The following is a 72,089-nucleotide window of genomic DNA, read 5'->3' as shown; positions in this document are numbered from 1 at the left end:
ATAATTGTCATTAAGTTAGGTAAAAATAACATCAAGGAACTTAGGATTCACTGAATTAAATTCTAAAGAGAAAATATACAGTTGCAAGAAAAAGTATGTGAACCCTTTGGAATGATATGGATTTCTGCACAAATTGGTCATAAAATGTGATCTGATCATCATCTAAGTCACAACAATAGACAATAACAGTCTAATAACACACAAAGAATGAAATGTTGCCATGTTTCTATTGAACACACCATGTAAACATTCACAGTGCAGGTGGAAAAAGTATGTGAACCCTTGGATTTAATAACTGGTTGAACCTCCTTTGGCAGCAATAACTTCAACCAAACGTTTCCTGTAGTTGCAGATCAGACGTGCACAATGGTCAGGAGTAATTCTTGACCATTCCTCTTTACAGAACTGTTTCAGTTCAGCAATATTCTTGGGATGTCTGGTGTGAATCGCTTTCTTGAGGTCATGCCACAGCATCTCAATCGGGTTGAGGTCAGGACTCTGACTGGGCCACTTCAGAAGGTGTATTTTCTTCTGTTAAGCCATTCTGCTGTTGATTTACTTCTATGCTTTGGGTCATTGTCCTGTTGCAACACCCATCTTCTGTTGAGCTTCAGCTGGTAGACAGATGGCCTTAAGTTCTCCTGCAAAATGTCTTGATAAACTTGGGAATTCATTTTTCCTTCGATGATAGCAATCGTCTAGGCTCTGATGCAGCAAAGCAGCCCGAAACCATGATGCCCCCACCACCATACTTCACAGTTGGAATGAGGTTTTGATGTTGGTGTGCTGTGCCTCTTTTTCGCCACACATAGTGTTATTATTATTATTATTATTATTATTGCCATTTATATAGCGCCAACAGATTCCGTAGCGCTTTACAATATTTTGAGAGGGGGGGATGTAACAATAAATAAGACAATTACAAGAAAACTTACAGGAATAATAGGTTGAAGAGTACCCTGCTCAAATGAGCTTACAGTCTATAGGAGGTGGGGTATTAGAAACATTAGGATAGGAAATATCAAGTAGGAGTGAAGCAGAGCTGGGGGAGAGAGCAAAGCACTATCCCATAGGAGAGCAAGAGACAGGTATGTAAGGGAGAGATTACTCTGGGAGGCCATACGCTTTCCTGAAGAGATGGGTTTTAAGGCCCTTCTTAAATGATTGAAGACTAGGGGAGAGTCTGATGGCAGTAGGCAAGTTATTCCATAGGAGAGGAGCCGCCCGTGAGAGGTCCTGCAAGCGTGAGTTGGCCGTACGAGTGCGAGCAGCGGTCAGGAGGTGGTCGCGGGCAGAGTGGAGGGTACGAGGAGGGGCATACCTCTGGATCAGTGAAGAGATATAAGAGGGGCTGGAATTGTTCAGTGCTTTAAATGTATGGGTTAGCACTTTGAATTGACTCCTATAGGATACAGGGAGCCAATGTAAGGACTGGCAGAGGGGCGAGGTGTGAGAGGACCGACTGGATAGGAAAATCAGTCTAGCTGCAGCATTCATTACAGACTGTAGCGGGGCAGTACGGCTTTTGGGGAGACCAATCAGGAGAGGGTTACAGTAATCCATGCGGGAAATTACTAGAGCATGGACAAGCTCCTTGGTAGCATCTTGCGTAAGAAAGGGGCGGATGCGGGCTATGTTTTTGAGTTGGAACCTACAGGACTTGGCAACAAACTGGATGTAAGACTCAAAGGTGAGACCAGAGTCAAGTATGACGCCAAGACAGCGTGCTTGTAGGGATGGACTTATGTGGATATCACTGACTTGAAGGGAGAGTGAGAGAGGAGGATCAGTATTAGGAGGAGGAAAGACAAGGAGTTCAGTTTTAGAGAGGTTAAGTTTTAGAAAGCGTGACGACATCCAGTCAGAGATGGAAGAGAGGCAAGCAGTGACACGTTGCAGGACGGCCGGGGAGAGGTCTGGTGAGGAGAGGTATATCTGAGTGTCATCAGCATACAGGTGGTAGTTGAATCCAAAAGAGGCAATAAGTTTTCCAAGAGAGGCAGTATAAAGAGAAAATAGAAGGGGACCAAGGACAGAGCCTTGGGGAACTCCAACCGAGACAGGGCGAGGGGAGGAGGTATCCTTGGAAAAGGAGACACTAAATGGGCGTTGGGAGAGATAGGAGGAAAACCAAGAGAGGACAGAGTCACAGAGACCGAGTGATTGAAGAGTTTGAAGGAGGAGAGCATGATCAACTGTGTCAAAGGCAGCAGAGAGGTCAAGGAGAATTAATATGGAGTAGTGACCTTTGGATTTAGCGGAGATTAGGTCATTAGTCACTTTGATAAGAGCGGTCTCAGTAGAGTGGAGAGGGCGGAAGCCAGACTGAAGAGGGTCAAGGAGAGAGTTGGAATTAAGGAAGTGAGACACACGGGTAAAGACAAGTCTTTCCAAAAGCTTTGATGAGTAAGGGAGCAGGGATATGGGACGATAGTTAGAGGGGGAGGACGGGTCAAGAGATGTTTTTTTCAGGATAGGTATTACAGTGGCATGTTTAAGGTCAGCAGGAACAGTGCCAGAAGAGAGAGAGCAGTTAAAGATATGTGTTAGGATAGGCACAAGACAAGGGGAGAGAGATCTGATGAGGTGAGATGGGACAGGATCAAGTGGGCAAGTGGTGGGGCGAGAGGAATGGAGAAGTGCAGCCACCTCTTGTTCAGTAGCTGGGGAGAAAGTCTGAAGGGTAGGGAAAGCATGATTTATGTGTGGTTGAGAAAGAGAACGGCAAGGAGGGGAGAATTGTTTCCTTAGCTGTTCAATCTTGTCAGTAAAGTAATATGCAAAGCTATCAGCTGTAAGGTTAGTTTGGGGGGTGGCCACAGCAGGGCGGAGAAGGGAATTAAAAGTGTCAAAGAGACGTCTGGGATTGCGGGAGCATGAACTAATGAGAGAGGAAAAGTAGGACTGTTTGGCGAGGGCAAGGGCTGCGCTGTACGAAAGCAACATGAATCTATAATGAAGATAGTCTGCCTGGGTGCGGGACTTCCTCCAGGAGCGTTCAGCACAGCGGGAGCAACTCTGCAGATAGCGTGTTGATTTATTATGCCAAGGTTGGGGTCGTGTTCTCCTCGTGGTGCATGTTTGGAGTGGGGCTGCAGTGTTCAAGGCAGATGTGAGGGTAGTGTTATATGTGGAGATGGCCAGTGAGGGACAGGAGAGGGAAGGGATGGATAGCAGTTGTGAATCAATGTCAGCCGACAGCTGCTGGAGGTCAATATAGTTAAGGTTCCTCCTGAGCTGAGGGGGGTTAGGCTGAGGTTGTTGGGTGAGGGGGTAATTGAGAGCAAACGATAAGAGGTGGTGATCAGAGAGAGGAAATGGAGTATTGCAGATATTAGATAATGTACATGAATAGGAGAAAATAAGGTCGAGGGTATTGCCAGCTACATGAGTGGGAGAATTAGCCCACTGCAATAGTCCAAGGGAGGAAGTAATTGAAAGTAGTTTAGAGGCTGCTGGGGTTAAAGGAGGGTTAATGGGAATATTGAAGTCTCCAAGAATTAGGGATGGAATGTTGGAAGAGAGGAAGTAGGGTAGCCAGGCAGCAAAGTGGTCAAGGAAGAGGAGAGGGGAACCAGGGGGACGATAGATGACGGCAATGTTAGCAGAGAAGGGTTTGAAAAGGCGAATTGAATGAATTTCGAATGATGGGAAAGAGAGGGAAGGGGGGTGGGCAGGGTTTTAAAGGAGCAGTGGGGTGAGAGAAGAAAACCTACACCGCCACCTTTAATCTCTGCTTGTCTTGGATTGTGGGTAAAGTGAAGACCACCAAAGGACAGTGAGGCAGGGGTAGCAGTATCCGAGGGAGAGAGCCATGTTTCTGTTAGTGCAAGTAGGTTTAGGGAGTGTGAGATAAATAGGTCATGGATGGAAGTAGATTTAAAGGTGCTGCACACAGTTTCTTCCAAACAACTCAACTTTGGTTTCATCTGTCTACAGAATATTTTGCCAGTACTGCTGTGGAACATCCAGGTGCTCTTGTGCAAACTGTTAACGTGCAGCAATGTTTTGTTTGGACAGCAGTGGCTTCCTCTGTGGTATCCTCCCATGAAATACATTCTTGTTTAGTGTTTTACGTATTGTAGATTTGCTAACAGGGATGTTAGCATTTGCCAGTGACTTTTGTAAGTCTTTAGCTGACACTCTAGGAATCTTCTTCACCTCATTGAGCAGTCTGCGCTGTGCTCTTGCAGTCATCTTTACAGGACGGCCACTCCTAGGGAGAGTAGCAGCAGTGCTGAACTTTCTCCATTTATAGACAATTTGTCTTACCGTGGACTGATGAACAGCAAGGCTTTTGGAGATACTTTTATAACCCTTTCTTTTATAACAGCTTTATGCAAGTTAACAATTCTTAATCGTAGGTCTTCTGAGAGCTCTTTTGTGTGAGGCATCATTCACATCAGGCAATGCTTCTTGTGAAAAGCAAACACAGAACCGGTGTGTGTTTTTTATAGGGCAGGGCAGCTGTAACCAACACCTCCAATCTAATCTCATTGATTGGACTCCAGTTGGCTGACATCTCACTCCAATTAGCTCTTGGAGATGTCATTAGTCTAGGGGTTCACATACTTTTTCCACCTGCACTGGGAATTTTTACATGGTGTGTTCACTAAAAACATGGCAACATTTCATTCTTTGTGTGTTATTAGTTTAAGCAGACTGTGATTGTCTATTGTTGTGACTTAGATGATGATCATATCACATTTTATGACCAATTTGTGCAGAAATCCATATCATTCCAAAGGGTTCACATACTTTTTCTTGCAACTGTAAATGTATCTTTCTTTGATATTATATTACAAATCTTATTTAGAATGTGAAGTCCAGTTTAAAACTGATCCTGTTACTTCCCGGTTGTTTAGTTCTGGGGAGCTAAACTCAAGAGGCAGGCAATTGCCCAGAGATCTACCTAACATTGAGCTGCATTGTGAAGTCTCTGATTGGACAGTCATAAAGAATCTGGGCTGTGAAAGAAGGGGAGAGGAGTGCTTGCAAATGCTACAGACAAGAGATCTTCAATAAAAAAATGCATATTTAGGGGGCGGGGACGCATGGTGCTGGAAAACACATTATTAAGTTACCAACTGCACTTTATTGCACTTTTCACCAAAAATCGTGTTCCTAACTCTGGGGAATACCTCACAGATTTATTGGCAATCACTTGCCCGCAGCAAGCGATTACAGCCTGTGAAGGGCTTGCCTGTGGCCTGCAGTTGCACTTGAGGTTGCGGAGGTGGCTGATCCTCGGCCTTGAACTGAAACTTTCTTGTTCCGCGCCCTGTTCTCCCCCCTTTGGACCGGTGGGGGATATGCCCCACTGTTAATCTTGGAACAGGATAAATAATCATAGTCCACAACTTACTGGAGAACTGGATAGTTGTGTCCTAGCACTCAAAATGGCCACCCCATTAGGGCCTGTAGTAGTGGGCACTGCACCTACACTTCATGGAGCACCTCATGGAGTTTGACCGTATCTGTGCCCAGTTTTGGGCAAAGCCAGATGCAAGGGGGCTTACTTCCACTTCTGCTGAAGGAATCGTGACACCCCAGAGCCATCCTGCCAGTCGGAGACGCATATCCGAACATCCACCATGTGTACCCAGAGGGAATTGGCGCAGGAGAAGTTGCAGAATACTGCTGCGATGGATGGCTATACCGCATCAAGCGCAATATAAGCACTACTCTTCACCCCGCCTGCGGAAGAACAAGCTCCATCTCTCCCTGCCTGTTCCAGAGGCTTTGCTCTCCTGCTGCTGGAATTGCAGAACCCTGGGTCAATGAATGCAAGCTCTGGCCAATGCCCGTACTGCCCTCTTAAGGAGAATCAACTTAGACCCTCTGGGGGCCTGGGCTTCATGGGTTGGCCTCATTGAAGTAACCAACAGCAGGAGACCCTGGGACTCTTCATCCCAAGGTATCGGCTTCATGGACTGAGAGCACTACTTGCAGCTAGACTGTTGTTCTGTAATGTCAATATCATTGGTTCTGCCTAATTTACCTGCCGTTAACCATGTCTCCAATCTCTCATATTTTACTTGCCAGACAGACATGAAACTCTCTTTTTTTTATAAAATAAAATGTGCCTGATCTCTAATGCCTTCTACTGGAAAGCTATGATATAAAGGAACCTCATTTGTTCTTTAACATTTTTACCATAGAAGAAGGTAACCCTTAAATTTATATTTGGATGGTGGAACACTAAGATAATGAGGTATTTTGAAATGAAAACAAATACATGAAATAGCTTTCAAGTAAAAGCAGTAAAGTAATTGAAGTACAAAAGAATTCACATTTTTTTGGATGTGTGCAAGACAACCCCACAACACAAATTAACTCCATAAATTGAGATTTTCATAAGGGACACATTCGATGGGGCAAATGGTTCATACAAACAATTACAATCCAGGTTTCTATGCGTCATCTATATGTATCTCAAGATGGCATTTTAGTAGAGTTAATGGTCAGCAAAATATGGTATGCAACATTTTGAAAGTGGCACATGCAAATTTGAGATATAATAATGCTGAAGTAATTGCAAAAATATATGCCCTGTTTCCTAAGTAAATAGGAATATATTTATACATTTATTATGTTATATTTACACGTGCAGAGGTAAAGAAGCAATGCTCTGTTACTTTGTTGACAGCCAAGCTTCATGGGGGAGGGGGTGGAGGCTGAATACTTGAATTATGTTGCTGATAATCCATAATACTTTGAAATGCCATAACATAACTGTGACAAATGCTCCTTTCCCAGAACAATTGCCACGGACTCCTGGAGGAGTGTGGAAGCCGGCCTCCTGCCCACTGACTATAGTCCAGGTTGGAGACACCGTTTTGGAGTTACTCTGCCCAGCCGTCCCCAACAGTCAAGCCACGGCAACTGGGGCAGAAGCACTGAGGGTTTCCATTTTTCCCAAATTTATTATTTTAGTATGAGATCCAAAAAGTCACAGCATAGTGAATAATCCTGAATGTCTTGCCTAACCCAGTTCCCTCTACAAATAGAGTAAAGCAACCAAGGCCCCTCTGCACTAGAAGCATGGCTTTCGGATTTTCTTAAAATGTGTCATGCCGTATCGTTGCGGTGGCATTCCCACACGTCAAGGGGAATGCCGCCAGCTACATACCTGTCTGGCAGATGCCCTCCGGGTCCGCTCATGCCCGGGAGCGGTCTGAAACGGCGGGCACATCTTGGTCTGGCGGCATTCCCATGTGGTTATGGGAATGCCGCCCCTCACTCACCCCCAGTGATGGCTCCTCCTCCTCTCACAGCGGCTGGGTCTGTAATCATTAGAGACGCCGGCTGCTGCAGCTTTGTTAGATTTAAGAGTTTTTTAGTTAACCCTTAAAGTGCCATTTCATTATTGACCTGTGGGTGTGCCACACACACACGCCCACAAACACATGCTTCCCTGCAGCCAATTAGGGAGCACCTTAGACTATTTAAACCTGTTTTGTCCATTTCTCTGTGCCCTGTCGTGGCTTCCATTCTGGTTATCTGAGAGCACGTTTCTGGTATTGATTCTTGTGTATTTGATCTCGGCTTTCCTTCTGACTATGCGATCTCTTTATTCCTTGACCTTTGGCTTGGCTCCTGACTATTCTGATATCTCCATTCCTTGACTCGTGGCTTGTTCATTGTTTCCGTGATTTCTGCGTTCTTGTCTTTATCCTTGTGTTTTTTTTCCTTTATACATTAAATCTGGCCATTCTAAGGCCCGGTAATATGTCTTAGGATTTTCCTTTATTTTTACTTAAGTTCTGCGTGCTGGGCATCAGCTATTCCTGATAAAGTGTTTGGATGGTGATGGAAAGTCACAGTGACATCAAAGTATCTTAGTGCTCCTACAGCTAACAGGATTTGAAAAAATACTATTTGGAAGTCCTTGTTCAAGTAGGTATGACAAGGAGGACCTGAACTCTGTGACTTCATAATCTTACTTCTCTACTTGTGGGTCAAACAGCACACATAACAAGATAAACATTGGTTATTATTCCAGTATTTTGGACAGTAACATGATCATTATCAATTGAATAAATAACACATGTCAAGAATCATTACAATTATGTGTAGTAAAACAAAGATGATTCGTAAGACACAGGAGAAATGTCACTCAAAATACTCTGATGTAAGAATTAACCACCTGCTCAGCACTTCAGTTGTGCTTCAGCTATGATAAGAAACAGTGGGGACAAGGATCAATTTACAAGTAATTGTATTGAGAGGTGGATTTGATAGACTGCTTAAAACTGTGGACTATATTGATAAATTATGCTTTATGATGCACAGTCAACAAAACAACACTGATATTTCCCTAGACCAGGGATAGGCAACCTTTGGTAACTCCAGATGTTTGTGGACTCTATCTCCAACAATACTCTTACAGCCCTAATGCTGGTACCCAACATTTAGATTGCCGAAGGGTGCCTACCTCTGATCTAGTACACCCCATAGACAAGGGGAAGCCAAACTTCGGCACTTCTGACAGCATTATGGCTGTAAGAGCATTATGGGAAATGTAGTCTACATCATCTGGAGTGCCGATGGTTGCCTAGCCCTGCCCTAGATCCACACATTTTGTTTCATGTTCAAAGATTGACTAACGTAGTCAGCCCATCTTCGAATGATGGCTGTGTCATTTATGTTTATTACCCATTTATAACCTTTTTCTTTTATTATTAATATCATTATAATCTTTTTTTTTAAGGTCAGCCAAAATACAACGAATCCACACACTCTCTCTACATCGTCTGTCATTCTGTCTAGTTATTTTAATTATGTAATTAATCACTACCTTGATTATTTGTTCTTAGTTCGTTATGTCTACGGATATGGCCTAGAAGGGAAGCATTGTTAAAGCAGGAGATCTATGTATTTTCAATTAAATATAAGACTAGCTTTGTTTACTAAACTAACATTGCTGTTATGTCTTATATTTACACTGATGGTATTTAGAACAAATATATGCATATTTTATTGTTAGCATAATGTCCAATTAGCATACATTTTTTTCTAAAACCACAGACAGAATAAAAACAAATCATGTTTCGTTGTATTAGAAACAGTGCCAAGCAACACAGAAATTTAAGGGATTATACACTAATGTGCAAATTGTAAGCTGAAATTGGACTAAAAGTTGCAATTAAATTATAACGTAAATGATTTGGCAGTTTGGTTATTATTAAACTGACTGCATTCTGTAAAACAACAATATCCACTTCAGTCACACAAGGTGCCCTTTTACAGCATTATAAATTGTTCTTATCTTTTATTGTGCATGACAGTGCAGGCATTACGATTACATTTTACATTTTTATTCTCCTTGAAAGGTTAGTGGAGTTTTCTATCATATGGATGACAAGGGCAACACCTTTTCTATAAGATTTTCTTATCATTGTTAGTCAACCAGAGTGGCCACCAATTACTAATCTGATCGAGTAGACAAACAACTCGTTTGCGTATTGGGAAGTTAACCAGGAAGTTGTATATCAGAAGATTGTCATATGTATGAAAATAGGAGGTCTAAAAGAAACTCTTTGACGACAAACAGAGTGATGAAGCACATTAGAAGCCAACATGAAAGTTCAACTATCACAACTAAAGTGTGTTGATATATTTAACACAGAATTCCCAAAATTTAGACATAGATAATTTAGATACCGAAGGATAATAACTCTTTAAGGATCTAGGCAATTATCCAAGTTTTCAACCAAAACAAACCTAGAATGTGTTTGTTCCAACATAATGTAAGGGTTTCTGTTTAAGTGCCCCCATACATATTATATATTATTTTTTAAATAACAGAAAGGGCTTTCATTTATTATCCCATATGTATACACATCATAACATTGAATGTGAATAAAATGTTACAAATGGGAATAACAAAATGTATTTTTCCCATTTTTGCATAAAATTATTTTTACACATCCAGTTCAAGTAAAGAAAAATAACTAAAAATAGATTTCTCTGTCTCTGAATTGTCAAAAGTCTCACAGTCTAGGATCTTGATAATGTGTTGGTAGTTCCTAGAGGGACAAATGTTTAAAAATAATATCAGGAAGTATTATTGTACTGAGAGGGTAGTGGATGCATGGAATAGCCTTCCAGCTGAAGTGGTAGAGGTTAACACAGTAAAGGAGTTTAAGCATGTGTGGGATAGGCATAAGGCTATCCTAACTATAAGATAAGGCCAGGGACTAATGAAAGTATTTAGAAAACTGGGCAGACTAGATGGGCCGAATGGTTCTTATCTGCCGTCACATTCTATGTTTCTATGTTTCTATGTTTCTTTTACCATGTAGATACCTGAGCAGTGGGTGTAGGTTAATAAATGAATAATGGAGGGACATGCTTTTTCACAAGCTGGGGGACATGGGTGGCAGATGAGGACTATTAGTAATGCGAAGTACATTGTATTGTCCCCCTGTGCACCCGCCCAATAAATCTAATACCTGTAAAAAAAACATAATCCAAATAAGCCCTGTGATGCTCCACGTAGACTAAGATTTAGAAGAGGGAAAAGCCTTCCCATGCTTTAAAATCTGTCAAGACACTCTGATTGGTTGCTAGTGGCTTCTAAGCTAACCAGTCAAAGCACTCTGACAGCCAAGTTTCACCTCTTCTGACTTGCTTGGGAATATTCCACTGTTAAATGTTCTCCATGGAATACTTGAAAAAGAAGGACTTCACAATGAGTCCTTCCTTATAAAAGAATCATAAGGGTTATTCACTAAAGTTTGAATCCAAACTGTCAACAAATGTTAATTTTATTGTTTAAAAAAAAAATATGTTTTTAACATTTAATGAAACTTGATATTCAGTTAAATGATATACAGTGCATTCAGAAAGTATTTTCTTCATTTTATTTTCATGTTGCAGCCATTTTACAACTCTTTAAATTCTTTTTTTTTTTTACATCACTCTACACATATTCCTATAATGATAAACCAAAAATCTGATTTCTAACATCATTGCAAATATATATCGCATTGATATAAATATTCTGACCCATAACCCAGTACTTAGTTAAAACAACGTTGGCAATGATTACAGCCTCAATTCATTTTGGGTATGATGTAACAAGCTTTGCTTACCTTAATTTGGGTAGTTTCTGTTATTCATCTCTGTTAAATAATTCACACTTCATTTCACCAGACCAGAACAGAATCTTGTTTCTTACAGTCTGAGAATCTTTTAGGCGCTTTATTTTTCATATTTCAAGCAAGCTTTCATGTGTCCAGTTGACTTTAAAGGCCAGTTTGGTGATGGTTGTCCTTCTGCAAGTTTCTACCATTTATGGAGCTCACCCGGAGTAGCCATCAGTTTCTTTGTTACACCTCCGACTAAGGTCCTTCTCCCCCAATTTTTCAGTTGGGCCAGTTAAGTTTTAGGAAAGGTCCTCGTTGTTCCAAACTTCTTCCGTTTGAGAAATACAAAGGCTACTGTGCTCTTTGAAACCTTCAATACTGCTGGATTTGTATTTGTTACCTACCCCATATCTGTGACTTGACACAATTCTATATTTGGTCTTTACATGCCATTCCTTTGACCTCATTGCTTGCTCTTTGCTCTGATATGCATTTATAGCTGTGAGACCCTATAATTGTATATAGCAAACTGATATCAGCTGTTATCAGATAGAAATCACTGTGCCATTTAAGGTTTTCTACCTTTTGGAGAATATGCAATGTGTCTTTAAGGTAGCATGTTTGTTTCATTTCTTAATCTTTGTAACCTCATCCATTACTGATTTTTCAGAAATAGTAATTTGCCCTGAAAAGGGTTTGATTTCTTTTTTAAAGTTGTCTTAAATTTTTTAATATTGAATTTTTCAAAAAGCATTGTTGTAGAACACTGATTTGAGAGTTACTTAGAATATTATTAAATAATAAAAAATCTTGCCTCTTACACAAGTTAAAAAAAATTGCCTGTCTCTCTTTACTCCTTGTCGTACACACTCCTCCTTTCCCATTCGTCCAAACGTCTCCTCTTCTTCCCTGGGGATTTGAAGTAAAGGGGATGTTTGCATTTGTCCCTCATTTGAGTTTCCCAAAAATCCTCCACTGAGGGAACTTTGGAAAAATTCTTGAATCTATTTGATAATGGGATGGTCTCATGTTCCACTTCTCTTCTCTTTTGCCTAGTTTGAACATTAGCTTGTTCACAAGGCTTATGAATATCTTGGTTATCCTTCTTTCTTACAACAAAAGTTTTGCAGTGTGTATCCGAGTATCATAATTTTCTCTCTTGTCTGTTTTAGAATCTCTTCTTTGTACTTGACATGACCTTCGATGTATGTCTGTATTTGTCAATTCCCCTTCCCTTGGATAATTTTGTTTTTTGATGGGATAATGTTCCCATCTTCTGTTCATAGATTTACTCTTAGAAAAAGTTCTTACTTGATTCCTTGTGTAATCAATTTTATTTCTTAGATATTTCTTTTTAGTTTGTACTGTCTCTTTCTCATATTTTTCTAATCATAGTTGTATATCCCAAGTGAATTTTTTATATTTCTCAGAATTTGTATAATTTTACAGGAAATTGTGTTCTTTATTCATTTTCGTCACCAAATTTTTCTAGGGTATATTTTCTTCTTTTAATTATTAATTTCATCATTCCAAAAGAAAAAGAATCAAACATTCTTCCATAAATGTATCATCATCCTGTTCAAAAGAGGAAACTGCTAGTAAGGGCAGCAAAGGAGATCGGAACCTACAGTGTACTGGATTGGCTTATCATGATAACGTGATCCCGAAGATGGAGTGCCATGCACATTTAAAAACAGGACACATGGACCAGGAAGTTACCCAATGAAGAACCTCAAACAGCAAAATGTGTCTCAGCAGAGGCGATTGTATATTGGACTGCTTATATAGCTATGTTTTATGGTTTGTTTTTCATTGCTGTTTTTATTTAAATGAATATATTTTAAGGCATTTCTGCAGTCTACATCCACTGGGTCGAAGTGACAGCGCTGCAAGGCAAGTGTGACCCTACTTTGACACAACACTCTGACACCTCGGAACCAGGTACTTTTTTGTCTCTTAACAAGGTGAGCATATTTGAAGTCATATATCCATCTTTGGAGTAAAGAATGTACTGCACCATTGTTTTTTCCTAAATTTTTGTATTCTCTTAAGATTTAAGAAGTAATCAGAAGAAAGGTGGGGTGCTGCCAAGAAAGCCCAACTGTACACAGATTCAAGCTAATTATATATAGGCTCAAATACATTTGAGTGTCATTTTACATCATTTTGTACACTTAGCACTTTATTGATAGAGTACACATTTGTTTCTGTTCTTCTTTATTCTCATGAACACTTTGTGAAGTGTTCACCCTAACAAGGTACAAAGTATAAGCATTCAAATTTATAGCTCCATTAATTTTTTGTGCTTATCATTTATATATATTTGACCTATTTTGTTGGAATCTAGCAGTGTGAATAAGGATTACCTTAATTTTACTTTTTAAGCTTTTTTTGTCTTGAATGGTTCTTTTCTGTTACATTCTCACTAAGCTCTTGGTTGCACACACTATTCCCTCTGGAAAGAATTTACAAAAGAAAAATTATAGTCAGCTCATCAATCCTCTAAAACATGATTCAGGAGATCTGTCTTTCAGGTCTGCAAAGCTCCGTAGATCTATCCAATAGTCTGATAACACCAACCTGTCATAACTCAAACACAGAGGACCAAGTCTTATCCTGATATTTTATGCGGCCATTAAAAGGTGCATATGGCAGAGCCAAATGCTAAAATACGGTACATACACATACAGTTAGATCTGCTAGAATTCAGATGAAGTTAGACAAGCTAACTAGAGGTCTTAGCATTCATATTTCACATGAATAAACTTGCACCACATCACTCTTTTCATTATTTGACATGAACTGTGTTAAACGTAAAATTGATTGCAGTCATACATCTGGCTACATTTAAATGTACAATGGAATTCCTATGACGGATAGACATAATTATACATTTTCAAGTGCTTTGACTTGATTGGAGCACAAATGCTCATTTCCAAAACTAATTTTAGAGCGACCACATTGTAATATACACTTCACTCACTTAATAAATGTTCTTGGAATGAGTTTTGAACTACCAATAACTTGCTTTGGGAATTGCGTTGTGGCTGGAAACTGATAAATGTTTCTGAAATAGAGAAAATAACTTTACTCTAAACACCATTTGATGGAATTCCCTGCAGGCTCCCCACATTTTTACTGATTTTCACAACATATATTTCTATTATCAAATTCAAAGGTTGAAATATCACAAACAAAGCAAGAATGCTCTAAGTGATACCACTAGAGAAACGCCCACAGCAAGAAAGCAAGAAAGCGGATCGAGGCTGCTAGAATTTACTACATATTTGTTATGTACAGACACAGTGTAACACATGTTTTTTATGTTCAAACACAGCATATTACTTGTCATGTTCAGACATATTTGTCATGTGCTGACACAGTGAAACAACTGCGGAACAAGTTGGTGCTATAGTAATGTCCCTAAACAAATACAATAATAATAATAACAACAGGGTTACTGATTGACAGTGTTATTCTCTAAAAGGAGAATTCTAAGTAAATTACAAACTTAAATCCAAAGACATCAAACTGGAAACATAACCGACTTGATTTTTTTTCCAGTCTGGCTAGGTTGACCTTGAATTTGAATTTCGATATTAAGGTCAAAACAGACAAACTGGAAAAATTCCAGTTGAACCTTAAATTTGAAATTCACTTTAAATTCACCATTTAGTAAATAACCGTGTGAGTCGATGTACCATACAGTAAAGGTATGCATCCTGGTTAGTGATGTCGCAAACATAAAATTTTCTGTTCGTGAACGCGAACTTCCGCAAATGTTCGCGAACCGGGCGAACCGCCATAGACTTCAATAGGCAGGCGAATTCTAATACCCACAGGGACTCTTTCTGGCCATGTAAAGCACGTAAAATAAGGGGGGGGACCTACTAAATAACAATAAGGGGGGACCTACTGTCCTCCCCCCTGGCCCCCACCCCTGAGCGGTGGGTGGGGGCCCTAAATAAAGATGGGGGGGACACCTACTGTTCTCCCCCCGGTCCCCACCCCTGAGCGGTGGCCCTAGATAAGAAAGGTGGGGGGGAACTACCGTCCTCCCCCCCCCCGGCCCCCACACCTGAGCGGTGGGTGGGGGCCCTAAAAAAACAATAAGGGGGGACCTACTGTCCCCCCTGGCCCCCACCCCTGAGCGGTGGGTGGGGGCCCTAAATAAAGAGAGGGGGGACCTACTGTCCTCCCCCCGGCCCCCACCCCTGAGCAGCGGGTGGGGGCCCTAGATAATAGTGGTGGGGGAAGGGACCTACCGTCCTCCCCCGGCCCCCACCCCTGAGCGGTGGGTGGGAGCCCTAAAAAAACAATAAGGGGGACCTACTGTCCCCCCGGCCCCCACCCCTGAGCGGTGGGTGGGGGCCCTAAATAAGGAGAGGGGGGGAACCTACTGTCCTCCCCCCACCCCCACCCCTGAGCAGTGGGTGGGGGCCCTAGATAATAATGGTGGGGGGGACCTACCGTCCTCCCCCCTGGCCCCCACCCCTGAGCGGTGGGTGGGGGCCCTAAAAAAACAATAAGGGGGGGACCTACTGTCCCCCCTGGCCCCCACCCCTGAGCAGTGGGTGGGTGCCCTAAATAAAGAGAGTGGGGGGACCTACCGTCCTCCCCACTGGCCCCCACCCCTGAGCGGTGGGTGGGGTCCCTAAATAAAGGGGGGGGCCTACTGTCCTCCCCGCGGCCCCCACCCCAGAGCAGTGGGTGGGGGCCCTAGATAATAATGGTGGGGGGACCTACCATCCTCCCCCCTGGCCCCCACCCCTGAGCGGTGGGTGGGGTCCCTAAATAAAGGGGGGGGGACCTACTGTCCTCCCCGCGGCCCCCACCCCTGAGCAGTGGGTGGGGGCCCTAGATAATAATGGTGGTGGGACCTACCGTCCTCCCCCCTGGCCCCCACCCCTGAGAGGTGGGTGGGGGCCCTAAAAAAACAATAAGGGGGGACCTACTGTCCCCCCTGGCCCCCACCCCTGAGTGGCGGGTGGGGGCCCTAAATGAAAATCCCCCCCCAATCAAGGTGACTAGGGGTCCCAAGCCCCTAGTCACCCCCCCACCCAAATCAAGCTATCCCCTACCTACCCCCCTCACCCTAAAAATAGTGAGGGGGGAATAAAATAACTAACCTGTAAAAAAAAAATTAAACTTATCATTTGACGTCTTCTTTTTTCTAAAATCTTCATTTTTCAGCCCCAAAAAAGGCCAAATAAAAAGCCATCATACCCGACGAACTTAAAATAAAATAAAAAACCCGAGCGCAAAAAAAACCTGACGAAAAAGAAAAAAAACCCGAGCGCCAAAAAAAATCCATCTTCACCCATGGAGGGATCCGCGCAGACTGAGCTACGCAGGGCGGGGGAAGGCTTATAAAGCCTTGCCCCGCCCTGCAATTAGGCTATTGCATATGTTCGCCCGCTGTGGCGAACGCGAAAAAGCGATGTTCGCCAGGAACTATTCGCCAGCGAACCGTTCGGGACATCACTAATCCTGGTGTAACACATACTTTGCCATACACAATCAGTATAATGTACGCTTGTCGCATGAGTATCAGTTGCAAGGTATAATTTTTTTTACTACTGATGTAATATTTTGATTATTCTATTTGTGTATTTTGGTACTTTGTAATATTATAGGAAAGAAATAACATGATGCTTGTTACAGCCCTATTTTATGTTCACTAGTATGAATCTTGTTTGCCATATTGTTTGGTGTTTTATTGTTTTGTTCTACATGCTTGTTGTGCACAGATACTGTGTCAGACATTCGTGTCTTATGCAGGGATATGTTTATGACTAGACTGACTAGGCGGAGGGTGGCACAATAGAGGGGGCAACAGTAAAGTAAAACTCCCAAAATGTATTTTTACATAAAAATTACATCTGGATGCCACAATCTCCCCTGAACCATCTGTCTCCTAGTTTCCCAGAATTTATCGGGGTTCTGGGCACAGAATTAACAAATAGGTACCCCAAACATTTTGGAAAGTGCCATGTGTAGTTTTATTGCAGTCCACTGGGTTCACTTGCAGTATCTTCCAGGTGCTCGGATGCTGAGTGAGATCATTGCATCCACTCTCCATAACAATACAGGGAAAGGGAGAAGCAGTAAGAAGTCTGTCCTAGCCTGTGCAGAAAATGCTCCCATCTTTACCATAGTAAAGGCCTTTTGTCCTTTCATGTGTTCTTTAATGTTAGTGCTTTTTATGTTTCCTTTCTTCCCCATACTCTAAACTGTAAGCATTGTTCCCGCTGCCATATGTAACCATTTATCTTTGCCTGTCAAGTCCAGTTTGAGTTAATATCATACAAGTAGAGAATAAGTGATAATAATACACTAAGACTTGACACATGATACATTTCAATGCAATCAATTGTGTCTTAAATCTTACTTGTTCAACTTCACAATATTCACCTTCTCTTCATGACAAGGATAAGTGTCTCAAGAGGGTCATATGCTTCAGTATAATAACTGCTGTCTGAGTGTTCACTCAAATCAGAAATCCTATAGAATGTACACGGGAAACTATAAAATAGATTCTCATACACTGATACTGTGTATTACATGCATGTGATATGGTAAAGAGCTCACAAAGAGTAAAACATATATATATATATTATTGTTTTTATAGTTTAACATTAGCAGTTCAAAATACAGACTTGTGGTGCTACCATGTTATACTAGTTTGTTCTGCTGAAAACATATATAATAAAAAATATATAAATATTAAATATAATAATAATATTAAATATAATAAGGATAAGTGTCTTGAGAGGGTCATATACTGTAGTATAATAACTGTTGGCTGAGTGTTCATTCCAATGACAGATGCTCCTCAAGATCCATTTTCATCCAAACTCCCATATGGAGAACTACTGGGATCCATTCTATAAGGAGATATATTGGGATCCATGCCATATGGAGAACTATTGGGATTCATTCTATATGGAGATCTATTGGGATCCATGCCATATGGGGAACTATTGGGATTCATTCCATATGGCAATCTATTGGGATCCATTCTATATGGAGATCTGCTGGGATCCTTTCTAAAGGGAGAACTATTGGGATCCATGCCATATGGAGTTTTATCTTAAGCAGTAGTTAAATCCAGTAAAGGCATATGTAGTGTGATGACACTGTCTAATGACAGAAAAGAACTCCAGATACGGAAGATTACAATTACATAAGAATGTGTTAGTTCTCTGAACGCTCATACTCATAAACATAAAGCATCATCCACAATAAAATCCTCTTTATTCCACCTAAGAAACAGAGCTAGTGGAATATTACATTGCATGATATATGGGAATTTATGGGAAAGTAAATCACACCTGTAGAAAGAGGTAGCTTTTGGTCAACATGATCATAAGACAATACACAGGGCTCTCTGGACTGATTAACTGTAAAAAATAAATACAATAAAAAAGCAATTACACTGAGAATTTGTCCTGCTGACTTTTTAATTTATAGACAATCAGGGCAAGTTTGTAGAAGGAATTCTTGATCTCCTGTTCTCTTTTGATCTATCTAAGTAGCAGATGTGATGCAGACATATTAGGATGGAATCCAGACAGTAGAGAAGCATTTTATACATATTTGTATTGTTATTTTATTTACTGTAGATCACCAATGAAATAAAAACAATTACAACCACAGTCCTGCATTTTCATTATTCTGCAATATGAGAGCCACTTATGTATTAGCCTATGCCTATCCTAGTCATTTTTGTTTTGGGATTCGTTATTGGTAATATGGCGAATTATGAGTCGGTACAGTTGAATCTGGTTTTTCCCTCGTTCAAGCCAAAATGCCACAGGCATACATGAGATTGTTTATTCAGAGAATTTGCTAACTTGATGGACATGGTAAATTATTAACTATTTAATAAGCTATACCTGTGGATCTCAAACAATTTGAGAAGTTTGATATTTAGAACCACTTAATAAACTGTCTCATATTTCTCCACTTTCTCTTTTCTTGCTGTGAATTCTTTTTCTGTTGACACATGCGTTTGTTATCACATATATGTTGCACCAGAAACCATTTTTCTTACTCATTTTTAAAATCTGTGTAACTGACTCACTGATATCTGTAATGCCTTCCTTCAAATTTAATCTTGCACGGCTTGTTTTCAAACCTTAAAAGGACACTCCAGGCACCCTCGGGTACACTCTGTACATTTAATAGGTTCTGGTATCATATTTATGCTGTCCATTTCTCCGAAATAAGGGCACAATCTGCTAAACAGCGCCCTAATTTGGTGTCCTTAAATATGACAATGCCATGTAAAAATACCAAATTATGATGTTATCTACTAACCTGCTAAAAGAGTAAGTAGAAGAAAAGGACAATTTTCTTAAATTTGCATTTTCACTTGCTTAATAGATAAGTCCCTAAATAATACACAACCCATTGCCTCTGATTAAAAACACTTCTACCAGCTATCATGCACTCACTTTAATTACATCTCATTATAAGTAGATATTCCATTTATGTAAAAACTCACCACTAACAGCCTCAAATACTAATGCTTACTGAACAGCACGTCAACCTAGATAGGTCTTAATTAAGTTATATTGATACATTTTTAACAGCTTACCTTTTTTACATAACCTTTGACTACTTTTTGGAAAAAAAACATTATGTAAATTCAGAGGATTATTATTGGGGCTTTGTATTTTTATTTCTGTTCCTTAATAAAGCTCATAGGCCTTGCAGCTAGTGTGCTGAACATCCAACAGCCAAATATATCTAAGAGCCTGGGAGGTCACTGACTAACTGGAAGGTTACTGACTGTCTCTAGGAAATAAAAAATAAAAAAATGCATTCAGATGTGGAAGGGTTACAAATCTATTCTAGAACACTACAGCACAAGTTTTTAAGTTCTATACATCCAGTTTGTCTTTATCTGTCATTTCTAGCAGTTACTTCCATTCTTGTCTGTTTGATATGCATACTGTATATACAATGCCAAGTTCTTGCATAGGCTACCAAGATCAGATAGAAATCTGTTAGTTTAATGGTTCATTTAAAAAAAAAAATGGTACAGATATATAAATATAGGATATTAAACTGGATCTGAGAAATTAGAGATAAGAGTACGAAAAAAAAAGCCAACGTGACGGCACCATTTTTCACCAAACAGTGTGCAGCAGCTTATCTGAGCCATTCCCCTGTTGGTATTCAGTTTTATTACAATACTTCAAACCCATCTGTTACATTTATGTTGTATGTTCCCCATAGCTTATAGTTTGTTTCTCGCTTATTTTTTCTTTTACCATCCTGCTTGTATAATGTATGTATCTTTCTGGAGAATACAATGTGTATGTATATTATCTGTAAGTACTGATAAATTCATACATATGTAGGAATATGGTAACATCAATATATTATCTTATTGGAAATATGCTAGGTGGCATGTGTTTTAAAAGAGTAGATCTCTCTATGTGATATCCAACTCGTGCCGTGAAAGTCAATGATTTTGCAGTGTACCTAGAAGATTTACATAATATCGTTATTATTTGAAAATAAAATTATCATTATCAAAATTATGAAAGTATAATTTATTTGAAACACGTGTAGCTAGCACCTAAATGCCTTGACCAAATTAAGATTGGTGCAGTAGGTGAATGTGGCTCTATGGGCTAAGTGTCATTTTGTATTGCATAATAAAATCTAAGTAGAACATGCACATGTTTGAGAGAGAATGAGTTAAGTTACTGCTTATTCAAATATCTGAAATCCTCAGTGTGAACATGCAGTGATCATATATTCATCTTCAAACAGAGCTTGAGGCACCTAACTCCCTATAAAAAGGTTACAAGCACCATAACCACTACAGCAAACTGCTGCAAAATGTAGAACAAAATTTAGTTTTTACCATCATCCTCTTTTTGGATTTATTATATATATATTTTTTACTGCTGGTCCTGAAGTTTTTTGGGAATATTAACTACATGGCGGTTTCCCATGGCACTACTGTATCTGTTGTCATCTCCATGTATTCCAGATGGGGATTGTAGCACCCATGCTGATTCCATAGAGCATTAATTTGCTCTGAAAGTACATTTCCATTGCTCATTGTACATGTTGCTATAAGCAGAGAGCACTATACATTATCTTTTTTGTATTTGCACTATATGCCCTACTGACGATTTTGGAAAGTAACCATCTACCCACATCCTTGAGCGGGTATTGTACCGCTCCATGCTGTTTACTTAGAGCTGATTGTGAGTGTGATTTTGATTACTAATGGCACTTATACCACTTATTGTAAAATATACTGCACTATTTGTATCCCCCTTTTTTAATCTTGTTTTAGTAGATACCATCTGTGAGATGCCCAAGTCACACTGTAATCAAGTCTGCACCCCCACACGCTGCATGTTCTACATGTTTACCGACCAACTATATCCCTGACAAGCATTATATTGTCACACGCTGCTGAACGTGAGGGTGTCTTTTTATTTTTATTTGTTACACCACCTTCACAAAATACTACACTATTAGAGTTTGTTTTCTATGTTTATTTTCATTGCATATTTCTTCTGCTGATCTTCTGTTGAGAATGTCAGACTGTTACTTAAATAATCAAATCTACAAAGAACTCTTTAACCACAAAGACTTATTTGGGACTATTAAAAACAATAAGGCGATATAATTTTTCTAAATTACTTTCAATTGTTAGCCTTCTGTTTTTCCTCATTGCCATTAGGCGCAACTTGTATTTTTTTCTGTGAATCCCTCCGTTCAATGATTGGTGGATATACTGCTACTACAACTTACATGGCAGCAGTAGAAGTCTGTGTTTTGGTATATCATTTTAGTATAGTTATAGAGGGTGGATATATCAATGACTGGAGCATGTGCACAAATGAGAGACAACAAGCCTGGAAGAGTCACCGGAAAAAATGGAGGAAAGGTTGAAATGTTATAGAGAAACATGGTATGACTGGGAGACAATTAGTGTAATGCAAAGTTATTGTGAACGGGAGATACAAACACCCTAGGGGTGGACAATACAGAGACATTACGGAGAAGAGAACGTTACAGGAAATGTCAAGATAAACTGGAGAACACTGGTGGGAGATTTAGAGACACTTGGTAGAGATGAAGACACACAGCCATATTGGCTTTTGTTTGTGTTATCTGTTCTCAAATCATTACAATAGCCACAAACCTACATTCATGCTCTCCAGGACCTTAATTAAGACTCCACAATAGCAGCCTCACACATACTGTAAATTCTCAATTATATGGCCTAAAGGTACCTATAAATCCTAAGGATGTTCATAATAAAAAAATCCTTCTCCAGCTATGGCAGGTTTGAATCGCTGTCAGGTGTATTCTTTATTTTCGATATTTATGGAAAAACAGACAACTTGAAAAAACATACAAGAATAATAGTTTTCATACTTTTACCACTTTGGTAACTTTGACTTAATAGTTGACATTCCCTGGTCAAATCAAGACATTTCCTGTTTATTAAATAGTTATTTGTGTTTCTAGAATGCCATGTAAAATATACAACTGAGCACACACTGTATTGTCTTTTTAAATTTTGCAAACTGTGCTCCCAAAAAACTCAATTTGTGGATATATGCTGTTTTATCACTGTTTTTCCATTTCAACTGTTTGGATATGTAGTAATCACTGTCCAGCACAAACTAAGCAGATTCCTCTATTGGGGCTCCCCAGCATTTTACGGTGTGTTTGATCCTTCTCAGAGTATCAAAGTGAGGTTTTTTGTAAGTTTTGGTAAAGACAAAACATTATGTGGATACATATAAAGATACCCAGCACTTAGAAGGTTATTATAGCTTAACACCTGCATGTCAGCAGCAGGGGGCATATCAGCTCACTATTAATCCTCTAACAAAAGCTTTGAACAAAGAACTGGATCATTTTAATGTGTCTAGACTGTGGTGACAACTGTCTCCATTTAAACATTTCCTCTGCATTGTAGCAATGATTTTGATGCTGCACTGCGTTGAATACCTGTTCTATATATTGCGATTTACATTTAAATACCTAGGAAACAAGGAATTTTGATACCACATTAGACACATGTTATTGACTTTGTCATTTTACACTCCCTATCTTCTCTTAGTACAGATAAAGGTTCATTTAAATAAATAGAGTTTTATTTGGACATTTGACTTTAAAAAGAGGGGTTGATTGACAGTTGTACATAAACAGTATCTAATTGTATAATTAAATAGTAATTACCGTATTTATCGGCGTATAACACGCACCGGCGTATAACACGCACCTCATTTTTAGAAATTCCAGGAAATTTCCCACCCTCCCATAGTATTCCCCCCTCATCCCATAGTGTTCCCCCCTCATCCCATAGTGCCCCCCCCCTTTCCATAGTATTCTCCCCCCCTTTCCATAGTATTTCCCCCCTCCCATAGTATTCTCCTCCCCTCCCATAGTATTCTCCCCCCTCCCCTCCCATAGTATTCTCCCCCCCTCCTCCCATAGTATTCTCCCCCCCCTCCCATAGTATTCTCCCCCCTCCCCTCCCATAGTATTCACCCCCCTCCCCTCCCATAGTATTCTCCCCCTCCCATAGTATTCTCCCCCCTCCCCTCCCATAGTATTCTCCCCCCTCCCCTCCCATAGTATTCTCCCCCCCTCCCCTCCCATAGTATTCTCCCCCCTCCCCTCCCATAGTATTCTCCCCCCCTCCCCTCCCATAGTATTCTCCCCCCTCCCCTCCCATAGTATTCTCCCCCCTTCCCTCCCATAGTATTCTCCCCCCTCCCCTCCCATAGTGTATTCCCCCCCACCCCCCCATAGTGTACTTCCCCCCCTCCCCTCCCCTCCCATAGTGTACTTCCCCCCTCCCCTCCCATAGTGTTCTTCCCCCCCTCCCCTCCCATAGTGTACTTCCCCCCCCTCCCCTCCCATAGTGTACTTCCCCCCCTCCCCTCCCATAGTGTACTTCCCCTCCCATAATTACTTACCTGTCCTGAAGCGTGGGCCGGCTTCACAGCGCGCACCGCGGTACAGGAACTTTAATTTCAGGTTCCGGTTTCCGGCGGGACTGAAAGGAAGTGTGCACACTATTGTGCACACTTCCTTTCAGTCCCGCCGGAAACCGGAACCTGAAATTAAAGTTCCTGTACCGCGGTGCGCGCTGTGAAGCCGGCCTACGCTTCAGGACAGGTAAGTAATTATGGGATATCGCGTATAACACGCACCCACGATTTTCCCCCTATTTTCAGGCGAAAGAAGTGCGTGTTATACGCCGATAAATACGGTAGTTCCAAACTTAATAATAATGGATAATCATAACGGAAGTTGTAGTTTTGCAGAAGATACAAGGTCTTCCTTTTGGCTACCCTTGTATTAGAATGTCTAATCAAAAAATATGGTATTGCAAGAAAATTGTTATGCATACACAAAATTGAATATCCTTTGTAATCTCCAAGGGGTTCCAATCTCATTTCAGATTCTGATAAATAATTTGTAACAGAAAGGTGTGATAATGAGTGCATGATTATTTGTGATTTCAGAGATAGAGGTATTCCATAATTCTTTATCACACTTCTATCTCTGTAGGGCAGTTTAGAGTCAGCTTGTCCCACATTCTATATCTTCACAGGTGCATTTTAAAAGCAAGGTGACAGCCAGGTTAATAAAACCACCGTGTGAAATATGGTTCTAGCTTTCCTGTTTTCTTCAGATAACAGCGAAAGACCAGCTTCAATGAACCTCCAGTTGACCTGCATATCTATGCGTTGCTTTGAACTGGTAACAAATTTGTTGGCAGAGACGGTCTGCAACACAACACACATTTATATACCATTTCAGTAATAACAAATAATGTGAATCATTGGTTTCATAGGAAACAAATGAAATTAGCAAAATACAGAATGCCATTCAAAATGTTTAATAGGTAATGTTTAATTGGTGTTAATAAGCAATTTATATTTCTGATTAGCAAGAACATGGATTACGTTGTTATCACCTCTCAGTCTAAATTAATTAGACTAATAAATCCCTAACTAAACATTAAGACAATGCAAATAAACGTGCAACTTTGCCACAGTCAGTTTCTATAAAAATCTAAATATGGATACATGGTTTGATCCATAGGCGTGCGCAGCCTATTGCATTAGGGTGTGCACCCTAAAGCACAAGCCGCATATATATATACATATATATATATATATATATATACACACACACATACACACACTGTGCTGTGCTGTGTGTGTGTGGGTGCTGTATGTGTGTGGGTGCTGTGTATGTCTGTGGGTGATGTATGTGTGTGGGTGCTGTGTATGTCTGTGGGTGCTGTATGTGTGTGGGTGCTGTATGTGTGTGGGTGCTGTATGTGTGTGGGTGCTGTATGTGTGTGGGTGCTGTGTATGTCTGTGGGTCTTGTATGTGTGTGTGTGCTGTATGTGTGTGGGTGATTGTGGGGGTGGAGGTGGGGGTACATTACTTGCTATCCCCCCTCCCTTCTTACCTTTTGTAGGGAGGGGGGATCCTGTTGCTGCTGATTCCTTCCCTGGTGGTCCAGTGGAGAGTGAACTCTAGCCCCTCTGGGGCTAGAGTTCACTCTCGCGAGATTTGAGTGTTGCCGCGGCAACGCTCAGATCTCGCGAGAGGAACCCGGCGGAGCTGCCGGCAATAGCTCCGCCGGGTCCTCTCCTGCCTCCCTCCCTGCATGTGGGTCAGTGGGGAGGAAGGCTGAGAGCAGAGCCGGCGCTCGGATAGCGCCGGCTGTGCATGAGCCGACAGGGGGATCCTGAGATCTCCCCTGCCGGTCTCAATATACATAGGCGTGCCGCGGGATTAGGGTGTGCCCAGGCACATCCGGCACACCCCGTGCACACGCCTATGGTTTGATCTCAGTCCTCTTTTGGCTTACAACTAAAACCTAGAAACCTAGCATCTGAATTATCCCAGCCTAAACTTTGTATTCAGAAAAAAAATCAATTTTAGATCTATAAGAAAATGGATTGAGGGACAAATTGTTAAGCATTTAAGTCATACAACGTTACTTATGCGTACCCTACATGAGCTGAAGCCGGACGCTTAGTCTATGAATGTTTATGGACTCAAGCCCCATCCTTCACCTACATAATTTTTGCTCCATCTCTAACGTAGTAAGTGACGCATAGTATTGGCATCAGTTTTTCCAAGTCCAGACACCAAAAAGACTATCATAAAGAAGAATTATTAACACACAGCCCTCTCATCTCTCAGTGCCCAGTTGTGGTTTGGTTTACATTGTTGCCCCTGATGTTGCTTTTTTGGTTTTGCTGTTCTCCATTTTCCTACAGCCAGCATGCCTCTTGACTTTGCTTGTCCTCCTCCTACACTGATCTTGGCTCTTTTCTGACTCTCGCTGCTATCTTGACTTTGGCCTGGTCTTATTCCTATATGACCTCTTATACGAGTTGCTATTATTGTTAAGCTCAGCCATTATATGAACTAGTGATATTGTTATTTACTTATGTCATTTTTCTGTCCTTCCTTATTTTACCTTTTGAATTCTGAGCTTTCGGTTTTCTGGTACATCTGAACGATGTTAAATATGGTATAGTTTTTTAAAGCGTAGCTCTATGCTGTAAACTTAACGCTGTATAATTAATGATGTTGTTTGGGCCTCTGATGTTATTACACTGCCTGTTATTGTAATATGCTAAAGTTGACTCCAGATGAATCATTGTACCTAACACTCAGCACTACAGTTTCCCCCCTCATCACAAAAATGAAGTAGTCAAGCAACATTCCTCTACTGGAGATCCACAAATGTGGAATACCCATGAAAACATCAGGCACATTGCATCATATATTCATTGCTATTATGCAATCACTGTATTTGTGCATTGTCTCCTTGACAATCCTGCAAATTAGCTAAATCACATGCTATTCTTCCTTATTAAAATACTTTCTAGATATATAAATCATACATTTTCAGACAAATTCCTAAATGTTAATTATATTATGCTCCAAAATTCATATAACACTATTGTATTAGTTCATTAAAACACTTTACCACATGATATAAATAAATGCCATATAAAGGAATTACTTATGTTCATAAAAGCTAAATTGATTGTCTGTGGATTGAAAGAGATATTGGTTTTGGCAAGAAGTGTATGTAGGAAGACAGAGGGAGGCTCGGTGTCAGCTCATAGTGACATTGAGAGCAGGATTGTAGCTGGCAGACAGCCCATGAGAGCTATCTAGCTATTGAACTGTTGTAGAGAAAGCAGACCCGGCCACTAAGAGCCCATCCACAGGGCAATCAAGTCAATGGAAACTCATTTAGCTACGCTTTTTCAGTAGAATACAGTTTGTCCTAGAACTGCTGACCTTGTGACGATGAACAACTTTCAAGGCAGTAATGATGTCGGAAGACAATGTAATCTATTAATTACATTCTATCCATATGCAATATTAGAACACATTTAGTTTCAGGTTCCTTCAAGTATTCTTGTGGATTATGCTTTATTTTATGTTATATATATATATTTTTTTTAAACGTATTGCTTCTGAAGCTGGTCCAGATACTAGATTTAATTAACAATACAGAAGTTAGAAGATGCAAATAACAATAATAATAATAATTAGAGATTTTCCCTGCAGAGTTTCAAAATACAGATGTGTTTTAGCATAGAATAAATAGAGATAAAGAATGGGTCAAAAAAATGGAAAGCTAGTAGTGAAATAGTTAAGGATGGATGCTGCTATTAGTATAAACCTTTATTTATTAACTTCCTCTTATCCCCATTACTAATTCATCAGAGGCATCACAGCCTGAGGCTAATCAACATGCAGAACTGAGGTTAGAAGCGCTTGCAGTGCAATGCTCAGATTTGCAAGTTAAATGCCCTTAATGGGAATCAAATCACATTTACATTTTTTTAAGCAAGAGAGTTGCTGTTGGTTTTGCTACTGGGATAACTTGGTAAATCTACAGAAAACATTTCAATTTTTCACAGTGAGATAACTGCAACATAAACCCTTCAGGAATTCACTGGTGAAAAAAAACTTATATAAAAAAAACCTTGACAAATTAGCCAGCAGTGTTAATTAGCATTGCAAGTCCACATGTCCCATTTGTCAAATGCTAAATTGGAATATTTTATGGATCTGCAGATGCCTCTTTAATATCTCTTTATAATACAACATGTGTGCAGAATCCTGCCAAATATCAGGAAAAGGTCATAAATGCAAAGTTCTGGTAATCTTACTGTCATGGACTACAAATCCCAACTTACTCCAGCGGAAAATAAAGATGATGTGCAATCTATGTATTGCAAGATATACATTATGCTAAAGGCAGGAGTGTTGAAGTGGAAACCCCACATGTTTTTGGAGTATAACTTTTAGAATTCTCTGGCACTCAATATCTTATAAAGCATGATGGACGTTCTAGCCAAATTCCATTTAATAGGCCTCTGTCACCAATACCCGAATACATTAAAACCATTATGGTTTAGATGATTACTAAGAGAACCTGCTTGAAGCAATTTATGCAGCCTATGGGTTTCCAGAAGCTTTCTAGATCATTACTGAGCACCAAAGATCAGTTCAATGATTTTGAGACAGTGCATGTCTTATATTTGATGAAAGATAGAACCTGAGATTTTCATTAAAAGGTTCTGAATGCCACTTGATATGCTGAATTTTAGATATTCTTTGTATCTCTTTCATGTATCCACTTTCTTACACAGAGGCACCAGGTTTAAAAAAAGAAGTTAAAAAAAAAAAAACGATTGCTGAAAATAGACCTAGCAAAAAATAAAAATCCATTGAAGTCCACTTTCGATGATTTTATGGCCTAGATTTTTCAAAAGAATGAACTTGGCATTTTATTGCTTATTTGAATTTTTGGTTGTTTGTTAAGGCACACATCTAAAGGAGGAGGTCCAGATAAAAAATGATACTGGAGGTATGGATTGGTTAAATATATATAAGCAGAAGATTTTACTTCAGCATCTGTATATAACATTCGGAATAGAAATAATGTGTACAATAGAAAAAAAGCACAAACTAAAGTTCTTTTGATACAACAAATGAGCCGTTCTCATGACTTGCTTCTATAACTGGGTCAAGAGTAAACAAAGATACAAATATAACATTAGTATGGACAGGTCAGTAGCCAATAGTCTCTCTACTGTCTCAATATTGGATGAAAGAGCCTGAAATATTTAGTGCGCTGATATTTTTTGGTTTGTTTTCTAGCAATGCTAGCAGTTTTAAATACTGTGAATTTTGTTTTACTCTCTATACAAAATGATGAGTTTTTGATGTAGTACTGTTGATGTTGTGCTACTGTTGACTACATATCTCAAGTAGGAAAATGGAAATTTTCTGTCTTGGGCATAGTAGTTCTGCGAAATCCCTTTTCCACAATTCTCTGAGAATTCCCAGCATTATGTTTCAGATTACATCATTCATTTCTGCAGACAACTTTAGAAATGGGTCATGGTTTTAAAGGAACACTATAGCATAAGGAATACAAATCTCTATTTTTCCAATGATAGTGCCCCTGTCCCTATTTCTATATACGTTTCCCACCCAACCCTCTGGTGTGCTATAACAATTAGTGAAATAAAAGTTTTACTAACCTTTTTCCAGTGTTAAGGCTGCCTCAACACTGCTCACCTCTCTGGCTTCCACAATGTTGTTGAGGAAGCATGGCCTATTTCGTGATGGTCCAAGCAAATACTCGTCATAGTGGAGCATTGGGGATCTAATGTGCATGTCTGGTGAGTGCAACAAGTGCATCTAAACAGCCCCATAGAAAAGCATTCTATTCAATGTTTCCTATGGACTTCCAAATCAAATCACCAAGTTTTACTTTGTCAGTACCATTGCATTTAACCCTGTGATGTAAACCTTGCAGTTTCTATAAAGAAACCGCAATGTTTTACATTCATGGTTAAATGTATAGGGCTACTACCCCCATGATTACTTAAGTGTCCTTTTAACACGCACATTTCTTAACCAAAGTATGGGTATTTGTCCAAAAGGATGAATGACCAGAGAAAAATCATTGTGCGCTCAGAATCTTGGTTAACGACTAAAATACCAGACACCGCCATTGCAATACAGGGGTATTCATGTTTTAGAAATGACAGAGCAAAGAGAGGAGGAGGCATTGTTATTTATGTTGACAATTCCATAAAGTTTACCCCTTTACAAAACCTTAGTCCGTCTGCCACCTTTGATTTCCTTTCTGGCACAATTGAGATTCCGTGCAGTAAATCAATCATTGTTGCAGGAATCTACCACCCACCTAGCTCCCCTGTGCATTACCTTTCTGACATAGCCCATCTCCTTAGTGAAACCATAGCTCAAAACCCTAAAAGTGAACTGTTGGTCTTGGGAGATTTTAATATTCATTGGCTGAATCCTAAAAATAATAGTTCTTGCACGCTGTTTAAGACTTTGCAGCTAACGCAATTAATCTCCTCCCCATCTCGCATAAACATTAAAAGCCATAACCATACCCTGCTAGATTGGATTCTCTCCACTTCTCCTGATAGAATCCAGGAGGCCGGCGTTCTCTCAAACACTTTCAGTGATCACTGTTTAGTGTACTGTGCGCGCAAAATAAAGGTTATTAAATCCTCTCCCAAGGTTAAAATAACTAGGTCCTTCAAATGTTTTTATCTTAAATACTTTCTAAAGGACATCAAGAACCTCCCATGACACAGATTAAACATTATCCCAGATCTAGACCGTGCTGTTGAATTCTTTCAGTCTGAACTCCTACAAATTTGGAATTTACATGCCCCGCTGCGTAAGGTGAGGGTAAAAGGAGCACATATGAACTGGATCACAGCTGACCTCATCCAAATGTACCAGTTTCCGGATTCTTTGTTGTCAAAGTTTAAGTGTACTGGCTCTATGAATGATCACTGTGTGTATAGACAATGGCGAAATATATGCACAAAACAAACAAAATTGGCCAAGGCCCAATATTTCTATGAAAATCTGAACAATAACATCTCAAACCCTAAAAACTTTTGGAAAGTCATAAATAAACTACAAACTCCCCCAATCCACTCCCAACCCTCCACTGTCAAAGTGGATAACCAAACCCTGCAACTTCCCTTAGATGTAGCAAATGCCTTTAACAATCATTTTGTCAGATGCTCTACTGCCCTGATTGCCAAGCTAATAAATGACACGCATCCTGAAACTACAAATGTGGATCAGGTCCCACTAAATTTGCAAAGTCCCAATATAGACAAGTTAATTTTTAGACCTCTACCTTTTAGTGTAATTGAAAAACATCTTAATAATCTAAAAATTAAAAACCAGTCCAGACCTGATCAAATCCCAGCAATGCTGTTGAAGCTCAGTGCGCCGGCAATTGCTAAACCCGTCGCAACTCTAATTAACTAATCCTTGGTGTCTGGATACATACCCAAACTTTGGAAGACTGCAGGAGTAATGCCTATCCATAAAAGTGGTGACACTACTTTGGTTTCTAACTATCGCCATATATCATTGTTCCCGGTATTGTCAAAAAACTTAGAAAAATGTGTCCATACGCAACTATGTGAGTACTACCAACAATCAAACTATCTGACCCCTGATCAATCGGGCTTTCGCCAGAATCACTCCACTACAACTGCCCTCTTAAAAGTTTGCAATGACATCCAAACTGGCATGGAACAAGGAGACCTAACTGGAGCTATTTTCCTTGATTTTGCTAAGGCCTTTGACACAGTAGACCACAACATTCTACTGCACAAACTCAAAAACACAGGTATGGGTGATCATTCGCTAAACTGGTTTTGATCGTATGTATCAGATCGCTTGCAATATGTGTCCATTTCTGACAGCGACTCCCTCCCTCTCCCAGTCACGTGTGGTGCTCCCCAAGGTTCCATTCTCGCCCCCCCCCCCCTATTTATAAATGATCTGCCTAATGTCTGCAAATCCTCAAATGTACACATGTACACAGATGACATGGTAATCTATGCGAGCAATTCCGATCTACCGCAGCTTGAGGCTGTGCTCCAAGACCAGTTTACAGAGGTAGAAAAGTGGATCGCAAAAAACAAACTCTTCCTGAACACTGACAAAACTGTCACAATGATCTTTGGAACAGTACCTAAATTACACAAATTACGCAATTCCCACCTATCCATCAAAACAAATTCAAATGGCACACTGACCGCAGTCCACTCTTTCAAATACTTGGGTATGTTGTTAGACCCCAATCTATCTTTTGGCCTCCACATAGAAAAACTTGCATCTAAACTTTATCCAAAACTAGGTGACCTGTACAGAAACAAATCCTGCCTAAGCCCTACTGTAAAGGAAAGGATTGTACAGCAAATGCTGATGCCAATCATTGATTATGGGGATGTAGTATATACATCTGCATCACAATCCCACATTAATAAACTCAACACATTGTATAACTTGTTCTGACGATTTGTGCTACAATGTAATTACAGGTCTCACCATTGTGACATGCTAAAATAACTAAACTGGCTGTCGCTGGAATCCAGATGCACCCTTCATCTTTCCAGCTTTGTGTTTAAGAGCTTTTTTGGGAAACTCCCACCCTACCTAAAGACAATGCTTTCTCCAGCTGTTCCCACTTCCTATTACCTCCGATCCAGTACCAACACTTTATTTAGTCTACCTCAATACAAAAAGAAAGCAGTCCGATCCTCCTTCTCCCACAGAGCACCGCAATTGTGGAACGACCTCCCGCACCCTTTCAAATCTTCCCCAAGCCTAAAGTCCTTTAAGAGATCCCTCTCTACATACCTCAAAACAGAATGCACCTGTAATGGTTGATTATATGTTTCCTACCTGTTCTATGTTAAATTTTGTATTTATTGTGTATTAATATTGTTTTTGTATTTTATTGTACCCTAATTGTAACAATGCAATGATTTGTGGACCCAGGACATACTTGAAAACGAGAGAAATCTCAATGTATTTTTCCTGATAAAATATTTTATAAATAAAATAAAATAATAAACAATTCAACTGTACATTTGCAACCCTTTGGGACTAATCAGTATGGTGCTTGCTCTTGTCTATGAGTCGTGGTCTTTCTGTCAGCATATAACTAAGTACTAAATAAGTACACTTGCTTACGAAAATCTAAATTCACTGTTGTGCATCATTTACATATACCAAGAATCTTTTGAGAAATCAAACTTGAGCACTGTTACGCTGACAGTTAATGCTTCCACAAGCTGTCTGTTTGTGCTCATTTTCATGTTGTGCTGGAGATTCTGGGAACAGTGTGGAAACACAATTTATCCAAATGATTGTTTTTGTGTACTGGTCCTTTGCTCGTGAACTGCCCGAATAAATGTATTTGCCATTTGTTGATACTTTTGTTATACCATTTAATTGTACTCTATTGTCTATAATATTTACTTTAAAATACCGTATTGTTGTCCTTTTCACTGAAAGCGGAAAAAAAATTCACTTCAGTAAACTTTTTTTTTATATGAGTGTTCAGAATATTGTTTAGATTTTTTTTACATATACATTTTTAAGAGTTTTTGGAGTTCGAGAAATTGGAATCTATAATTTGTATCGTTATCTTCATTTTTCTACATTATATAATATATCCATGATACTGAGGAGAAATCTATATGTACTTTCACCACACTTTAAACATAGGTGCATTCTTAAATGGATGCCATAAAACAGCAGCAAGGAGAGATGTCAAAGGGTTGCTAGGTTTAAACAGTACCTAGAGTTTGGGCCCAAATCACAGTTTAATTATCCTCCCCAAAGTTGCAAAGCTGCATCCATGGCGTCTCCTAAACTCAATCTCTTTACAACTGCTGCATTCACCTCTTGATTCCAATCTCAGTGGGCACAGACTTACCTTCACTTCTTTTTCTTTTTAAGCCATTCTACGATCTCAAAAGAAAGTTTAACTGATATGCAATACCAAAATGACAAGTACCATTCCATGTTCATCCCTTGATACCATATGGCATTTTATTCCATATTCCTCCCTATTATCCATACACTATGACAACTAATATTCTATACAAATATCAAATATGCCATGCCACCCCTTACTTCATCTTGTAATCACACATACTATGTTATTGCATATTCCATCCCATAATCTCATAAAACATGTAAGTGTGTGATTAACAGGTGTGTTTTATGCATGTGTTTGGGATGCAGACGTGTAGATCATGGATTGAGTGTGTTGTGCAGGGTAACATATTTTTGGCATTTGTGTTAATACAGGGGATGTTAGTGTTGAGTGGCTCTGTGTGTTGTAAGTGTCTGTAAGAGTCTAAGAAAATCAATTTTCTATTTTGGCTTTCATGCTCTCCCTGTTGCCTCCACATTGTTCCCCTCTCTTTCCTTTCCCTCACCTCCTATTGTAGACTCCCACAGTGACACACCTAAAAAAGGTCCTCATAAAATATATATTTCACAAGGCAGGAATCAATTACACAGACTCTTTGGCAAAGATTTTTAATTTTTTTGCTGTACAATATGAGTCTTATTTTCATCCATTTGTAGTTGATTTTATTTCCTGTGAAAAATATTTACTTTTCACATCCATTTTGAAAGATTTGGTCAACGATACAATAGAACATTCAAAGTGTTACTCTAGTGCAGATAAAGTTGATCCTAACAAAATTTTTATTTGATAACAGCTTTCCAGGTAGAAAAATAAAATCACATAATGGGCTGCAGTTTAAAATTCTCTGAATTTTTGCTCCTTACAAAAAGGGAGTGGCTAAGAGTCTTTCAACCTTATGGGCCATTTCCAGCGAAGATGTTAATGGCAGTTGCATTAATTACAGATCCATGTTAAAATGGCCCAGCATATGGTAAAAACACCTGTGGACTGCTAGAATTTACACTAAAGGAGAGCAAAAAACACATTCAAGCATGTTTGTCTGTCATTTGCACTTGCTAAAACCTGTTAATATAACATAAAAAACCCAGTTTAATTGAAATGTTTCTAATATCTGTGGTAGGGGTTGTGCAAATTTGACAATGTTAGTGTGGAAGAAAGACAACCATATTTAGCTGAATTTAATACTTTCATTGCTAAAGTGTGATAAGAAGCCATGGCCTAGCTATGAGTGCGCACCACTGCTGTGTACAAAATAAATTGACTTTTTGCTTCCCCATTTTGTTTTGATAAAGAAATATAAAGTGATGTGTTAAATAGTCATGGCATCATACTGCTCAGGATTAAGCACACTTCTGGCAATTTAGGCTAGATTTGGCTTTCCAGGTGGGGCCTGATGTCTTGAACAGGGTCCAGTTGAAGTAATTGTTTTCCAGCTTCCAGAAAAAATATCTTACTGCTTCTCAATTTTACTGGCTATGAACAATTATGATTCTACATATTTCCAAAATGATGGTGGTGTGTCCTAAGCTAAAAATATATATGGCATCATGAGAATGCAATAGAGTTGCTAGACAATTTTGCACTAATATTTTCTTTTATTTGTTTTGTTTTTTTAGATCTATCCAGACTCTTGGTGCTGCTACTGTTTTTAGGCATGCCAAAATATTATAGGGTATCTGCCTGTCTATCTGTCCATCAGCTTTGTCCATTTATCCCAATTGTCTGCCTGCCTGTTTATCTGTCCATTTATCCAGATTATCTGCCTGCCTGTCTATCTGTCCATCACTTGGTCGATTTATCCTTATTGTCTGCCTGTCTGTCTATCTGTCCATCAGCTCTGTCCATGTATCCTGATTATCTGCCTGCCTTTCTATCTGTCCATCAGATCTGTCCATTTATCCCCTGCCTGCCTTTCTGTCTGTCCAGGGCCGGCGTGTCCATAAGGCGGCACAGACGGCTGCCTTAGGACGCACCGGCTCTGGGGGTGCAAAATTCCAGTGACCGGCAAGAGGAAAGTGCTCCCTCCTGCCAGGTAACCTCCTGGATCCCCAGCACGGCGTGCGGCTGAATTGGATTTCGAGGTGGCGAGGGAGCTCTGATCTCTCTGATCTGCTCCCTCGCAGGCTGTTTACTGATGACGTCATATTCCGGCTCCCGCGGCATCAGAAAACAGCCTGCGAGGGAGCAGATCAGAGAGATCAGAGCTCCCTCGCCACCTCGGAATTCAGTTCAGCTGCACGCCTCTCAGCAGCCCCACTGGACCACCAATGAGAGACCCACGCCAGCTCTCCAGGTAGGGAGGCTGAGTGGGAAATTTAAATTAAATTTAGATTATTAATTACTGTGAGTGTGTGTGTATGTGTGTGTGCATGTGAGTGTGTCTGTCAGTGTGTGTGTGTGTGAGTATGTGTGTTGGTGAATTTATGTGTGTGTGTGTGTCTGTCAGTGTGTGTGTGTGTGCATGTGAGTGTGTGTCTGTCAGTGTGTGTGTGAGTGAGTGTGTTGTGGGGATATTTATGGGATAATAATAGTAAACAGTTGAGAATTGCCCACTATTTCAATTCTCAAATCCCAAAGATCGTTATCGTGTAAGTGAAATGTATTCCATATAAATAAAATCACAATGTGTTAAAAAATTGATACAATTTATTGTGACATTTTTAAATAATAATAATAAGTAACATGCGTGACAATAATCAATGAAAATTCAGTATAACATAGTATGCAATACAATATGGTAATGTAAAAACATCTCCCAATGGCTAACACAGTCTTAATTGTCAAGAAGATTTATGACGGCTTCACAGAGAACGAGAGTGAAAGTTTACACACAAAGAAAAGCTTTCTTGCAGCGTAAGGCCATAAAACTTTAGCTGACAGTTAAAATAACCCTTTTAATGCTGGCTAGACCTCCTAAGTAATTAAGATCTATTCTCATGTAATTTCAAATAAAATAACATTTTAACCAGTTCATTAGTCACTTCCTGGAACCATCCAATAAGAGTAGTCTACTATGTTCTATAAGCAGAATCTTAACTTGCCTAAACAGATATTTTATCTTATTTTAGAGCAAATCAATACACCTGGATAAATATCACAATATGCTAACATGTGATATGTCACATAAATACATAATTCATCTTTTCTATCTGCAGAATAGAACGTTTAATATATACTTCTTAGTTAACTAAGATTTCTAAATATCGAAATCTGATCGTGATTTATCCAGTCATATATCATGCTATAAGATTTTTTTTAATTAAATTAGATTAATTAAATGAAACCAGTATAATTACCAGTTGAGTAGACATTCTCATCTGATGAGTAGGTAGTCTCAGGAACTTGTTTGGATTTCTCGCTCTGACTCTGCTTTTCTTTCTTAGCCTGCGATCCTGACTGCCTCATTTGCATACCCTTTGCTTTCTCTGCATTCCTCTGCATACCCCCCTTCCCTTTGTCTTAACTTTTAAAGGAAAAGATTCTCTGTTCGTCACTAGGTAAAAGACCAATAGAAAATTGGAGGTGTGGTTACCTTCCAGGTAACAATTTAAGTATTTGGTCGATAGAGGGCAGTCTCATCCCACTAAACATACCTATCCAGGAAAGAGTTAACTTTTCCTGGTGGCTATTTTGACGTCTTTTACCTTATCTTTAAGGTTAATATAATTTAAGTTTACTCGTCAGTTCAAAGGGTTTTCTTCAGACTATGTGTCTCCAAATTCTGCTATCATTTCTAATATGACAGTTATAACTAAGTATGACCCCTAAACTTACAATGGGACGTTATACAATATCGAAAGTAAAATTCAATGATTTAATCTTCTCTGTCACAAATGTCTGGGTTTAGAATTAATTATATTCCATTAGCATTTAGCTAACAGTCTGTCCATCCCCCGTTCTCATTTCGTATCAACAGGTTTGTATGTACAATACATTCCTTAGCTTCTGGCAAAGTGGTCAGTTTTACAGAAGGGATAGAAATCTTGTGTCTTTTGTTAACTTGAAAATAACAAAATGGAGTCTGGTCTGTTCAGATTGACTCTGACAATATACATTTTAATTTCTATCATAGCACAAAATGTCTGCCGATATAAATACCCTGACAGTGTATGTCAGTGTGTGTGTGTGCATGTGAGTATGTTTGTCTGTCAGTGTGTGTGTGAGTAGGTGTGTCTGTGTGTTTGTGTGTGTGTGTGTGTGTGTGTGTGTCTGTCAGTGTGTGTGTGTGTGTGAGTGAGTGTGTCTGTCAGTGTGTGTGTGTGCATGTGAGTATGTGTGTATGTCAGTGTGTGTGTGAGTATGTGTGTCTGTGAGTTTGTGTGTGTGTGTGTGTGTATGTGTGGGCATGTGAGTGTGTGTCTGTCAGTGTGTGTTTGTCAATGAGTCTGTCAGTATTTGTGTGTCTGTCAATGTGTGTGTGAGTGTCTGTCAATGAATGAGTGTGTCAGATAAGTGAGTCTGGCTGTCAGAGACGTCTGTGTGTTTGTCATTGAGTGTGTGTGACTGTCAGTGTTTATACACCCCTGACTGTAGCGTGGCCAAGCAGAATGTACCGTGGTACAGGAACTTCTGTTTCCTGTACCTGGCAGGACTGACAGGAAAAGCTCACTGTACCGGGATTCGCTCCGCTCAACCACGCTACAAGAAAGGTAGGAGGCACACTAGGAAGGGGAGGGGACCACTATGGGGGTGGGTGGCGCACCAAGGGACAGGGAGAGGAGGGTAGAGATACCCTGATGTACACTATTTGGTCATGTGAGATGCTTAGATTTCCGAGAGAAGGGCGTAGAATTAGATACGTAGGTCTCCCAGCCCAGTCGGATGGCACATAGCATGAAAACATAAACAACATTAATGAAACTAATACAGAGTGGAAAGAAAGAAAAGCACAAAACATTCTGTTCTAATACAGTAGTGCCAGTCTGTTGTTGAACATATCGGGCTTGTTAGATTACAGCCGTTAGGCAGTCCCTAATCATGTCTGCAGTTGTTTGCCGGAGTTCAGGTGGCGAAAACAGTAATGTGCGGACACCCTGGTCCTGGTGAGTTGGTGTGTGCGTGTGTCCATGTGGTTGGGTCGAGCAGGAGAGAGATTGGCCTATAGCTGCTGCATTGCTCGGGGTCCTTTCCCGGCTTAGGGAGTATGGTTATGGTTGCTGCTAATGTGTCATCGTCAAGCCTGTCACCTGTCGTGATTGCATTCACGGCTGTGGTTAATTTTGGGATGAGTATGGGCCCAAATTTCTTATAGTATTCAAGAGTGAGCCCGTCGGGTCCCGGTGCTTTACCTGTCTTTGTTGTTTTAATCGCTGCTCTAATTTCTTCTTCAGTGGAGGGAGCATCCATGAGTTCGGCCTCTTCGCGGGTGACATGGTTGACTAAGTGTCGTGTGAGGTATTGTAGAATCTCCTGTTTCTTGGTGTGTGTCAGTGTAGTAGGGGGCTGTGAGTGTAGATTATATAGTTGAGTGTAGTAGGCTCGAAATTCGTTTGCTATGCTTTCGGGGTGTTGGGTCGTTCGCCCTCCGGATAGTTTCAGCTTGTGTACTTGCGCGAGTGTTTGCTGGCCTTTAAGCATACGGGCTAGAAGTTTGCCTCCTTGGTTTGCGTGTATGTAATAAAAGGCATTCGACCTCTGCAGTTGCCGGTAGTGTTTCTTGACCAGTAGGTCATGCAGTTGGCTGCGAAGTTCCAGCAGTTCTTTGTAGTTGTCCTCCGCGAGTGTTTGCTTGTGACGTTCCTCGATGTCCCCGATTCCTGTTTTTTTTTATCACTGGTGCCGATATTTCTTTTCATGTAAACATGAAGTAAAGCATAAACTGACTACCTGATGGAGATGGTGACATATAATTATTTGTCAAAGATTTCTGTAAGTTAACATGTGAAATCTAACACAGATCCTCAAAATTAAAAAACAAAAAACATAAAAACAACAACAAAAAACTAATTAGCTTTCTCAGAAGAGACTGCAGAGGTATTGATTGCCTTTCAAAGCCATGCAAAATTTATTGGTTCCTTTTAAGTGTCTGCCACTAGGCTGAAGATATAAACATAAAGATAAATGGAGAGCTGAAAGAATAGCAAGGGTTGGAAAATATGAGGTTCAATCCCTGGTGCTCTGTCCAGTATATATTGTATATTTCTATAAAAAAATGTATTGCAATTTACAAGTTTTTTTTTTTTTTTTTTTATACATGTAAACATGTATACTGGAAAAAGTTAAATTGTATTTCTTGTTCCTGTTTGTGTATAACTGTTATGACTACTGCATATTATTTGAAAGAAGCAATATATATTCAGAAACACTGTACAATACAAGTCTCGATTAGTAAAACAATTAAGCACACTGATCCATAAAGAAAGAGGGCTTTGCTTAGCAGAACATGCAATACAGTGGATTGAAATCTGATAAACATTGTAATCTCCAAAATGTCTAATCTAGTAGCTAGAGTTAAAGAAATCCGTCTATACCATTAAAGGAACAGTCTAGGCACCGTAACCACTACATGGTGATCTACTGGCCTTGTTACTTGTAGTCTGCCATTAAAGCCATTCATTAGACAAATGGCTCAGTAGATATGCTCAGCCAATGACTGGCTTTATAATGCGGACAAAACTGATAGAGCTTATGCAAAAGTGGAACTTACACAGTAGCAGTAGCCAAGCAGGTTATTGGACCAAATGTGACCTGGGATTTGGTCAAATGGGAGGATGGTGCCTGCAACCTACTATCTTCAAAAACACAATGTATTACAAGTTGTAACATGTTTTGTTTTTTAATTATTATTATTATTATTGCCATTTATATAGCACCAACAGATTCCGTAGCGCTTTACAATATTATGAGAGGGGGGGGGATGTAACTTTAAATAGGACAATTACAAGAAAACTTACAGGAACAATAGGTTGAAGAGGACCCTGCTCAAACGAGCTAACATTCTATAGGAGGTGGGGTATAAAACACATTAGGACAGGAAATATCAAACAAATAAGATGGGAGTGAAGCAGAGCTGGAGGAGAGAGTAATGTGCTGCCCTATAGGAGAGAGCAAGAGACAGGTGTGTAGGGTAGAGGTTACTCGGGGTGGCCATAAGGTTTCTTAAAGAGATAGGTTTTAAGGCACTTTTGTAAAGGATTGAAGACTAGGGGAGAGTCTGATGGGGGTAGGAAGGCTATTCCATAGGAATGGAGCCGCCCGCGAAAAGTCCTGCAAGCGCGAGTTGGCCATATGGGTGCGAGCAGTGGTCAGGAGGTGGTCACGGGAAGAGCGGAGGGAACGAGGAGGGGCATACCTATGGATCTATGAAGAGATATAAAAGGGGCTAGAATTGTTCAGTGCTTTATACGTATGGGTTAGAACTTTCAATTGACTCCTATAGGATACAGGAAGCCAATGTAAGGACTGACAGAGGGGTGAGGTGTGAGAGGACCGACTAGAGAGGAAAATCAGTCGGGCAGCGGCATTCATTACAGACTGTAGCGGGGCAACGCAGCTTTTGGGAAGACCAATCAGGAGAGGGTTGCAATAATCCATGTGGGAAATTACTAGAGCATGGACAAGCTCCTTGTTATCATCTTTTGTAAGAAAGGGGTGGATGCGGGCTATGTTTTTAAGTTGGAATCTACAGGATTTGGCAACAAACTGGATGTGAGGCTCAAAGGTGAGGCCAGAGTCAAGTATAACACCAAAACAGCGCGCTTGCAAGGATGGACTTATGTGGATACCACTGACTTGAAGGGAGAGCGAGAGAGGAGGATCAGTATTAGGAGGAGGAAAGACAGGGAGTTCAGTTTTAGAGAGATTGAGTTTCAGAAAGTGGGAGGACATCCAGTCAGAGCTGGAAGAAAGGCAAGCAGTGACACGTTACAGGACAGCAGGGGAGAGGTCCAGGGAGGAGAGATATATTGGGGTGTCATCAGCGTACGGGTGGTAGTGGAATCCAAAAGAGTCAATAAGTTTGCCAAGAGAGGCAATATAAAGAGAGAACAGAAGGGGATCAAGGACAGAGCCTTGGGAAACTCCAACCGAGACATGGCGAGGGGAGGAGGTATCTTTGGAAAAGGAAAACCTGAATGAGCGTTGGGAGAGATAAGAAGAAAACCACGAGAGGACAGAGTCACAGAGACCGAGTGATTGAAGAGTTTGAAGGAGGAGAGCATGATCAATGGTGTCAAAGGCAGCAGAGAAGTCAATAAGTATTAGTATGGAGCAGTGACCTTTATTTAGCTGCGATTAGGTCATTAGTAACTTTGATAGTATAACGGTCGTCCCTCCCGTGCTCGCCATGTGAGTAGGCCTCACTTGCCTAATCGGTGAAAGTCGCTTGTAGTGCCGTTTGTGGGGTTTCATTCTATTCTATGCTTAGTATCCCCTTACCGTCGGTGGCCTTTGTGGCCCGATTAGTCACCTGTTGGAGCAGACAAATCGTTTTTAAGTGTAGCTTTTGCAGGAGCACTTGTGGTTCATGTTTTCCCAGCTCTGCGGTCAGGCCCCGCCCCTGGGGAGAAAGTCTGAAGGGTAGTAAAGGCATGATCTACGTGTGGTTGAGAAACAGAATGGCAAGGAGGGGAGAATTAATAAATTAATGTTTTTGGTGCCTGGAATTTGTTAAATTAAACTATGAATTATCATAAAATGATAATATATATTTAGAGATCTCAAAAGCTGCCCATATATAGCAGGGCTTTTTATTGCAAGAATATTTACTGTCCCATGCAATAATCTTTTCACCTTGTGTTTTGCTTCCCTTGCTTCTTCCTCTGCCAGTATCTCTCTGTTCTATCTCAGAGACGCTTATGTTCATGTGATTCTGTCCCCGTCTCACTCGTTTTCAAGTTTCCTTTCACCTATTTTTAAGCAGTGATGATTATCAGCCTCCGTTTACCAGCTTTCTGTCACTCAGGCTATTTTTTGATTTTGCATCCTCCCTCTTCCTTCTCTGTCATTCCAGTCATCATAACACCTGATTTCCCAGGTAATGGAGAGGGCAATTGCTGCAAGCGTGTGATTGAAGTTGTGTGTCAGTTGTATGTATTTCTTTTAACCTTCTTGCTTTTCTTACTTTTACATTTTATTGTGTCATCATCCCCTCCCTACTTCTTACTTTTTGGATAGAGTAGAGCCTGCATGAATGCTCCTTTTCAAGAAAAATGTGTGCTAGGTCAGTTACAATTTGCCCAAGGTACCAATACTTTGTGGACTTATCCTTCTGCTATAAGAAATGCTGAGACTGAAACACATGATATAAAAAATGGGAATTATGAAAATGGCAACATACCTTTTATCACTTTAAAATTTACTTTGGAAAGTATCCAGATCATCATTTGAAACTAATGGATAAGTCTCTTTATTGCTTCTAAAAAAAGAAATTAAAAATGAAAAGAGCAAACAATATGAAAAAATGTTGCAGAAATACAAACTATCTTGGTGTGATTTTAGTACATCCTATTTCACTGTATAATGAACCCAGATTTATTTTAAAAAATTTAAATCACTCTTACATGCGTAGTGTAACATTTGATATTTTTTGGGGGAAAAAATTGGTGTTTCAAGCACTATCTATCTAGTTTGGGAACCCTGGTGCTTCTATAAATTTTATATTTTCACCCAAAGTATATTCTTGCAACATTTATTTACTGAACTTCCATTTGTAGTGAATTTCAAATTTTGGTCATGCATTTTAGACATTTTTTGCATATATGTGTGCCTAAATATTCAATATATAAATCTCTACATTCAAAAAAGATGTTCTTTCAGTTTATCCAAATCGAAACATGGAATACTAAATGGGAGTGCTTGTGTTTTATGAGAATTGAGTTTCTAATATAAAACGTCTCTGAACGCTTTAAAGATAATATTAAGGGGTGTTATTAATTTGACTGGGTTCTTCACTGACAGTGTGATGTCATCTGCAAATAGTCATATCTTATGAGTTGTATCACCAATGGTAATTCCTTTAGGTGTTTTCCTAATTATTTCTGTTAGGGGTTCCATGGCCAACACAAATAACAATGAGGATAAAAGACACCCTTGCCTTGTCCCATTTGTCATTGGAAAGCTATCAGACAGGAAACCAGATGCAGAGACCTATGCTGTGGGATGACCATACAAAGCAAATACAGCCAAAATAAACAGTGTAGGTATATTACATTTTCCATAACATTTCTCAAAGAGCCCCAGGCGTCTCTTACGAAGGTCTTTTCTGCATCCAAATGAAGAAGCAGAGAAGGCACACGTGACTCTTTAATTTGATGTATTAAGTTGATTGGTTCATCTGGGCTTGTCTGGGATAATCTTTGCTAACCTATTTGCCAAAATCATAGCATACAATTTGGTGTCATTGTTAATCAATGAGATTGGCATGAAATTCGTACATTTCTCTGGATTTGTACCTGGCTTTGATAGGGTGACTATCTGTGCACATAATGCCTCACTGTTGAATAGGTATTCAATCCTAGATTGTGACATTCTGTGTCTAAGTTTCCATGCCAGAAGAGTTGAGACATTGCTGCCTTTTAAATAAAATATTTGAGGCGAATCATCATTAAGGAAGTGTATTCCAAATTATTTTGATTGATTTTTATTATTTTTATTTTTTTAAATTCTTTATTTTATTTTTGCAGTGCAAAGAAATATAACAACATACGTGAGGTACCCCAACGGCATTCCTCACGCTGATTTTCATCAATTATAACAATGGGGTATTCAAGCTTATTTCCACATTTTTTGGTTAGTTAAGAAGAAGAAATGTAGGTTAAACATGCCATATCTAAATTAACGATTAGAAGAGAATTACTATGCTGCGCCTAATCATAGACATGGTGAGAAGTGATAGGTAAAACATGCTTGTGTTGGTGCTCCACTGGTTTCCAGGTATCTAGTGATAAATTATGGCATCCATCTGCTGACTTTTCCTGAAATTAAACCAGGCGCACATTTAGTACTAGAGATCAGGATATGAGGCAGCATAAGCGATTCAACTCAAGATGCTTACAGTCAGCTTGTTTCTTGCATAACTAGCTAGACATGGAGTCAGTCGATATGTGTGGCATTTCTCTCAGCTTCACAGTGTCACATCCTGTTCCTAGCTGCGGATCATTCTGGCAATGGCTTCTGGTATCCAGTACTCTTTTTACAATTCTTGTTTTGTTTTCCTTGGTTTTTCTGGTTATCTATTCTATGTCTGGTTTTCTTTATGCTGGGTTTTCTGGGTTCATTCCTGTATTCCGTTCCTGGAATTCCCAGTCTCTTGGATTCCTTTAAATGTTTGTTTTATGTTGCCACACCCATTCCTTTTTCATGATTCCTTTTGTTTCAGTTGGTTCCTGCAGGCAGTTGCTCAGGTTCTCTGCCTTTTCTTGCAGGTAAGTGCTGTATGTGCTTTATTATGGTTCATTTAGCAGACATTAGGCAGTTAGAGTAGGACCTGCGAATTATGGGGTACATTGGCGTTGTGGCAGGCTTATGCAATGTATGATCATATAATGTAACTAAATCCCCATAGTTTTTCACATATAGTACTTAGTTATTTCTCCTCTTGTTTTGCCTTTCATATCTTCTCTTGTTCTATTTTGTATTCCCAGTCCACGTACAGTTCTGTCCTATCCTGCCCATGTTCTATTAATGTGCCCCTCATGTATTGTGTACATGTTCTGGGTTTAGCTTCCTATCCTTCTCTGGTTCTGGGTTCTACTAGTTCTGTCTTGTTTTCATCTTTGGTGTCTATCCTAGTCTTGCCTTGTTTCTGTACTGGATACATTCCTTCTGCAGAGCCTACCTATTCAGCTCCTGGGAGGTCTGCTTATTTCCATGCATCAGGGTCTTGGTATGTGGCCGCACAAACGCTGGTGCTCAACACCAGGGGGCGTGTGGTTACCCTACACCAGACCCTGCTAATCCACTTCCACACTGTGACTCCTACTTTCAACATCAGGCATACTGGGTCCCGGTCACTGGACTGCCACCCTGACACACAGTGAGTAGGCCCGGAATTGGGAAGAAGGAGCTCACCGTCCTCTGTGCTGCTTGACCCACAAGCAAGCCGGCGGATGCAACTCTCAGTATCATGGGTGCCAGCAGAGCTCGTTCCTCGGCTTATCAGAATTTGGACCCTACATGTGGTTGTATCTGGACCACATATCTCGCCTGCCATGGGTCCAGGGAGCACCCGGCGTCCACCATTTTGGGTGCGATGAAGTGCTTGAAAGAATGCCGCATGCCCTTAGTGCAGTGTGGGAGCCTCCACATAGTGGACCGGGATCACCCCCCCCCCCCCCCGGCCTAGAGGGGGGGGGGTACAGGGCACCGTACGACCGCTCAGACAGGAGCGGAGATCGGCCGTCTCTCAACTCCTCCAGGTACATCAGGCAAGCTCCCAGCCATCTATCAGCTTGGAGTGTGGACACCAGTCGGCATCAGACACGCTCATGTCCCCACATGGTTGAGGATTGCTTTAGGGGCAAGTAGAGGTGTCAGTGGGGATTTAAATTGCAGAAATTTGGCAATTCAGCAGCCTAAGTGCCGGAGCTCATTCCAGATGCGTCCGTCCAGCATGGCCGCCAGGCCCCACCCTCGATTGATTTTTATTTTGATATCTACTATCATCGCTGACAATGAACAGATGGGCTGAATTTATTTGCTTGATTTAAATTGTATAGCTCTTTTCCAAGCATTTTTAGGTTTTTCATTTTGGCTTTCTTCAGGAGAGACTTTTTTTTGTATGAAATGACCTTGCAAAACAGCCTTGTGCCCATTCCAGATCAACTTATCAGGAACCTCAGAACTATTGTTGTCCTCAAATTAGTTGTTTAACACAGTCTCTGCAAGAAGTTTATTCTCTGTTTTCAAAACTAAAAAGTCACACAATTTTCATACCCGATCTGGAGTCAAAGAGAAAGATTCATCTAAGTAAAGTACTATAGAAGAGTGGACTGACCAACCAATATCCAAAATACCAGAGATCTCAAGACATGCAGTACTGTAGCCTAGTTCACCATAAACCTATCAATCCAAGAGTACGTATTGTATTGTACTGAGTGATAGGTAAAATCATTATTGCCTGCATGGAGCATTCTCCACGTATTGTACAAACCATGAGCAAGCATTAATTTTTAACAGGATTTAGATAACTTCACACTCTCATTCCTTTTTCAGATAATATCTCTTTCTCTCACTATATGTAACTCACTCTCTAATGTAAAATTAGTATATCGACATATAACTAATCTCCCTTTTACATGTTCTGATACAAGATCCATCACCTTTTTGAAGAAACTAATTTGTCCCAAATTAGGATATAGACATTTACAATCATATATTCAACATTCTTATCTTGCCAATCCATTGTAAATATCTACCCTAATCATCTGTTATAATTTTGTCTGTCAAGCACACCATATTTCTGTTTTAAGACTAATGATACTTAGACATTAAATTTGGCATCCTATCAACTTGAACACATACTGTATCTAATTTCTGGTTTTCTTCAAACAACAACCTCATCTTGTGCGGGGTGTCCAGGCCTCTCACATTAAATTACATCAGTTTCAACGCCATTTTAAAATGTCATGAAAAAGAAATAAGCTACTGATTAACCAGTAACAAATGGCAGCTGAATGAAGAGAGAGCCCAAAGCACAGTGCACAAGAGCAAAAACATCAAAATCTTAAATCAGAGCAAAAAACATTTCAAATATTGTCAGCCAATATATCGTGACATAGAATAATATACATGTAATATACATTATAGAGAGAATCGATATTATGTAAATTTACTGGTAAAGTAAAAATATGGAATTTGCAAAAGCATTTAAGAAATATAATTATATTGGATAAACAGAAATAAAAATTAAAAACAACAAAAACAAAACATGAAAAATAAAAAAAATTTAAAAATGGGAAAATTTCCAAAAAGGGTAAAAAAACTTTGATAGACACACACCATGGTATACAAAGAAAGTCCATCATTTGGGACACTTAAGAATCTTAAATCAATATATACCAAATAGACAAAAATAAAATCTCCAGGTACGCAAGGTGTTCAAGCCGCCGGCAGATTTACTGGCGCAAAAAAGAGCAGCAACATTTTGAGAGACAAAGACCTCCTAAAAGGTCGAAACATTGCTGTTCTTTTATGTGTCATTAAATCTGCCTGCGGCTTGAACACCTTGAGTGCCTGGAGATTTTATTTTGTCTGCCTGATCGTTCTGTCCTGCTCCAGTAAACCTGGTGTTTGCTGGGATTGAGTGCGGCTCCTATCTTAATTTTTGCAACACAGTATATTCCAAATAGAAACATATTTAGAATATAGCTTAACTGGTATTAGGATTTTTTTGAACCGTTAATAAAAATAAAATGTCAAAATATGTTCTGTTAATTTCCTTGGGGCTTTCTGTGCCAAAGGTTTCTTCTTCCAAAATTTCTTATTTTATAAGGAAAAAAAATAAAAAAAAGAAGGGGGAACCGAATGAAACTATTCTTGTAAAATTTCTGGATGTATGAATTTATTTATTTTATTTGCTCCTTTCTATATGGATTTTTGTGTATGAGGTTTCGTTGAAGCCATTGCAGATAGAAAATCTTGACCCTCTTTTGGTGTTGTTATGATATAATTTTGACCTTTATAACGTAATAAAATTTTAACGGGAAAATCCCTTTTATAGTTTAATTTTGAAGAGCTTTTGTAAATATTTGAAATTCTCTTTTCACCATTTTTTATCATGTTAGCGGAGATAAGTTTTGAAAAAGTTTTACATTTTTGTATTGATCAGGTAGTTTAAATCCCTGTCTCATTTTAGATACAAATTGCTCTTTAATGTGATAAAAATGTAGTCTCTGAATAATGTCTCTGGGAGCCTCGTTTGCGACTGAATTAACAAAAACCATGGCCTGGCTTACAAAAAGAGATTTAAAAGTTGTGTGGTATGGAGTTATCGTAAGATGACTATTCTGCCCAAGATATTATGCTACCTTAAGACAATGCCTTTGTCCATTCCATTGTCCTTTTTTTAACAAGATTCATTCAATATTTTTCAAACACATCTGGAATAATAAACCGAGTAGGATAAAGTTGATAACTGTGCAACATTTAAAGGTGAACAGTGTTTTGGTTGTGTCCCAAAGTTTAGGAAGTATTATAATGCAGCTTCTGCTTTTAAATTTAACTTGGATCATAACAGGATGAGGATGCTGAAAATGGTAGGAGAAAAAATTCTGACCATATTCTAAAGAGCTGTTATGGCTACCCTAAACGGATGTCCTAAGACTAAAACCATATTTCCTTCCACCAAGATCACCCTCAAGGCGTGGGATATTATTTTTAGTAGTGTGAGACCATTCTCCAGTTTATCATAAGCAATGCCATTGTCCATTCTAAATTATTACTTAAACCCTCTAGATGTAAATTTTTGGCACTCCCATTCTTTATATAATTTGGATAATTTATTTTCAGGGAATTCGCTTTTAACATTTGATCAATTTAAAGAAAAAATTTACTTGGACAAGTCTCTATGACCGAAATGTACTCTTAAAATATTGGAATTGGGTAAGGGCAATAAATCATTGAAAATTTAAAACTTAGAAAAAATGTTTCTCCTTGATCCAATTTGTAAAGGCATAATCTAATTTTTCAAGTCCCATATTTCTCCTAGGCCCACATCTAAATAATCTTTAATGAAATCATAGTAAAAAGAATTTGGAAGAATTTGGAAGTTCAATATGAAATGGAGGTATCACATAGTATGCTAGTCATCATGAGACTCATTTTAAAATTCTCTATTTTATGTAGCTGGGTCCATCAAGCCTTTATTATTATTATTACTGGCAGTTATAAAGTGCCAACAAATTGCGCAGCGCTGTACAATTGGGAAAAAGACAAACACAATAAGAACATACCAATACAATCAGTAGAGGACCCTGCCCGTGAGCTTACAATCTAAAAGTTAAAATCGGGAGATGAGACAAGAGGTAGCAAAGGGATTTGTATGTGATGGCAGAGAGATAACATGTGAGAGTAATAAGGAGGTGATTGGGGGTGTACCATGTCACACATATGGTGTTATTGCCCTAAACTTGCTAGATTCTGGAGTGATATTCATAAACTTGTTATAACCGTTGACCAAAATATTACCACCTTTACATTGGAACTCGAACTCTATAAAAAAAAATCCCAGAATCTGTTGATTAAGGACAGAGTAATAATAGGACATATTATTATAGCCGCCACATCCTATTTATCTATATATTGGAAATCCCCTTCTATAGCTTCTATAATTAATGTAATAAAGTTAGCATTAGAAAACAAACCGTGTGAGATGGTTATTAGACAGCCATCTTTATTATGGCATCAACTTCACTATTTCTGGACAAGTGGGAAAACAAGGTTAAAAAATACTATCATTCATAATTCAAGATATTCAAGTTGTGATAATATACAATTATTTATTGTACAAACTTATTTATTATTTTTACATATATATATATATATATATATATATATATATATATATATATATATATATTATAATTGTTTTATGATCGATAAACATAAACAAATCAATAGTATTAAAAAATATTGTAAATTTGGATGGATCACATCACAGGGGTGTTTAAGCACCCAGCACTGACCGGGCCCCCTGACAATCCATCCCCTTGGACGGCGGCCTCGGTGGTTTGCTACGCGGGCCGGGGCCTCAAAGGATGGCGGGGGTACCCGGTCCCAGGGGTCCGCAGGGCGGCCGGGCCCCATGGAGTGACGGGCCCGGTCGCAGTTGCGACCCCTGTGACCGCGGTATGTACACCAGTGAGTAACATATATGTATGTAAATGACACTTTTTAAATCTAGTGTGACAATGTGCCCATAAGGTATTTAACCTCGGCTTATGGTGGCAAACATTCTAAATACATCAATGGCAGTGGGTGAGAGGGTTATGGCTACCCTAAACAGATGTCCTAAGACTAAAACCATATTTCCTTCCACCAAGATCACCCTCAAGGTGTGGGATATTATTTTTAGTAGTGTGAGACCATTCTCCAGTTTATCATAAGCAATGCCATTATCCATTCTAATTTATTACTTAACCCCTCTAGATGTAAATTTTTGGCACTCCCATTATTTATATAATTTGGATAATTTATTTTCAGGGAATTCCCTTTTGGCAGTGGGTGAGAGTCACTGCAGTAGTAAACAGCTATAACACTTAAATTTGTTCAGTTCAGCATTATAATAATGAATAAGGATTGGAATCAGAAGAAATATGTCACCTCTACACAGCATTCCCGGGTGCCCTGTTCTGACGGCAACCAAATTAGCAGTTCTCACTGTTTCTCCCCCGCTGGTCAAGTGAGAACATTCATTTTCTAGCGGTTGCTTTTAAAAATTATACCTTGATTCTGCAACATTTGCTTAACATTCCAGTCCAATAAACAAACAATTGTAGAGGGGAACAGAGAGCTTTAAGCATATCCAGTGACTAAGCACTAATATATACAGTAATGTGGAACATATTGAGTAGTAAGCTAGGACATTGTGAGATTCTAAAATACCTAATACAAAAACACTATAAACCATTCAAAAGTCCCAAGGCATAGTTATTTAACTATGTATTTAAACCAAAAATGGGAGGAAAAACTATTTTTGCTCTTTGTTCATCAACATGTAAATGACAAGTAAATTGGCCTTAATCAATGAAACATAATTTCACAGGGGCTATTGATAGATACATAATCTGTGAGTAAATATGCTATGAATGGTTTTGAATTGCATACAGTTACCGTCTCTAACTCCTGTCTTCTACAACTGAATGACTCCATTATTTAACCCTGGGTGCTATTTTATATTAGACACCTGTGATGGAATGTCCATGCCAATAAATCAGCTTGTCTCCATATTTGTCAGATGCAATAGACTACCTGGTGTTTTCTGTTTATATCTGACTATTAAGCGTTGACACAAACACTTACACAAATGTAGTTTTGACAGCAGATAAGATAAGGCCCATCTTATCTGCCAAATCCACTATCAGTGTACAAATGTATACTTATTTGTTCTGAGTAACCTTCCGTGACCCTGACATTTTTAAGTGAACAATGCTAACATAAGCCTCATTATAGTGTCTCTAAATGTGCTCTATGGATATAGGTAAAAAGTAAAACAGAGATCATTTATATTATTCAAAGATATTTTTATCATTAAAAAAATTACATTATTATTTGTAACCTATGTCTTTTAAGCTTGTTGGTCTAGGACTTTTGGAATGCCTTCCAGTGCTCTGCAAAAGATCATGCGTTTACCTGGACAATTCACAATACAAGAGACAGGTGTATTGGTGTAATTTATAAATTTATTTATTTTAACAATCTTCAGTTTACATTACAACAGAAGATATAGTAATTGGGTATGCAATAATAGACAGATGTGGAAAGAAAAAAGGAGGGAGGGAGGAATGTAAACCCCCTTATTCCTATGTAAACCCACCAATGGCTTGCAGTTCCCGAAGCCCCCATGAATAACAGTTAGGCCCTCTTTGTGCCTAGGTATTGGATCTCTAACTTCAAAGTTTATCTGTCCATTCTATACAATTTATACAATTGAATATATCATTGGATTCATTTTAAATATATAAAATATTTAGCAAACAAAATCATAATCCAGTGCAGGCAAGAAATAGAAACATTGCTTAATTTATCCTCTTTTCTCTATGGTCTCCTTTCGGTTCCTTTTTTCTATTAAACTGTGCAGTTCATTAATAGCTGGAAGTTCCCAGGATTATCAGCCGTGTCTTTTTCCGATCGTTGGAAAGAATAGATAAACACATTGAAAAGACAAACACATAGTGGCACTCGTCCATAGTGGCACTTAGTGCAGAACCCCACCAATGTTCATGTGTCATGTTCATGTTCAGATTCTTTTTCTGGAAGGAAGGGGGGTAAGCCAAAAATATTGGAAAAATTAGTGTCTCTTTAAACCTGGAATATGATTCCATTATGTGGGGTCTGTCCTCCTTCATTGGTAGCTGTTTGGAGAAGACTACTTATTTTTATTTTTTATTATTTTTCTCTTGGTGCATACATTTTAATGTGGCAATGAGTTACAAACTAGGCATACATCATCAATAAACATTGCAAAGATTACTAGTCAGGAGTCATGCACCATTTAAAAAAAAAAAAAAGTTAAAGAGACATTAAAACAACAAGGTATTTGATGTACAAATATGATGAATAGTTATAGCGGTAAATAGCCATGGGGTCCAATGTCCGCTTAAGGATTATGCTGGGAGCGATTTATAACTGAACAGACCTAGTCTGGTGATATTATAGCATAAGTGATCATGTATTCACAAAAGAGCATATAGTGAGTAACGGACACATAGAGTGCAAAAGCGATTCTGACAGTGTTGTAACCGTGGTAGCAATGCTTACAAGAGGTAATGCCCCTAACAGGGGAGCATGGTTAGGCTTTTTGCATCAGGAGTGTATGACCCCTAACAAAGGGGGTCAGCGGGGGGAAGGGGTGATGAGGGTTCGATTCAGAGGCCTTAGGGCGCGGATGAGAGGTCTTGGACAACTTATTTTACAGCCTTCAAACTTTTTTTTTTAAAACTTTTATACTGTGGGGCTTGTAGCTGCATTGGGGGTTGGGTCCAGCTGTCAGCATGGCCCATAAGTATAAGCTTGGGGTGACAGTTGAACCACTGTGAGAAACTTGTATAAGATATAAGCTAACAGAGTTAATGGTACAAGCAGGGCCTTGCTGGAGAGAGTTCCGTCCCCGGCCATGGTGCAGTGGTCTGTGAGCTGCTGGCACTTGTAAGGAATATGGCAACATTAGCTGGGTCCCAGGTGTCCTGTGGGGGTTGTGCACTTGACGTTGTGACAGGTTCAGTAGTTTCCAGACTTGTCAGGAAAGCATGAACTTCCTCCTGTGAATAAAATACCCATCGAGTCCTGCCTTGGTTCACCTCTAGAGAGCCCGCTCCTCCCCTTCTGTATGTCAGTCCTGCTGTTTGTAATTGCTTAGTGACTGGGCCAAAGGATTTGCGCCACATGAGAGTTGCTCTGGTGAGATCCTGGTAGAAAGTGAGAGAAGAGTTCTCAAATGTGAGGGGAGTTTTGCCTTTCAGCGCAGACATAATGGTGATCTTGTCTTGAACTCTACTGCACCAGAGAATAACGTCTCGGGCTGGGGTGAGTGTAGACTGGCAGTCAGTGCATCCCATCTATGGTCAGTTTCTTCGCTACTGCATGGGGTAAGATAGTGGTCAGCAGACGTCTAATGTAGTGTGGGAGCTCCTCCACCATGACAGCAGGAGGTATGCCCCGTATTTTGATGTGTGAACATCTTTGGCGAACTTCAAAGACTGACATTTTGTGTTTCATTACTGATTGATGTTTCTATAGTTGTTGTACTGTGTGAGACAGTGAGTTGAGATGAGACTGCACAACTATGAGCTCACATTCTGCCTCCCCTACTCAGTCCATGACTGGTTTTACCTCCTTTTTAATGAGGTTAGTGTCTGCTGCCAGTAGCTTGTGTATGTCCTCCATTAGGACCTTCAGGTCATATCTAGTGGTTGGGGCTGAGTCAAGTCAAGTGTGCAGAGGAGCTGGTGGAAATGGCGTCCAGTCAGGATGGTGGTTAAGCTCTGCCCTCCTGGAGAAGACTACTTTTGAGCATGTCAAACAAATGGGTCTGGTTTAAGATCTGTCCTGTTTCAGCAGGTTTTGCACATGCCTAGTGTCCTTTGATATGGAATTTATGAATTTCAATTGAATTGACTTTTGGACAGCAGGGCAAGCTGCTATGTGTGAAGGCAGGATACTGGCCTCTTTATTTAGGGACCATCATTGACTGATAGCACCAGTGGGTGGGGTTACCATTTCTACCGGAGAGAAAAGAAAGAAGACATCTTGGAAGTAACAAAGAGAGAGCATAACAGTAGCAGCTCCTGGGCCCTGCCACATGTAAGTGTTTAATATTATCTTTTTCTCTTCCCCCATAGCCCTAGTGATTGCCTGAAGGCTTATTAAGCAAGATAATTTACTCAAATATATAATTAATATATATGAAGCCAGGGAAATCCAGGGTGACCAGGAGAGGGGAACATTTCTGACACAGAGCACTGTGCTGCCTGTCACTAATAGTTTTAATAACTCCTACTGCACGTATGCACCATCAGCTTTAGTGCTTAGTCACTCTACAGCTTAGGCCTGAGGCTATCATGCTGTGGCTAGTTAAAAGGTTGTAAAGCTTTAAACTGCAGGACTCTGACTATGACACAGAGGACTGATCTGATTATGATTTCAATCTGTTTTGATTGTTGATTCTGTTAACAATGTTAGTTACTTCTTGGCTCCATTGCAAATTAATTATATTACCAGCTGCAACGTTAATAAGGAGTCTATCAGTATCCTGCTACTTTAACCATGTATACACCATGTAATGAGAGCTAATATTAAGTCAGGAATAGCTGAAATGGTTGGGGTCTATCAGTATCTTGATGCTTTAAGGATGTGCACACTGTGAGCTGAGAGCTAATCGAATAGTTGGCATGTTTCAAAACAGCAAGCTAAAGTTATCATAGCATGAGCATTACTGAAAACGAGATCACGTAAGGGAGAGCTTAAGGAGGGCTAGAGAGAAAGAGAGAGGTAGAGCTAAAGCATTTTACAGGGACATATTACAAATGTGTAATCGATCATAGTGATCCTGGCTGTGCAGGGTAGAAAAACTACCACAACAAGAGGACAAAGTCTTAAATTAGAGGGGCAAAGGATTAAAAATAATATCAGGAAGTATTACTTTACTGAGAGGGTAGTGGATGCATGGAATAGCCTTCCAGTTGAAGTGGTAGAGGTTAAGACAGTAAATGAGTTTAAGCATGCGTGGGATAGGCATAAGGCTATCCTAGCAATAAGATAAGGCCAGAGACTAATGAAAGTATTTAGAAAATTGGGCAGACTAGATGGGCCGAATGGCTCTTATCTGCCGTCGCATTCTATGTTTCTATGTTATGAGTATCTCCTTATTGTGCCCAGCTCTGTGTGTTATTTCTCTGTATTTTACTCAGCTCTACATGTTGTATATGTATCTCTGTACCCTACCCAACTCTGTATATTGTTTAGATATCCTTCTATTGCGCCCCACTCTGTTTATTATATCTCTATTTCATTTTCTCATTTATTTATTTTTATTTCAGTTTGTGGTACGGTTTTCTCTGTTTTGTACTCAGCTGTATATATTTTAAAGATGTTGGGCCCAGCTTGTTTTATTGTTTGAGCATTTCTGTATTATGCTCAGCTCCCTGTATTGTATGAGAATCTCTGTACTGTATAGAGAGTAGTTAGATTCTTGGGAAGTAGTTTGGCATCCCACCATCGTCACCAGCCGCCACTAATTATCAAGGTTTAAACTAACTGCAATGTGTAGATTGGAGCAAAAATGTGGGCGATGTGACAACACAGCTTATTATAAGATTTTTATTATTTTTCTATTGAAGAAATGCTGATGCTGTGGAATGCTAAGCTCTGCTTGGCAGGGGGTGGACATGGAGATAGTGGCTTCCAAGGTCACCCTACACCCAAGGGTGTTTTTGGTGCATCTCATCCTGGAGTGAGATCACTTATTTCCAGGTCATTGCATAAATTGCAGGACAAGCCAATTTAGTGACTTTAAATGGTCAGGTCAGGCCAAGTCACCATTATGCATGTGGCAAGTCAGCATCCTGACCCCACTATTCTTGTGGTCTAGTCTAGTCATCAATGCATGCAATGCAGGCAGGGTGGGTGTCTTTACATATTCTGTCTGTCTATGAAAAAGACCCTCTCTTCAGGAAAACTCTGCCATTTCCTCAGAAGTCACATTAATGGCATTATCATCACAAAGTATTTGCATGCATATTAATATTTTTGTATTTTAGAAAAAGAGTAGATCACATTGTAACAAAACAAATGTGCTAAAAAGATATTGTTTATATGGTATGTTTGCTTTACAAGCCACATCTTGTACATACGTAAAAAAGACATAAAACACGAATTTCTATTAGATTTATTTAATAATGGCCGTTGACTGATGTTGAGGTTCTTGAACTCAACTATATTTTAATCCTTAAATTCTATACAGTATTCAAAAAGAAATTGCTTGTGGCCAGTGTGTGGTGTTACAGGATTTATCACACTTGAATTAAATTGATTTTTTTTTTGTCAGTTTTATCTAGTATATTTAATGAAGTGGAATGGATACAGAAGTTGCTTAGGAATGTCAAAACATCTGTGAGGTTTATTTTCTAAACTTGATATGTAGTGAATTGATATCTGAATAGCAAAATGTAGGATTGAAAGGCTCACATGGTAATATTCACGAATGTATGGTCACAGTTGGCTAATTTAACCAACATTTTTAAAATTTGACTTGCAAGCCACAATCTTATGTTTTGTTTTTTAAAATTCTTTTTTTTTTTTTGCTGTGCATGAGATAACATAAACAGGCTTGCAATGCCACGGCAGCAGTTACAGCATAGATTAACATTTACATGGCATTCAGAGAAAAGGCACAAATTTTAAAATTAGTAGTACAAGCTAAATACAAGCTAAATAAGTATCTCTAATGTGCTGGGTCTCGTTGTGGTCGTAAAGCTTGAGACATTAAACATGTAGTGATTCTCAAGTGTGTAAGAGTAACCAATGTTAAAGAGCAGGTTTGTAAATAGAGGCATGCTAACATGACCTAACTAGCCTGACACATCTATTTAAGTGGCTTCAGTCAAACTTTGTCAAGGATGGTAAGTAGAGATTAGCCAGAGACCTGCTAGGGGTAGTTAACCACTGTTGCCTGCACATGGTAAGTGTTGCGCTGCAGGAAAGCATAATTAATAAACAAAATAAGCATAAGAAACATGGGGAGCACGGTGTCATATGTATTATGAGTGTTTTGTTAAGGCATGCTTCAAAACAAGCTGGCTGATCCGATCCAAAGCCCTGGCTGGGTTCAGAACGTCGTTGTGTGTACAATACATGAGGGAGGATGACCATGTAGAATCTGTGTGAGGCGACTCTTCTTCCCCACGTTCTGTGATGGGACCAGTACCTCGCTGCTTTGAATGTGGTATTTGCTGGAGGCCAAGTTCTTTCCACTAGGGTTGGTGCCTGAGGCTCTACGTGTTTCTCTCTTCCACTGGTGTGGCCTGTGCCCTGAGATTGATCTCCCTATGGCCCGAGGCTTGGGAGGGTTTGAATCAGGGGGAGTAGGTACCTTTGGAGTTGTTTTGCCTGTGTGGGGCCCCAGGGAGCTCACCTCGCAGGTTGTTTGGACCGGGATGACCTCTACTAGTCCTGGGGGGATTTTGGGGGGAGTATGGTAAAACTCTGCGATTTAACCAGCTGGTCCCACTGTGAAGGTTGGCCTCCACTCCCAGGCGGGATGGCGCTAGGCCTCATTAGCCCCCGACCAGTGATCCGCTGCAGTGAGCTTCAGGATTGCACCAGCTGGTTTCCTCTGTGTTAACGATATCCCCCGTTGTGGATGGGGGTCGGCTGCAGGTCAGGATCGATCGGTTAACTGGTTTTAGAGCGATGTCTGCGGGGAGCCCCTGTCCTGTGCGACCGTTCAGCTAGACGGCTAGGCCCGCCACCCCACAATCTTATTTTTAATGACTAACTCCATTGACTTGTGTAGAATGCCAGAAGGAACCTTTGGACTCATCTTAGTCCCTGAGAAAATGAAAGATAAATGTGAGGATCAATTAAAGACAAATTAATGACTTACTTGGTTTAAATTATGGATTAAATATAATCCTTTTAAAATATATACACAGTCAATTCTTTCAAATGGTAGTGAAATTAGTAGTAATGTATTTAAATGTATTGTTGAAAGTTTTACAAACAGTACAATATTCAGCCATTATTAAGCGACAGTGTTAATGGAAATGAGTAAGCATATATGTGTGTGTGTGTGTGTGTTACAAATCAAGGCCTTGACTTAATACTGTTAAAGAAGTTTTTCAAAGATTATATTTTTTGAATTTTTTAAAATTAGAGATTAGTTTTGCAGCATTTTGTACCCTAATCTACATAAAACTGAATTTTTTTTTTTTTTTAATCTTCCTTATCACTGTCAGTATACAGCTCAGGTACTCATAGAAAAGTCCCATTGTCCAATAATAAAACCCCAAAGATGGTTAACTGAATAACACATAATGGGAGGGACTTCTGTGAGTATTGCTGTTTGCCCTGCTCACTGTGGGTGTACTCCTATAACAGGAAACTCGAGCAGGCGCTGGACTAGCTTGAGATGTGCAGCTTTGAAAAAAAAAAAAAGATATCAAAAAGGTTTTTATGTAAAGGTTTATGAACACCCAATATTTTTTTTATATAGTAATGCGTTTTCATTTTATTTTAATAAAGAAGTTGTAATGAATTTCAGCCCCTTTATTTTACGTTTTCTTAGTAAAGAAAGATCGGAGGTTATTAATTGTTTGAGAACAAAGCCTCACATTTAATCTTGCTTTTGGCCCCACCATTCTGAGACCTGGCCCTGATTATACCTACCACAACTACCCTTCCTTTCAGTATTCTGGTGGTGGAGAATTAATGCATAATTGATTTTATCATGACTATAACCTTGTGAATGCATTGTAGGTAACAAGAGCACAGACCTTTGTTTAATGCTTCCGTATATTAAGTGTTTGGCTTGATTTTACACTCAATTTACTTTAAAGAACATTTCAATACCACTATGGAATATAATGTGATTGGGCAAATGCACAAACAAATCACAATTAATGCAAAACTTGCTTCTCAGCAGTTATATTTAGAAATAGGCTTTCTTGGTTTCCTCTCATGCCTGGAGCTGATTTCTCATCAATGAAGCCAAACAAGGTTTGACATGAGCGCTGACCCTATAAAACCTTGGAAGATCAGTAATGAAAGTTGTTTGATGTACCGAGACCTCCGAGTGACATAAGGATTTTTCAGAATTGATGCTGAGAAATGGCAGTGTACAAGGGCAGACACTAGCAGCAATTTGTGCTCAAAAATAGATTATTAAGTTTGGTAAGTTCTTTGAAACTGTGGCGCAATCCTCCAAAGACCTGTATCTTTGTACCGTCTTTTTCCATAGCTGAGAAGTAAAGATGTTATTATTAATATGGCAAATTTTTGAAAGAGGTCATTTCTTGTTTCTGTTTTTATATTTAAAAATGCCAAACTTAGTAGAAATATCTTTTTTATTTAAGATTTTTTTCACTCGGTGATGTCTAAATTCAGACTATTTATGATTTCAGAAAATGTGTTTCTTTGTATATTAAAACAAGTAGATTCCATAAGTAGGCAGACATTCAAGCCTTAATTAAAAAAAAAAAATGCAAGCATATTATAAAGGCAAACTTTATACTACATCTTCAATATCTGATTAGACAAGACCGTTTTGAAATGTCCACCTCTGATGCAAACTAGGAAAACTACTCAGTAAAAATACTGCAATAAGTTTAGATTCCAATCACACTCAGAAAATGATTCACAAAGCTTTGAGGTTTTGATCAGCTAAACGTTGCCTGGGAGTTTGGGTGCTCAGCAAGTTCTCTCTTGCCTGACTTTTTATCTGTCCTGTGGCTGTTACAAATTGAGTCACCATTAACTTCAATAATGAGTCGTCTCAGAATCTCATCATGGAGGAATGTCAAGGAACCCGAATTGCTGCTAAATTTATGCTTTGCACTTGATCTTAGCCAAAAGGCTGAGAAGCAATATTATTTCTCTTTTGCATTAAATTCACTGGGGTCCAAGGCTGCTAGTGCAATGCATCCTAATGAGTTTTTTCCTGTGTTGGATATAGATAAAATTTGTATCCAAGGGCATTCCAATGGCCAATTTGCCCTGTGTGAGTAACCCATTTCATTGCAACTAGGTTATATTCCTGCTTCCATTGACCCTTTCAGTTGATTTCAGATTATTCAAAAATTATTATTATTATTTATATAGTGCCAGCAAATTCCGTAACACTGTACAATGGGTGGACTAACAGACACGTAATTGTAACCAGACAAATGGATGCACAGGAACAGAGGGGTTGAGGGCACTGGTCAAATAAGCTTACATGCTAGATAGAGTGGGGTATAATAACACAAGGGGTAGGGGTAATGAAATATAGGTTGCTAGAAAATAATTCACTGAGAACTTGGCAGGGTGGAGGAATGAATACCCGCTAACAGTTTAAATGATATCCTTGCCTGAAGAAAAGTGTTTTCAAAGATTTTTTGAAGTAATAGAGACTGAGTGAAAGTCTAACAGAGAAGGGAAGGGAGTTCCACAGAAAAGGAGCAGTCCTGAAGAAGTCTTGGAGGCGAGAATCAGATGTGGGAGTACGGACAGAGGATAGACGTAGATCTTCGGCAAAGCGCAGGGGCCTCGACAGGACATATTTGTGTATTAGGGAGGGTAGGTAGGTAGGTAGGACTGATTCTTTGAACATCTATTAGTTTTACAGCTCCCTCTTTATGAACATAGGCCCTGATTTAATATTTTTGGCTGATCGTTTAAAATTATTTAATATTAGTTTATAAACTTTTAAAATTATGTCATATTTGAAATATATTTTAATAGTTTTTGATATATTGATATATTTTCTATATATGTTTTTTATATTTTAGCATTGATAAAAGATAATTTTAAAAGTTTATTCAAAAATATTAAATATTTTGAAAAGTTTATCTAAAAATATAAAATCAAGGGTATAGTGAGTATTGAGAAATAACCTATTGCAAATTCAACCAAAGCAATACATTTATTTCAATAAATATAAAAATGAGAACTATGGAATTAAATGACAAAATACACCAATGTAAACTAAACTTTGATCAATCAAACCCTAGGTTGCATTTAAACATATGTATGTTAATGGAAACCCATTGTCAACCACCTGCTCTGTCTTGATCCAAATGTCTCGTGTGGGTATTCCTCTGGGGGCCAAAGACGAGCATGTGGATTTTAGCAGGGCACTGCATCTCACAATCCATTGCATCCTGTGCTTGGGGTTGTGGATGGGTCATCATACCACAACATGTCTTAGGCAAGTCTTAAAGGGTAAGAGGGTGTTACAGCCAATGGTGTGTACCAGTGATGCGGGTGTGATGTGGACGTGTGTTCTCACCCCCTCCTCTATAAGCCTGCTCTTTCAGACTATCATTGTTCAGTGTAACTATTCTGTTGCCCTAACCAGTTGTAATCCTATTGCTCCCTATTCTTGTTCAGTTTACCTGGTATTTGACTTTTGGCTTGACCTATGTTTCTGAACATGTGCTGCCTGACCCTTTGCTTGCCTGACCTTTCCTTTGTCTCATCATTAGCCATACCTTACCTTTGATTCTCCTCAGTGTTTTACCGCATTTTAGGCTCTCTATACTAGTCTTGACACCTGCGGGCTAAATGTAATTTTTTATGGATCTTCATTTCTTGGTTATGTCAGCAATTTAAAACCAGACAAAGTGGGTGATGCCTCGTAGAATATTAGGGACTAAGTCTAAAAAAGAGAGGAGGAAGAAACAAAATAAGATGTAAGAGACATTTCTGCAGGTTATAAATAATTTCCCCCCTCTTTCTTCTCATGTATGTCTCTTGTTTTTACCTTTGATATATAATACCTGTCTCCAATGTCATCTATTTCCCTTTGTAATACTGGGAAATAGAACAAATGTGACAGTCCCATGATAAGCAGTACCTGCTGTAAAGGTAATGAGTAGCCTCAACAGCAGGGATAGGCAACCTCCAGCACTCTAGATTTTGTGGCCTACATCTTCCCAAGTTCTTTGTCATCATTATGGCCTTAAGAGAAGTAATTAACAACATTTGGAATGCTGAAGGTTTCCTACCTGTCTTTAAAGTTAGACAAATTAATGTAGTATCGGGGTGGCGTGAGCTTGGCAGTGCATCTAAGGTCAGGGTGCGCAGCACACAAGGGATGTTCAAAAACTAACCAGTTCAAAATCAGGAAAAAAGCACAACAATAACCCCATCACTCCAAGGAGTTCTGAACTATGAACAAGCACTAAGCAGAGAGAAAGATAGCCTTTCAAATTCTTTCCCTTTACATGTCTAATTGATGTTGATAAAAAAATCTAGGTAAATTGACATTTTGTCCACGTGTGTCATCAACAGGGGTGGAATACCAAAGCATATATTTCAAGAAGTGGAGTGATATATATCGCTCCACTTCTTGAAATATATGCTTTGGTGAATGTTCTTGTAATGTGGTGAAGGGAACACATTGAAGTGTTGTAGCTGGATTATATATCATTCTTCTTAAAATAGCACACTGTCAAATGGTAGAACCATCATATGTTCCTTCTGCTTTGTTTATATAAGGCGTTTGGAAGAATAATGTAGCGCTCCGATATTATCCAATATTAAATATTTGTATAAGGGATGGAATACCGCAGAAAGAATGTGGGACCTGTATCAATACATGACACACGTATCTACGATTACTGCTGTTTACAGCACTCAGTATTGTAACGTTTCTGCATTTGTTGTTGACTTCAACCAGGCTAGATTTTATTGCTTTCGGGTTATCTGTTGCCAGACTTGGACTATTTCTTCTGACTCCTCATATATGGATATACGGTGGTTGTGAGACCAGCAATGTGCTCAAATAAAAATGTTCTTATTCAACATCACACATCACTACAAAACAGGGGGATGTAAATACTGCATTTGGGGATGATAGTATGTACATGCTCTTGTTATTTGTATTTTTTATATATACCTCTTTGCCTTTAACATAGAAGTAATAGAATAGATAAATGTTTAAATACAATTTAACCTGTACGTTTGTGAGCAATTTAGAAAACACAAAGAAGAAATTGCATGCTATTCTTTATAAAGTGATATAAGGTGTTTAAATGTAAATCTGTCTTTCAACCAACCTTTTTTTTTAGTTATATTTAGCCTACTATCAGGATCATCCATCCGTATTTTTGTAAGCTGATCGAGTAAATGCAGAATGATGAGTGTACTAGGCCAAGGGACATGTTGGCTATGTGATAAAAGCATTTCATTTGTATTCTAGGCTGGAAACCTAAAGTCAATGTGTGCTTGCTAGTGGGCTTCTAGTTGGCTAATGACCCCTTCTATTCAGTGAGAGAAGGGAACTGAAGGGTCTAAAAGCATTTTTGGCACAATGACAGAAATGTGCATTGTGTTACTCTTCACTTTGACTTCCCTTCTCTACATTATGTTATTTCTTGAGATTCTGCATTTGAAGATCATTAGGAGAATGGAAATGATTGTGGCCATCTGTACGATGGAAAGAAAGAGTAAAGGGGAACATGACTGCTGGGCAGTACAAGCTATGTAAGAATATCTAAAGTTATATTGTATCCTGTTTCAAAGTGTAATATTCCATTCAGTTGATGACCACTGAGCAAAATGTGAAATAATAATACAGGCCATGCAGACATTGGATTTTAGACCAGATAATGATAAAGGCAAAGTTAAAGGAACACCCAAGATGCCTAAAGCACTTCAGCTTCCTCTTTTAAAAAAAATAAAATAAATAAATTACAAAACGTTTAGCTTTCAATAGAAATTGGCACTTTTATAAATAAATCTGGTCAAACCCCCATGGCTGTCAATTAGAAAACAGGTCCAGTTACTTACTGGTTTCCTTACCTTAAACGTAAGAGACAGGCAATGGCCCGGAGCACCTGCCTTGCAAAGGTTTCTTATTGAGCTGCATTTAGAAGTCTATGTTTGGACAGCCACAGAAAGTCTGGGCGGGGTTAGAAGAGGGGGTCTTGCAAAGGCTGCAGACGAGATCTGCAGATTTTGCTAGCTATTTTTAGAGACTTAAGTAATTTATTAATTTTACTTTTTTATCGCAAGGAACTAAATATACAATGTGTATACTAAAATACATTTTGGCAAACATCATTAAACGTATTCAGGTGTCATTAAAGCCAATAATGAATTTGGAAAGACAGAGCCACTACAGTAAATTGTATCTTATTGGAAGTTAGTTGGGATTAAAAAATAGTAAGAGTCACCAAAACAAAGTGGGACCTATTTTTAGGCCCTTATTGAGACACCAAGGATGACTGTAATAATTATCAAGTTATAAACCTACACCATTTCTTGATTGGCAGATACAGCCAAGTCTCTGTAAGAGGTGTACTGCTCTTTTTTGCAGGGACTCTCTTTAAATTCTTTCCTGCAATGAAGTGATTACAAGACTCCAACGGGCTATCTAAAGTGAATACATAAGGGTTTGCTCTGTTCATGCTCTATATATAATAATGGATGGACAGATGGATAGATAGACGGGCAGATGGACGGAGAAACGGATGGATGGACGAGCAGACAGACGGACCAATAATCTTTCAGTCAAAAGAGGGAGAATTAAATTAGTCCTAATTGGCTCAAACAAGTTCAAAGTTCATGTCTACCGAAAATAAATATGAAATCCTCATTAGCTTCTAGATACTGTCACACATAAAAATGAAACTAAAAACCAGTTAACATGACTGAACAGACAATATGCAAAAGCTGTAATTGCTTTTCATTGACTATCCAAAATCGTATGCAGAAGGGGGGCCTCAATGGCTTTTTTGTGGTTTTAATGAAATTTAAAATAAAACACATCTATAATAATTAAATTATGTGACTTTACCAGGTATTTTATAAATAGCAAGTCCACCATATATCTTTCATTAATCTATCCTGACTTTCTCAATTACAATAGTTGTATTTTTTACATTTTTTTTTTATTATACAAGAATTTGTTTATCATTTTTTTTACATGGTTAACACTGTGCCATATGTTATAGTTTATCCAGCCAGTAGAACTATTGAGAATTGCTTAGGAGTAAATTTCCAAAAAATGTTTGAGATGCCTGACTCCCAAAATATGAATCTTTTTTATATATATAGTTAGATTATTAGTACCAATTCAATTATATATATAGTTATATATAGTTAGATTATTAGTACCAAATCAATTTCGCCCCCCACCCCGTTCTTGTATTGATTTTCACTTGTAAAAAACAGTCAAATGTCAGGACAGAGGCTGCTGATATTGTTACAGCTCTTGCAAATTGTAGGCAAAAATTGACTTACGATGTTGTCAATACTAGTAAAATGAAAGACAATTAAGAAGTGCTGAACAGTAAGATTGACTGAGTAGAGACACAATGGACATTCAGTAGGTGTCCGTGCCTGTACCTAAACTGGTGACCTGTTGCCACACCTCTTAAATCCATGACTACATCAATAAAATAAATAACAAATAAGAACTCCATAAGACATTTTATATTTTCCCTTTGTCTCCAGCCTTAATTAAGGTATTTTACATTGTATCACTTGAGAGTCATCTACTGCTCAAACTAATGACCAATATAGATTAAAACCAGTTGGGTGGCTCACATGATTTAGGGGCATCCTACCTTCTTCAATCCATCTTCCTAATCTCTCTGTATTCCTCTATTTGTTAATGTGTTTGTTTGTGTGCTAGTCACAACCTTTCCTGTTAGAAAATTAATTAAAATGTAACAAACGTTACTTGTCTTAAAAAATAAAATGGTCCAGTAAGTTTAAGGATGCTGAATATGTCTGGGTGTGCGTGTTGCTGTCATGTTACAGCGACCTTTATTTAATTACAAAAAGTCATTGCATCATGGACATAATTTAATTTAACTACAATATTGAAGCCGCATGCAGAGCACTGTACTGAATCAATCAAATCAGGCAATTTTGTATATGCTTTACATTTTCTAACTTAATCCCTAAATAATGAATTTCTGATGACCGCTTAGGAATGAGTATAAACCTTTTCAAAATCTGATTGATATCAATATTGTGCTTACTCAACCTCTAGGTAATTAGGGGAATCCAAAGGTTGCCTTGCTCAGCTTGAAATTGATTACAGAGAAATCCAATGGGAAATGTGGAGTTAATTCAAATTGTAATTCTGACATTTTCTGTCTATATTAAAGACAAGGTAGTTGATTCACCCTGGGGTTAAGAAAACAAGTCACAGTACCCGATGAAAATAATGATTTTCAGGTGGTTAAGCTATATGTGGAAATGCTTGGAGTACCAATACGTGGAACTAACACGATTATTGTAATGGTTTTATTTAAAATGAAGAGAGAAAAAGCATTTGTGATGTAAAAATAGAACCAAACATATGTAAAATGCAAATGTCCCTCAAACGGTATTGATTAATTTATCTCTTCTATATTCAAGATAAAATGTAGTTTATTGACAGAATAGATGGTGTGTTCTTACTAGTAAATGTGTCTGCCAGGTTTATCTTCTCTGTGCAAATGAAATCCATTCTGTGAATTACAGTAATACTAACACTATGCCAAAATCTAAAGACTATATGCAACTATACAGAACAGTTCCTACAGTTAGTTGGTCTTTGTCCACACTGAATAGGACAGTTTGAGATGTTCTGATTAGTCACTCTGTTCAGCCTTAAGTTGCCATGTAGATTTCTGGACCACATTTACAAATAATATTAGTATCTTTAAGGAGCGTGTAGTGTGAATATCATTGCTAATGATCCCTGTATGTGTTACTGCTAGTGATTCCTGTAGTGATCCCTGTATGTGTTACCATGTAGGTTCTTGTAAATGTTCCTGCCCAGAGCATATTATGACTGCCAAGGGCACTAAGCAGTATGTTATATTGTGTGTGTATAGAAGAGACTGAGAAGTGTGTATGGGGAGGCTCAGTGTGCCTGTGTATGCTGGTTGTTTGTTGTGTGTGTGTGGTAGCTGAATTATGTGTATTGACAAGTCTTAGTGTTGTGTATGTGTGTAGAGGGGAGTCTGACTATGACTGAGTGGTGTGTGTGGGTGAAGCTTTGTGGTGTGGTGTCTGAGTGTTGAAGGAGAAGGTTGGAGAAAGTTTTTTTTTAATTTGCCCCCCCCCTCCTGCTTAACTTTTGTCATGAGGGAGTTTAAACCTTGGTGTTCCAGTGGAGTGCACACTGAGAGCAGAATCCGATCACTTTAAGAGTTCCCTCACAGTCCTCGTGCTCAGTCAATGACTTAGAGAATCTGGGATCCCCTAAGTCAGTGAGGAGCCCTGGAACACAAGGGAGCTCATACAGTGATAGAGGTGCCTACCACAAACCTTCCTCAAAATAGGTTGCACAAAGCCAAACAAGGAGATACAGGGAGGGTCCCCTCACAGACAAAGCTGGAGCTTCAGACCTAGACAGGGACCCACTGGGACCCTGTCTGAGCCCAGACCCTATGTTGCCTTATGTGTAATCAGGCACTGTGCCTACCAAACCTATGCTCCATCTTCCTGGCTTTACTGTCCAAACTTCATCAGAGACTTGTTATGCGGACTTTTTTTATTCTGATTTTACAGAGAGTGCTCCCTTCTATGGGATGATGGAAATAGCCATGTTTGCTTAAGATATGTTATCTACATATTTAATCTGTACATGGGACTCAGACTGGTGTTATTTAGGTTCAGAATGTGATTGTAAAGTTCTGATGATAAGTAGTTGGACAAATGGGAACGTAAAATATCCTCAAAATATGTTTCAAGTCAGTTGCTCAAATTACCCCTTATCAGCAAATGATCAACATAAAATGATTTAAAAAAATAAATTCCTGTTTGACCAAAGCATACATGCGGTTAATTGTACAGTAACAGATGATCACACAACAGCTTAGCTACACAGAATAATATTATATTAGACGAAATATCAGACAAAATAATTTATAGACAAAATGGAAGGCATACAAAAAAGAAGAGCAATTTAATTCCTCACACCCATTTTCTTCTATAAGTACATACATTTAATGTGTACCTCAGTCCCACCCCTTATAGCTGAAACACAGTTTACCAAAATTATTAGACATGTGCAATTCATTTCGTTCCGAATGCTAATTTGGACGAATTTTGGAAATTCGGACATTCGGATGCTTCCGAATGTCCGAAGTGCCGAATTGCCAAATTTCGGAAAGCCGAACCGAATTTCTGAAGTGCCGAAGTTCTGAAATGCTGAATTTTGTAATGCCGAAGTGCCGAATTTCCGAATTGCTAAAGAGCAGAATTTTGGAAGTGCCGAAGTGCTTTGGATTTCTGAAAAGTGGCAAAACATGAGAGGATTGGGGTTAGGGGTTGGGGTAGGGTTAGGTTTAGGCTTAGGGTTAAGGGTTGGGGTAGGGTTAGTGGTTGGGGTAGGGCTAGGGTTAGGGTTAGTGGTTGGAGAAGGGTTGGAGGTAGGGTTAAGGGTTGGGGTAGGGTAAATGGTTTGGGTAGGGGTAGGATTAGGGGTTAGGATAGGGTTAGTGGTTGGAGTAGGGTTAGGGTAGGGTTAGGGGTTGGGGTAGGGTTAGGTTTAGGGGTAGAGTTAAGGGTTGGAGTAGGGTTAGGGGTAGGGTTAGGTTTAGGGTTAAGGGTTGGGGTAGGGTTAGTGGTTGGGGTAGGGTTAAGGTAGGGTTAAGGGTTGGGATAGGGATAGTGGTTGGGGTAGGGTTAGGGGTAGGGTTAGGGGTAAACCCCTAACCCTATCCCTACCCTATCCCTACCTCTAACACTACCCCTAACCCTACCTTAACCCTACTCCTAAACCAACCCTAACCCTACCATAACCTTACCTCTAACCCTAACCCTACCTCTAACCCTAAACCAACTCTAACCCTACCCTAACAATACCTCTAACCCTACCCCTAACCCTTAACCCTACCTCTAACCCTAGCTCTAACCCTGCCCCTAACCCTGCCCCTAACCCTAACCCTACCTCTAACCCTAGACTAACTCTAACCCTACTCTAACCCTAACCCTACCCCTAACCCTAAACCATCCCTAACCCTAAACCACCCCTAACCCTAAACCAACCCTAACCCTACAGTTACCTAAAGTCCTGCAGTTCAGAACTTCGGAAGTGCCAAAGTGCCAAAGTGCCGAACCAAACCAAAGTACTGAAGTTCCGAATTTTGGAATGCCGAGCCGAACCGAACCGAATATTTTTCCCATGCACATCCCTAAAAAATATCATAGAACAAAAATGAAAAAAAGTTACTTGCACACTATCCAAAATCCATTTACACATTTAAATAACTGGAGGTTAGGAGCACTCAAATGGCCATGAAAGTGTAAGCTCAGATGCCACATCAAGGCAAACCTCTTTTGTGTACTGGGTGGGTGGCACTCCTGCCACAGTCCCCATTTAGATAGTTTCTTATCTTCTTCCTTATAAGTGGTCTGGTTGGTGTGTAAGACATACCTCAGTTTTCATTTGTCCAGCAATTAGGTTTGGTGCCTTCTGCACTTACTGCCCCTGACCTCCTAGTCCACAATATCTGCATTCAACAAAGGCAAAGTTGTGTTTCATTATTTCATTATAAAAATGCTTTTTGAATGGGAAACTCCTCACACATAAAGATTGCTAGCAAACTGAATTTTGGGTATAGAGTGGTCTTGTAAATAATTTCACTTTGCATTCCCTGGTTTATCACCTTACTAAAGCTGTAAGTGCCCACAATCCATAATTAGATAGAAGAAAAAAGAAAACACAAGAGAGTTTAGAAATAAAACAAATAGCCATTTAGAAACAAAATACAAGTGGTTAAAACTATAAGTACACAGTTGAAGAAAATCCAACAGTTTCAAAGTCCATAGAGTGTAACTCATATGGTTCATTGGATAAATAATGGACAATAAAAAAATAGAACAACGCGTAAAAAATTGCATAATGCATAGTTACATATACTACACCACAAACACAAAAGAAACAGATTTATTTATGCTCACACTACACAACAACCCAACAAGCAGCCTCAAAACTAATTCATAATATTGTTTCTAGCCCCTGTATTCATGCACGTCTTTGTGTGTCTTGCCATTTGTGTCTGCTAATGTGTTTCTGTGTGTGTATTAGTAAGCAACTGTGAATGTGGCAAGAGGAACGTTAAGTGATAAAATTGGGGGAGGCCCAGGAGCTAGGTTTGGGGAGGAGTAAGAAGGGGCTTTAGGAAGGAAATATTTTTTAGGCTAAAGCACCGGGTGTTTTTTGACACTAGCAACAACCTTGGTGGCATAAATTCTATTACAGCCAGTTTATCAGCATTTGTAAAAATTGTATTTACATCTTCTTATATTAAATATACTACTAACATATTAAAGGAAATAAAAGATATTGAGTAGCAGAAGGGCTATCAATGGGTTTTGGGGTTTTATAGGCACTAACAGCTCAAGGGTCCATTTGCATGATAAGTAAATCCCCTGTTGCATAGGTGACTCAGGTGGAACAGGCTCTGTGCCAATTAGTACACAGAGTTTACCAGTGTCATTTATGCACTCACATGCACTCACTTGTAGTTAGAGCAATGTTGCAATTATTTTGCTTTTATCATTAAAAGGAAATTATGCAGGCATAGCATCCTCACCACTCACAGACAATATGACCAAGATGCTATGACAGAGGTGCTCAGAGTGTACTACACTGACCCTGACATATAGATAGGGAAAGTTTACAGGGACCATGGCAGTGGTCTTTTAAAGGTTTTTAAAATATTTATACTCCTCTACAGGAATGTTGTACTCCACAATAATATTTTTGGCAGAATCCAAATACATTAGTAGGAGAGAAATCAATGATTTTAATCCATCATAGAAGGAAAATATTTTTTTTTTAGATAGGTAAATATATACAATTAAAAAAAAACCAAAACAAAGGTCAGATACAAGTGAGACAAGATATAATTCAGTATTAGAGAAAATAGTTGGTCAATCAACAAGATTCAGAAGTAACCAGAAATGCATCTGCACTATATTATCCATTGGGTTTGCAGATTAGTTAAACTGAAAGTTAAAAAGAATAATAAAAAGGGAAAATATAAGCAAACACCGGATCTCATGAACATAACACCACTTGTTAATCAAAGCTGAATTGTGTTCTCTTTATGAAATAAAAAAATCAATAAAATAAAAATGCCATGTTGACATGAAAGGTAGGAAAACAGCCCTCATACACTGTCTCAGACCCAGAACAATGAAATGAAGCAGGTTGAGGGAACTGTGTATAAAACAGTATCCATCAGTTTATGGACTCCAAATTACTCGGTTAGACAGTAAATGCAGTGCGAACAAAATCTAGATTAAAAGAACACTATAGGGTCAGGATA

This window comes from Pelobates fuscus, chromosome 5 (assembly GCF_036172605.1).
Source record: "Pelobates fuscus isolate aPelFus1 chromosome 5, aPelFus1.pri, whole genome shotgun sequence".
Lineage (NCBI taxonomy): Eukaryota > Metazoa > Chordata > Amphibia > Anura > Pelobatidae > Pelobates > Pelobates fuscus.
This window is presented reverse-complemented; position numbering follows the sequence as displayed.